We start from the raw sequence: 60948 nt of genomic DNA, 5'->3' as shown, positions 1-60948 counted from the left end.
CCTTGCTAGGCCATAGTGGTGGGCCTAAGGGCAACAAAAGTTATAGCGATAGGAGGTTACGGTAGCGGAGACGCAGTATTTCCTTTTACCCGTAAACCTAAAATGCATGAGGGCAGGTGTAATCTCTAAGACACAACCATGAGTTCTGATTAACCCACATTCGTCCAACTCTCCCTGTCCCACCGGGTGGGGGCAACGTGAGGGAGATCCCATATATTATCCCTGCGTATAGCAGAGGTCTCGGTGAGATAGTACCTGAGGGAGGTGTTAGCCCATACGATTCCAATGTCCTCCAGTTGGTTGTGAGGGTATGGCCCTGAGTCCGGTGTGACGATAGGGATCATCAGGACCATCTCTACCCCCGTTATCTCGTCCATTTTGCAGTCAGGGATCGCTGAGTGTACTCTGGTTACTCCCTTCAGAGTACGGTTGTCCAGCGTCCCTTGTCATTTGGCTAGCTTAGCCAGTTGCGGGCTGTCTATTCAATCAGACACCTCCCCCCTTTAGATCAGAGCAAAGTTGTGTCTTAGCTGCCCTGTCAGAGCCTTCCGGCTGTCTCCCTTTCTTGGTCGATGAGTTTGTTAATTAATGTTGATTGTCTTACTGTGTGTCCCTAACACTGTTGTCCTATTCAATTGTATATCCAGGCCCTCTTCCCCAAGCTGGATAGACCTTTCTCTGCTTTCCCTAATATTCTCTTCCTTATTCCTGTAAGTTGTTCCACCTTCGCATTTAACCTTCGTATGTCTAGTGACTTTACCATAGATGTTTCTGTGTTAAGTCATGTCACAGCATCATTGATTATGCCTCTTCTAACCCTGTGTAGGTTGTCATGCCCTCAAAATCTAGTGGCACCTGTGTCATTGGCAGCCTGCTTCATAACAACCTTACTTAAAACACTATACATACTTATTTCATATTATAAACAATACCGGAACGCGCGAGAAGTACAGACACAAGTTGTATCCGCATCCAATGTCTTTCCCCGAATGTAGCTGCAGCCAAGCATTAAAATAAGCTATACCATTGTTCCAGTCTCTGGCCGCTGGGATACACATCCCGTCAATAAAATGATATAAAGCACCATAGTTCATCTCGCTACGTTAATCCTGTGTCCGTTGTGAAATCAGTGATGTTCCTGCTCTTTTAAGTGCTTGTAGTTATTCTGAGATCTCAAGAGCCATCACGAGTCCCCACAGCTGCTGCTGTCATTCCAGCCTTTCTTGAATGTTTAACCTAAAGATTTAAAGAAAAAGTGGAAAAGTGTCCTGGTCGTCACCAGGTGTTAGATGTCCGTATAAAGCTTTTCCTGTATGGGCCGAACACGTGTGTTATTCAGGGGTTAGTAGTTCTTATATATTACAACCTTTTCATATCTATTTTCCTCGTGGTTACGCGCCTAATTCTGTTGCGTTTGAACCCGACCCTGACGTGCTTTTGCCTGGTTAATTAGCCAGTTTACAATAACTCAACTGTCTCAAATTCCTGAAGCTACTGCAAATATTGTGGCACTTGTAGTTACTTGTAAAGTTCTGCACTGTATGTTCTATGTTCTAACACAAAAGATCCATTCTGTATGGGACAGAGTAGGTTTACTAATCTGAATATATCTGACAATTCAAAACGTAAGATTTGTAAGTTCCAATTAAAAATACATCTTCAGCTATTTTTAAAAAAATTACTTTATCAGAATGACAAAGCCAGAGCTCAGAGTGTGGAGAGGGGCAAACCCAGCACGGGTCAATTCTCTGCTGGTTTGAAAAGGGGGTGGAGTAAAAGTTGGATTGCTGCCAAGTTCCCGTTATCAAGTGTCTTAGAACGATGTGTTTTCTTGGAATATAGATTTGCTTTTAATCAGAGTTGTGTGTTTTTTTTTAAAAACCAGCTTCCACATTTTCTGCTAATGTAAAACATTTATTTTAAAATATCAAACACAAAAACTCATTGAATATATGACTGAACGGTCACTGGCAGTGAGGGTGAGGGACGGTCACTGGTGGTGAGGGTGAGGGACGGTCACTGGCAATGAGGGTGAGGGACGGTCACTGGTGGTGAGGGTGAGGGACGGTCACTGGCAATGAGGGTGAGGGACGGTCACTGGCGGTGAGGGTGAGGGATAATCACTAGTGGTGAGGGACGGTCACTGGCGGTGAGGGTGAGGGATAATCACTAGCGGTGAGGGACGGTCACTTGCGGTGAGGGTGAGGGACAATCACTCGCGGTGACGGAAAGTCACTGGCGATGAGGGTGAGGGATAATCACTAGCGGTGAGGGACGGTCACTTGCGGTGAGGGTGAGGGATAATCACTCGCGGTGACGGAAAGTCACTGGCGGTGAGGGTGAGGGATAATCACTAGCGGTGACGGACGGTCACTGGCGGTGAGGGTGAGGGATAATCACTAGCGGTGACGGACGGTCACTGGCGGTGAGGGTGAGGGATAATCACTAGCGGTGACGGACGGTCAATAGCGGTGAGGGTGAGGGATAATCACTAGCGGTGACGGACGGTCACTGGCGGTGAGGGTGAGGGATAATCACTAGCGGTGAGGGACAGTCAATAGCGGTGAGGGATGGTCACTGGCGGTGAAGGTGAGGGATGGTTACTGGAACTGATGGTGAGGGACGGTTTGAACATAGGGGGGCCTTGGGAATAGGTGCGGGATGAGTTAATGGATTGGGGGAGGGATTATGTGATATTATGGGGCATCACCTGGAGGGAGGAAGGTTGGGGTGGTAATATGGTGTAAAGCAGACTGATTAGGTTATGGTGTCAGTGGGGGAGGGATAAGTGAATAAAGGAGGTAGGGTGCAGAACTGGGTGAGGATGTGTGAACAGAGGATGGTGTGTACAAGGGATATTGAGGAGGAGCTGAGAGAGTAGAGGTTGATTTGGTAAGTGACATGTCTGGTACTGGGATTCAGCAAACAGGTAAGGCTGTGAGAGAAGGAGACAGAAAAATATGAGGGAATGTGTAGTTAGGCAGGAAAAAAAAAGAAAAAAAAAAGAATATATGACTGAATCAATTTTGCGCTGTATCTTGGGTTTCTACCAGAGTTCTCTACCAGGCATCATTTTGTCCCCACCCTTCTTTTGTTTAACGAAGAAACATGATCATGGACATATTTTATTTACCCATCTGTCCTTTACACTTAATTCTGCAATCTCAGAATTAATACATCTGCGTTGTGTCAGCGAAGTTTTAACCCTGAACTAATGAAACATCGGATAGGTCATATGTCATATGTATTTCAACTGTTATATGTATTTCAACTATCCTAACTTCCAATAAACACCATAAAACTAATATTTTCTTATTCTTACATACGTGATTTTGTACCCTGATTAAAATTCCTTGTGTATCAAAATTACCCTGGAAATGTCAATGATAACCTTTGAAAAGAAAAATTTGTTAACTACACTCAAACTATGATCTTTAAATCACAATGTCAGACGACACACCAAAATAAGTTAGGTAAAAATCCTTCTGGAGCCTATTCTAAAGTTGCAAATTATAAACTCAAGGTTACTTCTCAGAAGATAAATCTTAGCAGAGAGATATTAACATTCACAGACCAAACACACACATTCTCACAGGTCGCAAATATCAGAGTTAACTGTTAGCCCTCTCTCATGGCTACAAATTCTCAAAGAAACAGCAATTCCACAATCGCTTAATTAAAATACTGAGCGAAATCTTCCATTCTCCTTCATCATAAAACTTTATCTGTGTTATTCCATTTAAGTCAATTTACACTGATTAATTTTATAGGCATTAGCTATTCTTAGAGATATATATTTCTCTGTGCAGGTGCCCTGCTTGCTGAAATGGTTACATTTTTGTACAGAACCGAAGGAGGCGGAGAACTTGGAATGATGCCATATGCGTCTGTTACGTGATCACAAACATTATATATTTTTTTCCTTTAATGTTACTCAAAGTCCTTTCTTGTTCTTTAAACTGAATTCAATTTTAATGTTCGCTATTTAACCAGTGTTTGAAAGAGATATTACTGGATGTTTATTTTTTTTTATTCAAACTAATTGAATTACTGCCAAGTTTATCTGGACGGCTTGAAACAATTTGAAGTTAATCTAGACAAGAATCCATTGTTAGTTTCTAATCTTAATCTTGTACTGACTTTATTCCCCATTTTTTTGTTGTTTTGGGAGGGGGATTTGTCATCCTCAGATATTTCTGAACAAAAAGCTGATTGAGCATTTCAGCCCCTTTCTGATTTTTTGGATTTTACTTTATTTGATTTTTTTCCCTTTCTTTTCCTTTGGACATGTCTAAACTTTTAGTTAATTTAAAATGTCCATTCCCAAGGAGCCTGTTTCTTTCCCCTCTCCTTGAGACATTCCAGGGCAGTCCTTAGCCGTAATTGTAGCAGTTTCCTGTGATTCTTTGCCAGTTTGCACAATCTGTACTGCCGCTATCTTTCTCGCTTTATTGCTATGCTTAAAATGATTTTTTGTGAATGTGGGAGAGTGAGAGCTCAATTTCTTTAAACTATCCTGTTTTTCAAATGGCGTGAAGGCTTAATTTCTGTCATTTGTTCTTCTGACTGGTGAACTGAGTTGACTACTGCTTTATTTGTCTTATCTCGCTTCTGTGTATCTCACCATTTTCTCTGTTCCACAGGGGCTGCGTTGGGATCCCACCCATCTTTTATCATTGTTTCTTTTTGTACCAGAGTATTTTGCTCTTACACGAACGCCAGATTCATGGATCCCGGGGGACCCCAGAAAAGCGGCCTCATGCCTCTCTTTTCCATGATGTGTTAACCGTGTCGTCTCTATCACCCGCGTATCCGGTGTGACTAGGCGACTGTGCTCAGAGGCTTTACCTATTGTCCACTCCCATAGGGTGGAGGTCCTGTCGCTTGACACTGTGTCAGGATAAATTTCACGACCCGTTATTCACTCAACAGTCTGTGCGTCTCGGATTCCCAACTAACTCTGGCTGTCATGTGCAAGCTCAATTGCCCCCTTAATTCAGGCTCAGCATGGGTCCTCAAGCAGCCAATTAGCACTAAAGAAAATGGTATAGCAGACCAACTAAACAAAATCAAAAAGAAGAAATTTTAAACTGAGTCATTTACTCACTTGGCCTTGATACCAGATTTGGTGGATGTTGCTTCACCGTCCGTCTGTCTCGCCATGTGACTCTAATTTCTGGCGGTCAAAGGTTTGACTAACTCGCCTTGTCCACCGGCTCGAGCGGCGTCCGGCTCAGAACATCCCGTCACACTATGCCAAATGTTAGAGGTGTGTGGTAGTCTGTGTAAAGGTATTACGGTACCTGGTAATACTGGAACACCATTGCTAGATATTGTATGTTTCCTATTGGTCAAGCTGTATGGTAGCTCCACCCTGCAAGGCGGGGTATAAGAGCCCGTGCTCTTATACCACTAAATGACCACTAAAGAGAGGTTGTAGTCCAACTGAAGGCTTTAATAAGCTAGATGTTTCCCCCAGCAGCCTTCATTCTGTACCTGAGCTGCTGGGGGAAACATCTAGCTAATTAAAGCCTTCAGTTGGACTACAACCTCTCTTTAGTGGTCATTGATCGTGCATCAATTTAATAAGCTAGATTTAAAAGGATGGAGCTCCGAATCAAGCTAGAGTGTCTGCAACTCAGCCCCCACGCGGCGAACTCAGCGGCAACCTTCAACCACTGGCTGGCGTGTTTTAAAAGATATCTTGGAATGGTCGAAAACACACCCACGGGAGAACAGAAAATGCAAGTTCTGCACTCGAGGGTGAGCCCGGAAATTTACACCCTCATCGAGGACGCGGAAGACTTCGATGCAGCAATAGAGCTGCTCAAAGGACATTATATTCGCCCCGTAAACCAGGTCTACACCCTACATCAGCTAGCAACGAGGTGACAAATCCCTGGAGAATCGCTGGAATAATTCTACCGTGCGCTCCTGGTGTTGGGGAGAAACTGCAGCTACCCGCAAGTTTCGGCGAGCGACCACACAGAACTCTTGATCCGGGTCACTTTCGTGGCAGGTATGCTGTCCTCCCTAATCCGCCAGCGATTGCTGTAAAAAGACACCCTAGGCCTCAGGGAGGCACGGGCCCTTGCAGGCTCCCTGGATGTGGCCTCCAGAAACACCCACGCTTACGTTCCCGACCGCGCGGCAGCCCACTGGGCAGCGTGGAACCCCTCCACAGCCGACCCCGAGACATCCCCCATCCTCCCACAAGCTTGTGCTGCAAGGCAGCCTGGCAGCCCCGGGGGGTCCCGCTGCTACTTTTGCGGGCAGGCCAAGCACCCCCGGCAGCACTGCCCGACCCGCGCATCCACCTGCAAGGGATGCGGTAAAAAGGGCCACTTCATGGTGGTATGCCAGGCCCGTGCAGTCGGCGCGGTCTCCGGCGGCGAATGCGGATCGCCACCACAAACCTCTCCACGGTCCCCGTGCGGCCAGCGGGCGCCGCCATCTTCCTACTGCAGGGCCACATGTGGCCCCTGGGCGCGTCATCTTGTCCCGTGGACGCCACGTGGGCGCCACCATTTTGTGCACCCTCAGCCATGTGCGACCAATGGGAGCCGCCATCTTGGATGGACTCCCAGGACCCCAGCTCGGCTGACCGCACACCGCCCGAAGAGAACACTCAACTGCTGAGATTAGCCTCGGTGACAAGAAATCAGTCCCGGCCCCGAACACTCTCAGCTGCTACAACATCAGTACTAATCAACGGGCACGAGATGCCCTGCTTAATCGACTCTGGGAGCACGGAGAGTTTCATACACCCCGACACGGTAAGGCGTTGTTCTCTCCTCGTCCATCCCGTTAATCAAAAAATCACTCTGGCCTCCGGTTCTCACTCAGTAGAGATAAAGGGGTTTTGTGTAGCAAACCTCACAGTCCAGGGAAGGGAGTTTAAAAATTACCGGCTCTACGTCCTTCCCCACCTCTGCGTGGCCACACTCGAAGGTTTAGACTTCCAGTGTAATCTCCAAAGTCTAACTTTCAAATTCGGCGGCCCTATACCCCACCTCACTGTCTGCGGCCTCGCGACCCTCAAGGTCGATCTGCCTTCCCTGTTTGCGAACCTCACCCCGAATTGCAAACCCGTCGCCACCAGGAGCAGACGGTACAGTGCCCAGGATCGGATCTTTATTAGGTCAGAGGTCCAAAGGCTGCTGAGGAAAGGAGTCATTGAAGCGAGCAACAGTCCCTGGAGAGCTCAAGTAGTGGTGGTAAAGACCGGGGAGAAGCAGAGGATGGTCATCGACTGCAGTCAGACCATCAACAGATTCACGCAGCTGGACACGTACCATCTCCCCCACATATCCGACCTGGTAAACAGGATCGCGCATTACAAGGTCTTCTCCACGGTGGATCTTAGGTTCGCCTACCACCAGCTCCCCATCCGCACTAGTGACCGCAAGTACACTGCCTTCGAGGCAGATGGGCAGCTCTAGCACTTCTTAAGGGTTCCCTTTGGTGTCACCAACGGGGTCTCGGTCTTCCAGCGCGAGATGGACCGAATGGTTGACCGGTACGGTTTACGGGCAACATTCCCGTATCTCGATAATGTCACCATCTGCGGCCACGACCAGCAGGACCACGACACCAACCTTCGAAAATTCCTCCAGACCGCAAAGATCCTTAACCTTGCATACAACAAGGACAAATGCGTGTTTAGCACTGACCGCCTATCCATCCTCGGCTACGTAGTGTGAAATGGAGTAATAGGCCCTGACCCTGAGCGCATGCGCCCCCTTATGGAGTTCCCCCTCCCTCACTGCTCCAAGGCCCTGAAACGCTGCCTAGGGTTTTTCTCTTATTATGCCCAGTGGGTCCCCAACTATGCGGACAAGGCCCGTCCCCTGATCCGACCCACAGCTTTTCCCCTGTCGATAGTGGCCTGCCAGGCCTTCAGCTGCATCAAAGCAGACATTGCAAAGGCCACGATGCACGCCATCGACGAGTGCCTCCCCTTCTCGGTCGAGAGCGACGCATCTAACGTAGCTCTGGCGGCCACCCTCAACCAAGCGGGCAGACCCGTCGCCTTCTTCTCACGTACCCTCCATGCTTCCGAAATCCGCCACTCCTCAGTAGAAAAGGAGGCCCAGACCATAGTAGAAGCTGTGCGACATTGGAGGCATTACCTGGCCAGTAGGAGATTCACTCTCCTCACTGACCAATGGTCGGTTGCTTTCATGTTCGATAATGCACAGCGGGGCAAGATAAAAAACAATAAGATCTTGCGGTGGAGGATCGAACTCTCCACCTGCAACTACGAGATCTTGCATCGTCCCGGGAAGCTAAACGAGCCTCGTGATGCCCTGTCCCGCGGCACATGTGCCACCGCACAAGTGGACCGCCTCCGAGCCCTCCACGAGGACCTCTGCCACCCGGGGGGTCACTCGCTTTTTCCACTTTATCAAGACCCGCAACCTGCCCCACTCCATCGAGGAGGTCAGGACAGCCACCAGGGACTGCCAAATCTGCGCGGAGTGCAAACCGCACTTCTACCGGCCAGAGAAAGCACACCTGATAAAGGCTTCCCATCCCTTTGAACGCCTCAGCATGGACTTCAAAGGCCCCCTCCCCTCCACCGACCGCAACACGTACTTCCTGAACATGATTGACGAGTACTCCCGGTTCCCATTCGCCATCCCCTGCACCGACATGACCACAACCACCGTCATCAAGGCCCTCCATAGCATCTTTGCACTGTTTGGGTTCCCAGCTTACATACACAGTGATAGGGGGTCCTCCTTTATGAGCGACGAACTGCGTCAATTCCTGCTCAGCAAAGGCATCGCCTCGAGCAGGACGACCAGTTACAACCCCCGGGGTAACGGACAGGTAGAGAGGGAGAATGGAACGGTCTGGAAGACCGTCCTACTGCCCCTACGGTCCAGGAATCTCCCAGTCTCCCGCTGGCAGGAAGTCTCCCGGATGCCCTCCACTTCATCCGGTCACTGCTTTGTACCACAACCAACCAAACAACTCACAAACGTCTCCTTGTCTTCCCCAGGAAGGCTGGCAGCTCCCGGACCCATCCTGCTCCGAAAACACGTGCGGGCGCACAAGTCGGACCCGTTGGTCAAGAGGGTCCATATTCTCCACGCTAACCCTCAGTACGCCTACGTGGCGTACCCCGACGGCCGACAAGATACGGTCTCCCTACGAGACCTGGCGCCCGCCGGAGCCCCACGTACACCCCAGCCACCAGTCCCACCCTCCCTCCCACCAGTGCACCTTATAGGAGGATTGGTCCTTCCGCCGGCCCCATCTAGGCCCCCCCACCCACCAACGCACCCCGCAGACGCTCCCTTCCCAGGTCAACCGTTTTCCCCACCAGCGCCGTCTCGGGGTGTCGAAGCTGCCACAGAGATCGAGGCCACGCCCCCGGAGTCACAGACGCCCGAGCCTCCACCGGAGTCGCCACCGAAGCTTCGACGATCACAGAGGATGACCAGGGCCCCCGGTCGACTGATTGCGTCATTTTAAAGTGTATAGTTAATTATGAATCATAAATTGTGAATAGTAAATAGGATTGTAAATAGTTACAAAACGCTGTACGGAGGTATTATGGTACCTCCATAACTATAATTTCTACCACGTTACCATGTTGTAATATCAGGCCACCACCCCCGCCGGACTCTTTTTAACAGGGGGTGAATGTGATGGTTTGTGTAGAGGTATTACGGTACTTGGTAATGCTGGAACACCATTGGTAGATATTGTATGTTTCCTATTGGTCAAGCTGTATGGTAGCTCCACCCTGCAAGGCGGGGTATAAGAGCCCGTGCCGCCCCAGCAGCCTTCATTCTGTACCTGAGATGCTGGGGGAAACATCTAGCTTATTAAAGCCTTCAGTTGGACTACAACCTCGCTTTAGTGGTCATTGATCGTGCATCAAGGTGAAAATATTCACACGAAGGCCTGAGTATAAGTAAAAAAGGCAGTTTATTATGTCAGAATTCTGGGAGAGAAGGCCTGAGACTCCGCAGCCTATTGACAGCACCTTTTCTGACTTGAGCTACGGCTCACACGGGTTAATAGACAGATTCAAGGGGCGGATTCTTATTTACATACAATCAATCAACTATATTCGCGTCACACTTTATTACATGCAGTCAATCAATTTTCTTAGCATCCCAGTTATCACATATATGGTTAAAGTGGTTAAAGTCTTACCCGCCCCTAACTTCATACAGAAGTCATTCAAAACTAACACAAGGATATGTCCTGTTTACAGCTGTTGGCCCTGAGCTTTATCAAGGATACATTGCGTGTCTTGTTTTGTGAAGCTGTTATCAGCGGCTGTTGGGATACTCCCTATACATACCCACGGTTGGTTCTCATGAGACAGTTTACAGGGAATGTGGTTTGTTCAGCCATTTTGTGTTTTTTCTGATATTTTTTTTTTAATTTAGTGTACCCAATTCATTTTTTCCAAATAAGGGGCAATTTAGCGTGACCAATCCACCTACCCTGCACATCTTTGGGTTGTGGCGGCGAAACCCACGCAAACACGGGGAGAATGTGCAAACTCCACACGGACAGTGACCCAGAGCCGGGATTGAACCTGGGACCTCAGCGCCGTGAGGCTACAGGGCTAACCCACTGCGCCACCGTGCTGCCCTCTTTTCTGATATTAACAGCATTGTGTATACACTAATCTATTTCTATAAATTGCCTCTTCTAAACAGGCATTAAGCCAATGAGTACCTTTTGTCCCATCAGAACTATTCAAAAGTAAAGATTCACTCTTTCAAACGGGGTTTTCAGCAGTAATGGACTAAGAATTGCGAGCTCTGAATGATCAAGTTTTCATGATTAATTTATTATTCACTGATCGAGCATCTCTATCTGCAAATGCTGCTTCCAGATTGTGGGAGCTTTTGCTATTTGTCTGAAATAATCCTGTTAAGAAATTTGATGGAAACACATCTGCCAATCCTCGCTATCAGGGAGAGCACTGAAAACAGGGGCAAAATTCTCCCCCAACGGCGCGATGTCCGCCGACTGGCGCCCAAAACGGCGCCAATCAGACGGGCATCGCGCCGCCCCAAAGGTGCGGAATGCTCCGCATCTTTGGGGGCCAAGCCCTGACATTGAGGGGCTAGGTCGGCGCCGGAGGAATTTCCGCCCCGCCAGCTGGCGGAAACGGCCTTTTGTGTCCCGCCAGCTGGCACGGAAATGACATTCGGGGCGGCCCATGTGCGGGAGCGTCAGCGTCCGCTGACAGTTTCCCGCGCATGCGCAGTGGGGAGAGTCTCTTCCGCCTCCGCCATGGTGGAGACCGTTGCGGAGGCGGAAGGAAAAGAGTGCCCCCACGGCACAGGCCCGCCCGCGGATCGGTGGGCCCCGATCGCAGGCCAGGCCACCGTGGGGGCACCCCCCGGGGTCAGATCGCCCCGCGCCCCCCCCAGGATCCCGGAGCCCGCCCATGCCGCCTTGTCCCGCCGGTAAATAGCTACTTTAATTTACGCCGGTGGGACAGGCAATTTCTCGGCGGGACTTCGGCCCATCCGGGCCGGAGGATCGAGCGGGGGCGCCCGCCAACCGGCGCGGCCCGATTCCCGCCCCCGCCCAATCTCCAGTACCGGAGACTTCGGCAACCGGCAGGGGCGGGATTCACGGCGGCCAACCCCCCAGCGGGTCGGAGAATGACGCCCCAGGTTTTTAAATTAATTCTTGAGACGTGGGTGATGCTGGCTCGGCCAGCATTTGTTGCCCATTCCTGATTGTTTTTGAGCCGCTTTCTTGAACTGCAGCAGTCCATGTGGTGTAGGTACACCCACAGTGCTGTTAGGGAAGGAGTTCCAGGATTTTGAACCAGTGATAGTGAAGGGACGGCGATATATTTCCCAATCAGGCTTGTGAGTGACTTGGAGGGGAACTCGCAGGTGGTGGTGTTCCTATCTACTTGCTGCCCTTGACCTTCCACATGGTAGAGGTTAGCGGTTTGGATGACATTGTCTCAGGAGGTTGGCATGTTGCTGCAGTGCATCTTGTAGATGGCGCACACTGCTGCCACTGTGCGTCGGTGGTAGAAGGAGTGAATGTTGAAGGTGGTAGACGGAGTGCCAATCAAGAGGACTGCTATGACCTGGATGATGTTGACCTTCTTGACTGTTGTTGGAGCTGCACAAATCCAGGCAAATGGAGAGTATTCCATCACACTCCTGACTTGTGCCTTTTGGATGGTGGACAGACTTTGGCGAGTCAAGGGGTGAGTTACTGACCGCTGAATTCCCAGCCTCTGACCTGCACTACAACCATAGTATTTATTTGGCTGAAACTGTTTACATTCTGCCTTTTTAAAATAAAAAGAATTTGCTTTTAAGTAATATCCTCCAATGCTAAGGTGCTTTGTCAGTAAGTACTTTGAATTACGTCATCATAAAGCACAGCATTAAATTTTCACATTCCTGCTGATGATATCATAGATTAACATAGAATTTACAGTGCAGAAGGAAGCCATTCGGCCCATCGAGACTGCACCGGCTCTTGGAAAGAGCACCCTACCCAAGGTCAACACCTCCACCCTATCCCCATAACCCAGTAACCCCACCAACACTAAGGGCAATTTTGGACACTAAGGGCAATTTAGCATGGCCAATCCACCTAACCTGCACATCTTTGGACTGTGGGAGGAAACCGGAGCATCCGGAGGAAACTCACGCACACACGGGGAGGATGTGCAGACTCCGCACAGACAGTGACCCAAGCCGGAATCGACCTGGGACCCTGGAGCTGTGAAGCAATTGTGCTATCCACAATGCTACCGTGCTGCCCATCCAACGCTATCTCATCACTATCTCTCTCAATTCCACCACTTTGGCTAAATTATTAGACTGCTTATCTAACACCCAGTACAGGATGACCAGAAATTTCCTTCAGTGACACAGCGGGAAGCTTGGAGCCATCGTCTTCAATTCCCACTCCAAACTCTATCCCTTAGCCACTGACTCCAGCCCTCTCCTTGGTCCTGAGGCTAACCTACACTGGGGTTTCTGACCTTGGTGCCATATTTGCTCCTGTGATGAGCTTCCGACTGTGAGTCTGTGCTATCACTGAGACCACATGTTTCGGCTTTCATAACATCACCCAACCTCACCACTGCCTCAGCACGTCTGCCGCTGAAGCCGTCAGTCATGCTTTTATCACCTCTGGACTTTATTATTCCAATACGTTTCTGGCTGCTCTCCTACATTCTACCCTCCGTAAACCTGAGGCCAGCCAAACCTCTGCTGCCCATGTCCTATTTGGTACCAAGTCTTGTTTCCCCATCACCCCTGTGCTCATTGTCCAACACTGGCTCTCAGTCGAACAAGTCTCTACATTAAAATTCTCATTGTTTTCAAATACCTCCATGGTGTTGTCTCCCTCTCTGTCTATAACCTCCTTCAGCCCCACAAACCAACATTTGAAGTCAAACATGAATTCTTATGAGCTGAAGGCGGGTAGAAATATGATGGTTGCATGCCATTCAAAAGGAGATGGAGCAAAAGGATAAAAGGGAATGTCTTGGATGGGATAGAGATGAGAGAGGTTAAATGACAAAGATGCCATGGAATAAAAGGCAGAGGGAGTGGAAATGGTTGGGGTAAAGAGACAAAGCATTTGTCCAGAGTGAGTGTACATGCCAAAATAACAAAAAGTTCTGTCTGAAAGCAAAAATAGAGAAAACAAGATTTCAACCAGGATATTGAAAAAGTAGGATCAAAATGGAGGACAGAGTTCATGGTCTGAAATCGTTGAACTTAATGTTGAGTGAAGAAGGCTGTAAAGTATCTAATTAGAAGATTAGAGAGCGGCACGATGGCGCAGTGGTTAGCACAGCTGCCTCACAGCGCCGAGGACCCGGGTTCGATCACGGCCTTGGTCACTGTCCGTGTGGAGTTTGTACATTCTCCCCGTGTCTGTGTGGGTATCACTCCCACAACCCAAAAAGATGAGCAGGGTAGGTGAATTGGCCACGCTGAATTGCTCCTTAATTGGAAAAAAACAATTGGCTACGTTAAATTTGTAAAACAAAAACAAAAAATAATTAGAAGATTAGGTGCTGTTCCTCGAGCATGCGTTGATCGCCACTGGAAAACTGCAGCAGGCCAAGGACAGGAATATGAGCAAGAGGGCAAGATGGTGAATTGAAATGGCAAGCAACTGGAAGCTCGAAGGCATATATACTGACTGAGAAAGCAGTCATCCAAACTGTGTTTGGGTTCTGCAATGTAGAGGAGATCACATTGTGAGCAGCAAGAACAGTAGATGACATTGAAATAAGTATAAGCAAATCGCTGTTTCACCTGGAAGGAGTGTTTGGGGCCATGGAGAGTGAGGAGAGAGGGGGCAAAAAGGAAGGAATTACAGCTCCTGCAATTACATAGCAAAGTACCGTGGGAATGGTTGACATGTTGACATGGGCAGCACGGTAGCAGAAGTGGCTAGCACTGTGGCTTCACAGTGCCAGGGTCCCGGGTTCGATTCCCCACTGAGTCACTGTCTGTGCGGAGTCTGCACGTTCTCTGCGTGGGTTTCCTCCTGATGCTCCAGTTTCCTCCCACAGTCCAAAGACGTGCAGGTTAAGTGGATTGGCCGTGATAAATTGCCCTTAGTGACCAAAAAGGTTAGGAGGGGTTATTGGGTTACGGGGATAGGGTGGAAGTGAGCGCTTAAGTGTGTCGGTGCAGACTCGATGGGCCGAATGGCCTCCTTCTGCACTGTACCAGGACATGGTAGAGGGAACTGTCCCTTTGGAACACTTTTAAAATTTTTGGTTAAATTTAATGCATCCAATTTTTTTCCAATTAAGGGAAAATGCAGTGTGACCAATCCACCTACCCTTCATATCCATGTAGACATGGGGAGAATGTGCAACCTCCACACAGACAGTAACCCAGGGCCGAGATCAAACCCGGGTCCTCGGTGCCACCCAAACCCTTTGGAACACTGACAAAGGGGGGTATAGGAAAATATGTTTGTTGGTGACATTATACTAGAGTTAGTGGAGGTTGATCCTTTCAATGTGGAGGCTGTACATCTGTAAAGCTATTTAAAAGGTTCAACAGATGGCCGAACTATCAATCAAACAACATATTAAGTCAAAGGTCCAGGTAACACATGAAAATCTGAAAATCAATACCATTGAATGCAGGAGAATGTTTTAATCACTGGATAAAGTACTCTAATGCATCTAACCAATTTCACAATGTAGATCAATCAAATGGTCACTTATATTTTTTAAACCAAACCCTATCATTAATTACACTATTAAAAACATTTTAACTTATCCTACATCATTACATTATGACAAGTAATATTGTCAACAACTTTTAAATGTGCCTGTCAATAGGTTGCCAACTCCAAACCAGGGATTCCCCCATGGGCCACAACTTCTCTAAATTGCCTTGGATCACATCACCTACCAAAACTGTTCCAACTCCATGGAAAAAGCTGGGGTCTAAAATGCCCTCCCTTGAAATGGAGTGGACAAGGGCACAATTGCTGCATACGGGCTTGCTATCCTGTGCCCTTAAAAATCCCACACAATGGAATGGAAACGGGAATCCTGGGAACGACTCCCGTCCACCATTTTTAAATCCCGCCTGTCTCCAATCTGGCCTGGGTGGAGGCATGAGAGTATATCCCAGGTATTAGAATTGTTGGCTGCACGTAAAGATGATAAGTCACCAGGACTTGATGGGATGCATCAAAGAGTACGGAGGGAAGTAAGGTTGAAATTTGTGGAGCCATAATTTTACAATCCTCCTCACATACAAGGGTGGTGCCAGAGGACTGGAGAATGGCCAATGCGACATACGAGTCTAAAAAAAGATTTCACGATAAACCCAGCAACTACAGGCCAGTCGGCTTATGAAATTGACGGGCAGGATTGACCTGATCTTTTGGAAATTATAATCTGGGACAAAAGTGCTGAACACTGAAATTTCCTTTAAGCCTCTCTTCCTTTCTTTAAGACACTCCTGAAAATCTATCTCTTGAACAAAGCATCTACCCTCATATAGTCTTCGGTGGCTCAGTGTCTAATTTTACTTCATAACACTCCTACAACGTGCCTTGGCGTGCTTTATTAGACACACTCTATAAATACATGTTGTTGCAGTACCTGCTGCGATATAAGACATTTGGAGAGTTTGCTCCTACTGCCATTCAAACCTTTCTGTCCAATTTTGACCTGCTTTTAAAAAGTCCAAAAATAAATCAATAAAAATACCTGAGGAAAGTGTGGAGCTTGAAGAATGGGATTGCAGTTCATGAGGACCAAACACGGACAGAGGGGGTGCTGAGGAGAGGGGCAGTGAAGATGTGACTCGTGGGGGACAGGCGTGATGGATCAGGTCAGTCCTGCCCATCAATTTCGTAAGTTTGTCTGTTCCATCAACTGCAGCTGTCACTGCCCTGGAGGCGGACATTTTCTGTATTCTCGGCAAAATATTTTATTCACAATGATTTCACAGGTAAGAGCGTGTAAGGTGTTATAAATAAAAGCTGGATGGGCGGCACGGTGACACAGTGGTTAGCACTGCTGTTTCAATGGCCTCGTGGTGTTGTCACTGGATTAATAATCTAGATACCCAGGTTAATACTCTGGGGTCCCAAGTTCGAATGCCACCATGGCAGATGGTGAAATTTGTATTCAATAAAAAATCTGGAATTAATGATGACCATGAAACTATTGTCGATTGTCGTCAAAACCCATCTGGTTCACTAATGTTTTTCAGGGAAGGAAATCTGCCATCTTTATCTGATCTGGTCTACATGTGACTTCAGGTCCACACAGCAATGCAATTGACTCTTAACTGCCACCCACTGAAATGGCCTATCAAGACCCTCAGTTCAAGGGCATTTAGGGATAGGCCCAGCCAGCATTGATTGCCCACTTCCCGAGAACAAATAAAAATAAAACATTTGTAAAATTCAAAATGAAAGAGTGCAGCTGAGCTGACCTAAATGGAAAGCAGAGGTGAATGTGTCAGAGAGAGGGGACAATGGTGAATGGTTAATTATGGTCAACAGGCCAAAGAAAGATCAGTCAAAGATGCTTAATTATAATAATAATCTTCAACCAGCAAACAATGTCATTCAGATAGGGAGTATTTGATCTGTTTCAAACTTTGTTTTAAATGAATTTCAACAATATACTGTTCTTCAATTTAGCATTAATATAATTTATTGTTCATTCATCAGTGTCCCGGTTACAAAATCCACAGAGTGCCTACAGTGCAGAAGAAGGCCGTTCGGCCCATTGAGTCTGCACCAACCCTCTGAAACAGCATCCTACCTAGGCCTACTCCTCTGCCTCTATCCCCACCTAACCTGCACGTCTTTAGACTGTGGGAGGAAACCGGAGCATCTGGAGGAAACCCACGCAGACATGGTGAGGACATGAAAACTCCACACAATCACCCAAGGCAGGAATCGAACCAGGGTCCCTGGAGCTCTGAGGTGGCAGTGCTAACCATTATGCCATCCTGCCATCCTGAAGAGAGAATATTGCTGAGAATTGCTGACTGTATGAATATTTTACAGCAGCTCTTGATTTGATTACTAACAATATCATTTATAATTTACAGTAATGTACCAGCGATTGAAGAGTGTAATGGTTCTATTTTGCAGAGCCAGCCAATGCCAGGTCAACAGATGGTCTTTAATTATTATTATTACAATACTGGCTGGGTCAGTGGTTTTCTTTAAAGAGCAACCGGCACAGATAATACACAGCACGCCAGTCACTGAGCTTAGGAGAGAGGCTTAAATCCTGTGATGAGCATCACAGCGGAGTCTGTACAGGGCTTACTGTTAAAATTAGTTTTTGGTGGGGAGGGTTCATTTGACAGATTGCACAGTCCTCACTCTCTGGCAAGAAGGAAAGCTCAGTGGTCTGAATCAGTTGCTGGGCTTCAGGAGTTAGGGAAATTCATGTTGCTTTGCAATAAAAAAGACTCAACCATTTTGATGCGGTTCATCAATCAAAGCTCACCCACTGGTACAAGGGAACGAAAACTTGCATTTCTGTGGCCCTATTTCACCACTTTAGAATGTCCCGGCACGTTTGACTGCCAATGACACACTGCCGAAGTGCAGTCACTTCGATAGTGTATGGAACACAGCATCCGATTTCTGCACAGCAAGCTCCCACAAACAGCAGCAAAGTATTGATCAAATAATCTGTTTTTTCATGATGTTTATTAAGGGCTAAGTATTGTCCAGTACAATGGAGAAAACTCCACACCCCTTCTTCAAAACATGTGCCATTAGATCTTTTACAAGGCTTCAGTTTAATATCGCATCTGAAAAATGGCATCCCAACAATGCAAATCCCGGCCTATGTGTTCAGGCCTCTGTGACTGGACATGGACACTCATCCTCTGCAGAGGCGTGTTTGTTACCGATGAACCAAGACCAAACTTTTTGTCAATTGTGACTTATTACTATACTCCCTCTGATAGTGTAGTGATGTTGAAGTTAAGCATGGGGGCAGATATGATACAGTCAAATGGGTGTAACAAAAGCTTTTCATTCCACTCAGCAATTTCATAGAAATATAGAATTTACAGTGCAGAAGACTGTCATTCGGTCCATCGAGTCTGCACCCGCCCTTGGAAAGAACACCCTCCTTAAGCCCACGCCTCTGCCCTATCCCCGTAACCCAGTAACGCCACCTAACCTTTTGGACACTCAGGGGCAATTTACCCAAGCCCACACCTCCACCCTATCCCCATAACCCAGTAACCCCACCCAGCACTAAGGGCAATTTTGGACACTAAGGGCAATTTAGCATGGCCAATCCACCTAACCTGCACATCTTTGGACTCTAGGAGGAAACCGGAGCACCCGGAGGAAACCCATGCAAACACGGGGAGAAAGTGCAAACTCCGCACAGACAGTCATCTGAAGCCGGAATTGAACCTGGGACCCTGAAGCTGTGAGGCAGCAGTGCTAACCACTGTGTCACTATGCTGCCCCCTAAATTTGATGTTCAGTTTTAAATCCTGGGCCCTGCCAAGGGTCTGCTTCAAAAGCAATGCACATTCTGTTTCTCATACACTGTGTTCTTCTCAAAATGTTACTTCTTCTGTGGCTACCAAAACAAGGTAACATTTCTCAGCACAAGAACCAGAGTCTGGCCATACTGGCCCTGCTACAAGAAGATCAGAGATTTTGTTGATTAAATCAATGGGGGTGTAAATTGGGTTCTCGTGGAGACTCAGCGTGAGATTTTACTGGCTGTCTTTGCTATGTTATTGAGCAGATGACATTGGATTGGCAGCAGGGGATTCATGGCAGGGGTACAAAATGAATAATATCAAAAAGGATTAGGAATAAAAGAGGAGAGAAAACAATAACATTTCTCATGGATTTCTGTCACTATTTACAATATTGGCATATCAATGAGCATTCCCTGCGGGAATAAGCTCTGGAAGTAACCTGAGTATTGCGTGCAGTTCTGGTCGCTGCATTATAGGAAGGATGTGGAAGCATTGGAAATGGTGCAGAGGAGATTTACCAGGATGTTGCCTGGTATGGAGGGACGATCTTATGAGGAAAGGCTGAGGGACTTGAGGCTGTTTTCGTTAGAGAGGAGAAGGTTAAGAGGTGACTTAATTGAGGCATACAAGATGATCAGAGGAATGGATAGGGTGGACAGTGAGAGCCTTTTTCCTCGGATGGTGATGTCTAGCACGAGGGGACATAGCTTTAAATTGAGGGGAGATAGATGTAGGACAGATGTCAGAGGTAGGTTCTTTACTCAGAGAGTAGTAAGGGCGTGGAATGCCCTGTCTGCAACAGTAGTGGACTCGCCAACATTAAGGGCATTCAAATGGTCATTGGATAGACATATGGATGATAATGGAATAGTGTAGATGGGCTTTAGATTGGTTTCACAGGTCGGCGCAACATCGAGGGCCGAAGGGCCTGTACTGTGCTGTAATGTTCTATTGTTCTATTAACCTCAGCAGAACACTTGGAAAAAGAAGGGCGTTTAAGAAGAAAATGTATATTCAGTACTTTTGAGGTATAATACCTGTTGTACCAATAGAAAAAGGGCAACCAATTGACTGACAGAAACCTCACACAGACAGCAGCATGATAATGGCCAGAGAAGTTGTTTCTATTGTGAGGAATTCGGGAAAGAATTAAGATGAAAAATTAAATAAAACAGGGAGGCAGACGTCTGAAGAAATTGATGAGATGCGAATTTGCCTATCAGTGGAAAACAAGTGTTTTACACATGTGATTAGGGGAAACAATGAGATGAGAGAGGTGATAACGTCAAAGTGGAAAGATTAGATAACTGACACATACCTGCCAAAAGCCAACTCCACAGGGTGAATAACATCAAATTAAACAAATCATATAACTGGAGAACACTAACTAAGGAAAGGGAAGTTGCAGATATAAGAAAGCAGCCATTATCCGTCTTCACTGAACCCGGAGACTATTTCTCAGACGTGGCCATCTTAACCTGGTTGTGGTAACTATTTGCTGGATTTATCTCATAAAGTTACTGAAAATTGGATGTTGTTTCTGTAAGGAATGTAAGGATCAGCTGGCTCCGTGGTTGGTGGAAATGTTTGAGGATGCGATGCTGAAAACGAAGGGACAGGCCTCCATCTTGTCGCTGATAAAAAAGCATAAGGACTCGGTGGAGTGTGAGTCGTTCAGGCCCATATCTCTACTGAATGTAAATGCTAAGATATTGGCAAAGGTGCTGGCGCTAAGGTTGGAGGTGTGCCTACCGAGAGTGATTGGAGAGGATCAGACGGGGTTCATTATGAGCAGATAGTTGTCGTCAAATGTGCGGTGGCTGCTGAATGTGGAGCTTTCTCCGGCAGAGGGCAGGGAGTTGGAGGTGGTGGTGTCATGAGATGCGGAGGAGGCATTTGATCGGATGGAGTGGAGCTATCTGGTTGCAGTGTTGGAGAAGTTTGGGATTGGGCCTAAGTTTATGGAATGGGTGAAAGAACTGGTGGTGTGCGTGCGCACGAATGACATGAATTCAGAGTATTTTATCTAGCATCGGGGAACAAGGCAGATATCATCCCTTTCTGTTTGCGTTGGCAATAGAGCCCTTGGCCATTGCGCTGAGGAGTTCAGAGTTGTGGAAGAGAATAGTGAATGAGGGTGCAGAGCATAGGGTCTCCTTGTACACCAGGGGACATAATAGGTATGCTGAAAAGATTTTGGGCGTTTTTGGATTATAAGCTGAAATTGGGGAAAAGTGAGTATTTTGTGGTGTCCGCTACAGGGACGGGGTTGGGGCTGTAGTGTTGCCATTCCACATGGCAGCTTCTCATTTTAGGTATCTGGGAGTGCAGGTGGCGCGTGATTGGACAGATATTTGGAAATTGAATTTTTCAAGCTTGGGGAGGGTGAAAGTGGATATGTTGAGGTGGGACAGTCCTCCCCTGTTGTTGGCAGGTCGGGTGCAGGCAGTTAAGATGAACATTTTGCCACATTGTTTTTATATTTCAGTGCCTGTTGATCTATTTGCCCAAGGCGTTTTTCAAGGGGGTAGACAGGTGGTTTCTTCGTTCGTTTGGGCAGGTGTGGGACTTTGCGAAGGTCTTTCCGACCTTTCCAATAGTGCCCGCCTCCTCATTGCCGGAGGAGGTGCAGTCAGTGGGGGGACTGGTAGGGTGGTCATCTCGCCGATTTATGGGAGGATTTTGGAGGAGGATAAGGGGATCATGGAGGGGATTAAAGCCAAGTGGGAAGAGGAGTTGGGGATGGCATCAGAGGAGGGATTGTGGTGCGAGGAGCTGTGGAAGGTGAATGCCTCAACTTTGTATGCAAGGCTGCGGCTGGTACAGCTAAAGGTGGTGCACTGGGCGCATCTGATGAACTCAAAGATGAGCAGGCTGTTTGAGGGGGTAGTGGACATCTGTGAGCGGTGTGGGAGGAGCCCCGCTAATCATGTACATGTGATCTGGTCTTACCTGAAGCTGGAACGGTTTTGGAGGGCACTTTTTAGCACCATATCAGTGGTCTTACATGTGGACTTGGAGCCTAGTCCCTTGGGGAAATATTCGGGGTGTCGGACCGGCCGGAGCTGTAGGGGGGGAGGGGGGTGGGGGGGTGCTGGGGCAGATGTTTTAGCCTTCGCCTCGCTGATTGCTCGCAGGCGGATCCTGGTGGGATGGAGGTCAGCTTCTCCCCCACAGTGCCTCAGCGTTGCTGGGGGACGTAATGGAATTTTTATCACTGGAGAATGTGAAACTTGCCCTAAGGGGGGGAATGATGGGTTCCACAAGTGCTGGAGTTTGTTCATTTTGCATTTTGGAGAGCTAGCTATCGTCAACTGTTAAGGGGAGGGGGGAATAAGAGGGGGGTCTTCTTGCGGTGGGGGTTTAATATATTGGGTATAGTTTTTGTTATTGTAAAATATGAAATGGTGAAAATTGGAACAAAAATACTTTCTTTAAAAATTGGATGTTGTTTGGAAAAAGATCAAGTAAATGCAGGTAGTTGGGAATCGAGTGATAGTTTCATATAAAAGTATGTGTATATAGTGATCAGTATACCTAACTGCTATAGTGTATTATACTCCTTCTCATTATGTGTGTTTTTGTTTATCTTTTATCTTTTAAGTTAAGGGGCGGCATGGTAGCACTATGGCTTCACAGCGCCAGGGTCCCAGGTTTGATTCCCCGCAGGGTTCTCGCCCTGTCTGCGTGGGTTTCCTCCGGGTGCTCCGGTTTCCTCCCACAGTCCAAAGACGTGCAGGTTAGGTGGATTGGTCATGATAAATTGCCCTTAGTGTCCAAAAAAGGTTAGGAGGGATTATTGGGTTACGGGGATAGGGTGGAAGTGAGAGCTTAAGTGGGTTGGTGCAGACTCGATGGGCCGAATGGCCTCCTTCTGCACTGTATGGCCTATGTTCTATGTTATATGGGCTTCACAGCGCCAGGGTCCCAATTTCGATTCCCGCATGGGTCACTGTCTGTGCAGAGTCTGCATGTTCTCCCTGTGTCTGTGTGGGTTTCCTCCGGGTGCTCCGGCTTCCTCCCAGAAGTCCCAAAAGACGTGCTGTTAGGTGAATTGGACATTCTGAATTCTCCCTCAGTGTACCCGAACAGGCACCGGAATGTGGCAACTAGGGGATTTTCACAGTAACTTCATTGCAGTGTAAATGTAAGCCTACTTGTGACTATAATAAAGGTTATTATTATTATTTTTAAAAATTAATTGTTCACACAACAACTGGATTAATCCTCACTGGGTTGTACATCGCTCCTCACATTATAACAATTAAAAAACACATACACCTCTAGGAATCAATGTTCCAAGTCACCCTTCTGGGTTTTAAAATACCCTCACCTTTTTTTAAATGTATTTTATTCCAAACTTATACAAATGGTAACAAAACATAAACAATCCGGGTAGCATACTCCCAAACACACAACTATACAGTTTGTACGGATTTCTCCCCTCCTTCCCCCCCACCCCCACTCCTCAAACTTGGCCACGAACATTCCCCACCTTGTCTCAATGCCCTCTGCTGAACCCGTTTATTCAATAAAATTCTTCGCTGGGCAATCAGAGAGGCGAAGGCCACAACATCAGCCTTCCTCCCCTCCATCAACTCCGGCTTCTCCGATATCCCAAATATTGCCACTGAAGGGTCCGGCCCAACCTTCTCCCCCACTCTCCTCATTAGCGCCGTGAACACTCCCACACAAAATCTCTCCAACTTCTCGTAGCCCCAGAACATATGTGTATGGTTTGCTAGTCCCCGCCCACACTTCTTGCACTCATCTGCCACTCCCTCGAAGAACCCACTCATTCTTGCCCGAGTCATATGCACTCTGTGTACGACCTTGAACTGTATCAGGCTCATCCTTGCACACGAGGAAGTCGCATTTACTCTTCGTAGCGCCTCACTCCACACTCCCCAGTTCATCTCCCCGCCTAGCTCCCCCTCAGACTTCTCCTTAATCTTCACCACCTGCTCACTTCCCTCCTCTCCCAGCCACCCAGATATGTCTCCGATCCTGCCCTCCCCTTTCATGTCCGGAAGCAGCAATTGATCCACAGGGTGCACCTCAGTAGCCTGGGGAACTCTTCCCATACCTTCTGCGCAAAATCCCTTCCCTGCAAGTGTGGTGATGTGCATCAATGTAAATACATGTAGGCTAGCTAGACACTAGAGGGAGCACCAGTGACATCACACACACACATTCAACCAATAGATCAAGTGGATAGGACACGACCAATAGACATTCACGATACACAAGGAGGTGACACGACCACAAGGGGCATTACACCAACTCATATATAAAGGTCACCACACACATGATCTGCCTCTTTCCAGTGGAGACAGTCAGTGAGAACAGACACAGGGTTGATTCAATATTAGACCCACCACGTGGATTGCAGCAGCTGGTTAGTCAGTCTAGGTAGCTATAGTAGGATTAGCAGTAGTGTCGAACCCGAGTAATAGAAGTGCAAATAGTTTAATAAACGTGTTGAAGTTATCTCCACGTCTGAACCTTCCTTTGTCAAGTGCACCACAAGGAAGCCGCTTTTGTTACACCGACAACACAACAAATCAGCAAGTATCTAAACTCACTTCCTCTAGGGATGTCTACCCTCCCCTTCAGTTCTCTACACTGGAAAACCTCTCTTCCAGGTACAGATCCCTCACCTTAACCAGCCCCATTTCTTGCTACTACCTATACAAACCGTCTTTCCCCCTCCCCGGCACGAATCTGTGGTTTTTGCACAGCGGCGTTAACACTGACATCCCCTCTACCTCCTCAACTGGTTCCAGACCTTCACTGTGGATTGCACCAATGGGCTCTCCGTGTATTTCCTTGGTGCCAGTGACATCGCTGGCATCACCATAGCCCATAGACTGGACCCCATACAGGATTCGTCCTCCATCCTAACACATTCTGTCCCCTCTCCTTTCCACCACTGCCTCACCTTCTTGACGTTTGCCACCCAATAATAATAAAGCAGGTTTGGCAATGCCAACCCCCCCTTCTGCCTCTGTCTCTGTGACATAGATACACAGATACAGAGAAGATAGGAGGAGGCTTTTTGGCCCTTCGAGCCTGCTCCGCCATTTATCACGATCATGGCTGATCATCCAACTGAATAGCCTAATCCTGCTTTCTCCACATAGCCTTTGATCCCATTCTCCCCAAGTGCTATATCTCGCCACCTCTTGAATATATTCAATGTAACAGGGTCCTCTTAACGCTTGGTACCTTCCCTGCTCACATAAAGTCTGAGACAATCATATCCAGTTTCTGGATAAAGACCTTTGGTTCAAAAATTGTGAGCGTCTGGAATATGAATAGAAACCCCAGCAAAACGTTCATTCTCAGGGTGGCATGGTGGCTGCACACAGCACCGAGGACCTGGGTTCGATCCCGGCCACCCCTCCACACCTACCAACACCTCCCAGCTCACCACAAAAAAATTGATTCTTGAATACACTCTAAACATGTGAGAAAAAGGAATACTCCCTTCCCCCTGGGTTCTTAAAGCGCCACAGACCCACCATACCCATCTTTTCCATGAGCCCTCCCAGCTCCTTTGCCATTCGTAACCTACCCATTGACCTGGGGCTTGACCTATCTACCCTCGGCTCTAGAACACAATTAAAATCTCCCCCCATGATTAACTGGTATGTGGCCAAGTCCGGGATCGCTGCCAGCAACCCCTCATAAAACCTACATCATCCCAATTCGGTGCATACACATTCACCAACACCACCAACATCCCCTCCAATACCCCGCTCACCAACACATATCTTCCACACGGGTCTCTCACTTCCTTCGCACTGACAAACCCCGTTTTCTTGCTCATCAGGAAGGCCAACCCCCGCCATTTTGAGTCAAACCGCGAGTGGAATACCTGACCTACTCACCCCTTTCTCAACCTAACCTGGTCCTTCACACGGAGGTGGATTTCCTGCAGAAAGACAACCCCCGCCTTTAAACTCCTGAGGTGTGTAAAAATGCAAGATCTTTTCAACGGTCCATTGTGCCCTTGCACATTCCATGTTATCAGCATTACCGTGGGCTTGTGCCTCCATTCCCCTCTACTGTCCGTCATCCTCCCCTTTCAGCTCTACCCCCTCTGATTTCACCCTCTACCCTCCAAGACTACCCTTCTCTGCCCCTGACCACAATTCTTCACCAACCGTCTCCCCACCTCACTTCTGTTCACCAGAATTGCCTGCCAGCGAGGCAACTCCTGCCCAAAGGCTCCTCATACTGACCCCCAGCCCCTGCCTCACCCTCACCTCTTTGTTGTGAGCAGAAGGCTCCCCGCGGACCTCCCCCTCCCCCACCCAAATAAAGACACATTTCAGACCACAGGTCGCCTCCCCCAAAGACAAACAAAAAGAAAAACACAGCCGCAGGCAGCAGGAGGGGTGGATCATCGTTGGACATCACCCTCTCCATAACCCGGATCTGCGACCCCTATGCCTCCAAACACTTTTCAACCCTCTCCATCGGGTGCCACAGTCTCTTCGATTTAAAAACTAAATTTACAGTACCCAATTCATTTTTTCCAATTAAATGGCAACTTAGCGTGGCCAATCCACCTAACCTGCACATCTTTGAATTGTGGGGGCCAAACCCACGAAAACATGGGGTGAATGTGCAAATTCCACACGGACAGTGACGCAGAGCCGGGGTCGAACCTGGGACCTCAGGGCCGTGAGGCAGCAATACTAACCACTGTGCCACCGTGCGGCCCTCACAGCCTCTTTGATGGCGTTCAATCTGTCCTCCTTCATCTTCTTCCTTTGCTGACCGTCTCTTCCCTGATGGAGGCCATCAACTGCTCCATCTGTGGCCTTCCAACTTGCACTGAACCTTCCCCCTCTGCCATCTTTCTAATAGCTGCTCCGCCACAGATCTCTTCCAACTCCTTGGCCAGGTCTTTCACCTTCTTCTGTTGGGTTTGGTAACCAGCAGACTTGCCACACCCAGGGGGGAACTTCTCTTCCGACCTTCAGCTACACCTTTCCGTCGAAGTTACTCTCATTTTTGGGTAAAAAGAGCTCTTTTCTACACCTTCAAGCAGGAGCTGCCCTGTGTGCGACCTCACACCATGGCCGCCACCGGAAGTATACCCTCACATTTAACATCAGTGTGGTTCAGAACAGAAATTGGGGGCTCTTGGCTGAACAATTAAACAGCATAATTCCTTGGGTGTAGGGAATTTGTGACATTTTAAACACAATGAGAGTGGGGGCAGCACGGTGGCGCAGTGGTTAGCACTGCTGTCTCACAGCGCTGAGGACCTGGGTTTGATCCCGGCCCTGGGTCACTGTGTATGAGGAGTTTGCACATTCTGCTCATGTCTGCAGGGGTCTCACCCCAGAACCCAAAGGTGTGCAGGGTAGGTGGATTGGCCGTGCTAAATTGCCCCTTAATTGGAAAAAAAATAATTTGGTACTCTTAATTTTATAAAAAAAAGAAAAAAGAACATAATGAGAGTGAGGAATGATGGGGGCACGGTGGCAGTGTGGTTAACACAGGTGCTTCACAGTGCCAGAGACCCGGGTTCAATTCTGGCCTCGGGCAACTGTCGGTTTGGATTTTGCACTTCATCCCGATGTCTGCGAGGGTTTCCTCTGGGTGCTCTGGTTTGCTCCAAGGACATCCAGGTTAGGTGGATTGACCAATAGTGTTAAAATATGTGTAGGTTAGTTGGTGTTACAGGGATAGGGTGCGGGAGTGGGCCTAGGTAGGGTGCTCTTTCAGAGGGTTGGTGCAGACTCGAAGGGCTGAATGTCCTCTTCCTACACTATAGGAATACCAAGGAAGTGTGGAACCAAGTGAGGAGATTTGTGATTTAAAAATGGCTCTTGCACTGGCCAACACCTGTTTGGGAGTAAGCAATATAACCTTGGAAAATTTGAAAAGTTTACCGAAAACTAAATTGATGGAGTTAGAGAATACATTACAATTAGGATTACCTGCAAGGATTAAGAAAGCTGTGGTAGTTGAAGAAATAACAATGCATTGGAATTGTGGTACTCACCACTAGTTGTATTACATGTATTACGGCACTGCCCGTATAGTAGAGGTACATGGGTAAATCCCTGCCTGCTGGCTCCGCCCAGTAGGCGGTGTATAAATGTGTGTGCTCGCCGGTGCTGCACCCATTCTGGTTCCAGCTACAGGAGGCACAACATCTTTGCTCAATGAAGCCTCGATTATTCCACTACTCTCGTCTTTGTGGTAATTGATAGTGCAATTTATTGAGCAAAGATTTTTTAAAACAATGGATCTCCGCATCAAGCCTGATCGCCTGCAGCTGAGCCCTCAAGCAGCCAACGCTACGTCCGCCTTTGACCACTGGCTAGCCTGCTTCGAAAGCTACCTCCGAACATCTGCTGAGGAACCCTCGGACTCGCAGAAGCTCCAAGGCCTCTATTCACGGGGGTGAGCCCTGACACTTTTCTTCTCATGCGGGATGTGCCCACTTACTCCGAAGCGATGGAGCTCCTGAAGGGACATTACGTTCGACCAGTCAATCAAGTATACGCCAGGCACCTCCTGGCCACGAGACAGCAACTCCCTGGGGAGTCTCTGGACGATTTATGGCGTGCCCTGCACATCCTAGGTAGGAACTGTGACTGCCAGGCAGTTTCGGCAGTCCAGCACACCGAACATTTAATTCAAGACGCTTACGTTACGGGCATGAAGGCTGCGTACGTCCGCCAGCGGCTACTGGAAGGGGCTACGCTTGATCTTGCGGGAACTAGGCAGCTCGCTAATTTGCTAGAAGTGGCCTCCCGTAACGTCCAGTCCTACGCCCCCGACCGCGCGGCACCCTTCATGGGCATCGTGGGCCCCACCAGCTGCCGACTCCAGCTCACCGCAAGCCTGCGCCGCACGGCAACCAGCCAACTCTGGGGGGCCCAAGTGCTATTTCTGCGGGCAAAACAAACACCCCAGGCAGAGTACCAAATTCTTTTTTTTCCAATTAAGGGGCAATTTAGTATGGCCAATCCACCTACCCTGCACATCTTTCGGTTCTGGGGTGAGACCCATGCAGACATGAGGAAGAAGGGACACTTCGTTTCTGTTTGCCAGGCCCGGTCAGTCGCCGCTGTTTCCAGGCCCGGCGTTCCTACACCCCCCCATGTGCGACCCATGGGCGCCGCCATTTTCCCCATTCGCAAGCCACTTGCGGCCCGTGGGCGCCGCCATCTTCTTCACCACAAGCCACGTGCGGCCCGTGGACGCCGCATCTTTGATGTCGCCAGCCATGTATGCCCCGTGGGCGCCGCCATCTTCGGCGCCATTTTGTACGTTGTCTCAGGACCCCCTGCTTGTCTGGCCGTTCATCGCCTGCCGCTACCCCCACCACCGCTGACCAGCCCAAGACCTCCCAGCATCTGCCGCAGCTCGCCTCTATCACCCTGGATCAGTCCCGGCCCCGCAAACTTGCGACCGTGACGACGAAGGTGAAGATCGATGGGCACGAGACGACCTGCCTTTTTGACTCCGGGAGCACAGAGAGCTTCATCCACGCCACTACGGTAAGGCGCTGCTCCCTCTTGGTACACTCCGTCACCCAGAAAATCTCCCTGGCCTCCGTCCGGATCCCATTCTGTGGAAATCAAGGGGTACTGCATCGCGGCCCTCACCATCCAGGGCGTAGGGTTCAGCAACTTCAGGTTCTACGTCCTCCCCCACCTCTGCGCTGCCCTGTTACTCAGCCTGGACTTTCAGTGCCATCTCCAAAGACTAACCTTAAAATTCGGCGGACCCCTACCCCCCCTCACCGTATGCGGCCTCACGACCCTTCAGGTCGATCCACCTTCCCTGTTTGCGAACCTCACCCCGGATTGCAAACCCATCGCCACTAGGAGCAGATGGTACAGTGCCCAGGACAGGACCTTCATCAGGTCAGAGGTCCAACGGCTTCTGCGGGAAGGGGTCATTGAGGCCAGCAACAGCCCCTGGAGAGCTCAAGTGGTAGTAGTAAAGACTGGGGAGAAGCACAGGATGGTCATTGACTACAGTCAGACCATCAATCGGTACACACAGCTCGACGTGTACCCCCTCCCACGCATATCTGACATGGTCAATCAGATTGCGCAGTAGCGGGTCTTTTTCACAGTGGACCTGAAGTTCGCCTACCACCAGCTCCCCATCCACCCAGTGGACCGCCAATACACTGCGATCGAAGCAGATGGCCACCTCTATCACTTCCATAGAGTTCCTTTCAGCGTCACTAATGGGGTCTCGGTCTTCCAGCCAGAGATGGACCGAATGGTTAACCGGTACGGACTGCGGGCCACCTTCCTGTACCTAGATAACGTCACCATCTGCGGCAACGATCAGCAGGACCATGACGCAAACCTCCAAAAATTCCTCCAGACTGCCAAACTCCTTAACCTCACGTACAATAAGGAGAAATGCGTGTTCCGCACCAAACGCTTAGCCATCCTTGGCTATGTCGTGGAAAATGGAGTCCTAGGGCCCAACCCCGATCGCATGCACCCCCTCATGGAACTCCCACTCCCCCACTACCCTAAGGCCCTGAAACAATGTCTGGGGTTTTTCTCCCACTATGCCCAGTGGGTCCCTAACTAAGCGGAGAAGGCCCGCCCACTCATTCAGTCCACAGTTTTTCCTCGGCTGAGGCCCGCCAGGCCTTCAACCGTATCAAGGCAGACATCGCCAAGGCCACGATGCACGTGGTCGACGAGTCCCTCCCCTTCCAGGTGGCGAGCGATGCATCGGACGTAGCTCTGGCCGCCACCCTCAACCAGGCGGGCAGGCCTCTGGCCTTCTCTTCCCGCACCCTCCATGCCTCCGAAATTCGGCACTCCTCTGTCGAAAAGGAGGCCCAAGCCTTTGTGGAAGCTGTGCGACACTGGAGGCATTACCTGGCCGGCAGGAGATTCACTCTCCTCACTGACCAACGGTCGGTTGCCTTTATGTTTAATAATACACAGCGGGGCAAGATCAATAATGTCAAGATCTTGAGGGGGAGGATCGAGCTCTCCACCTATAACTATGAGATCTTGTATTGCACGGGGAAGTCAATGAGCCCCCTGACGCCCTATCCCGCGGTACATGTGACAGCGCACAAGTGGACCGACTCCGGGCTCTCCACTATGACCTCTGACACCCGGGGGTCACCCAGCTCTTCCATTTCATCAAGGCCCGTAACCTGCCCTACTCCACTGAGGAGGTCAGGACCGTCACCAGAGACTGCCAGGTCTGCGCAGAGTGCAAGCCGCACTTCTTTTATGAGCGATGAGCTGCGTCAGTTCCTGCTCAGCAAGGGCATTGCCTCGAGCAGGACGACCAGCTACAGCCCCCAGGGAAACGGGCAGGTGGAGAGGGAGAACAGGACGGTCTGGAAGGCCGTCCTGCTGGCCCTGCGGTCTAATAATCTCCTGGCCTCCCGCTGGCAGGAGGTTCTCCCCGACGCATTCCACTCCATCCGATCGCTCCTCTGCACCGCGATTAACGAGACCCCTCATGAACGTGTGTTTGCCTTCCTCAGGAAGTCCACCTCCAGGGTCTCGCTCCCAACATGGCTGACAGTTCTTGGACCCGTCCTCTTCGGAAGCATGTGCGGACCCATAAGTCGGACCCCTTGGTCGAAAATGTCCACCTCCTCCATGCCAACCCGCAGTACGCCTATGTTGCACACCCCGACGGGGGCCAGGACATAGTCTCCCTCTGGGACCTGGCACCCGCTGGATCCCCACCCACGACCCCTGACCTGACACCCCCCCCCCCCCCCCCCCGGTTGCTTCATTCACCCCTGCGCCACTCATTCTGCCTCCGGCGAACCTTACCGCCACCCCCACTCCAGCAGGATCCGTCCTCCCACTGGATTCACTCAGGGGCGACGAAGACGAGGACAACATGCTCCCAGAGTCACAGGTGACCAAGTCGGCGCCCACATCACCACCAGGACTGAGGCGATCGCAGAGGAGGGTCAAGGCCCCCGACAGACGTAACTTGTAATGTTTTCCTGTTTTCCACCACCCCGCCGGACTCTTTTTTTAACAGGGGATGATTGTGGTAGTCACCACTAGTTGTATTAGATGTATTACGGCACTGCCCGTATAGTAGAGGCACATGGGTAAATCCCTGCCTGCTGGCTCCGCGTATAAATGTGCGTGCTCGCCGGTGCTGCAGCCATTCTGGTTCCAGCTACAGGAGGCACAACATCTTTGCTCAATAACGCCTCGATTATTCCACTACTCTCGTCTTTGTGGTAATTGATAGTGCATCAGGAATGTACAAGAATTGTCAGCCAGACCAAGGATTTCGAAAAGTGAGGAAATTTAATTAGCTAAAATTCCAGTAAGGGGCTGTTTAGCACAGGGCTAAATCGCTGCCTTTGAAAGCAGACCAAGGCAGGCCAGCAGCACGGTTCAATTCCCGTAACAGCCTCCCTGAACAGGTGCTGGAATGTGGCGACTAGGGGCTTTTCACAGTAACTTCATTTGAAGCCTACTTTTGACAATAAGCGATTTTCATTTCAAATGAAAAAACTTGAACTTGAAATGCAGGAAAAGCAAAACGAAAGAGAAGAAAGAAAAAAACCCAGAGGGTTTTTCAAAGAGAATTGGAAATGCAGAAGTTAACAATGACAGAGAGGGAAAAGGAGAGAGAGAGAATTTCAACTTCAAATGCATGCCATGGGAACAGAGAGACCAGAGAGGCTGGAGGAAGGGAGTAATTCTAGGCATGAACCTAGTGGAGAATTGTTTAGACTTGTGCAGGCACTCCCAAAACTTGACAAAAAGGACGGTGAGACATTTTAAATTTCCTTTGAGAAAATAGCCAGACAAATGCAGTGGTCATAAGGTATGGCTAATGAAGTCTATGCTTCTTTGTCAGTGGAAAGGTCTGGGGAGTACGATTCAGTGAAGAAAGTTGTATTGAGTGCTTCTGAGTTAGTGTTGACTTATAAACAAAAGTTTCAAAATGTAATAAAGCAGCCTGGCAGACTTATATTGAATTTGAAAAGGTTAAATTCAGTAATTTTTATAGGTGGGTGAGAGCATTAAAAATAGAAGAAACTACGAGGCACTTAGAGAAGTAATTCTGTTGGAAGAATTTAACATTCCCTGCAGTGGTAAGAACTCATGTGGAGGGACAAAGAGTTAAAACTGCAAAATAAGCTACAGAGCTTGCTGACTAACTATAAGTTGGTTCGTAGGTCAAACCCTTTTTTTCAACACACTTTTAAATCTTAGAAAGATAGAAAATAGGAAGGGTGAGGGAAAAGACAGTCAAGCAAGAGAGGGAATGGTTGAAAATTCCAAGGAGACTTCATCTCAAAATAAAAAATAAGGTGCTGAGGGAATGAGAGATATGAGGAAGGTTAGATGCTTTTATTGTAATAAATTGGGCCACACCAAATCATCATGCTGGAGGTTAAATGGAAAGCCAGTTGGAGTTATAAATCTTAAGAAAGGAACTATTAAATGCAAGACTGGAGAACAAGAAGAGCCAATAACATTTATATACAGAGAAGACCAAACACCAAGGGTGCAAACACCTGCACAAATTGTACAGGGGCAGAGTGACTAGCAGGTAGCTGATGTGTTTACGAATTTTGTACCTGAAGGAAATATATTCCCACATTAAAAAATGGCATGCGGAAAGATTAACATTTGAAGAGATACAGCAGCAAGTCAATCTCTAATGTTGTGGGATGATGATTTTTGATGTCCAGAAGGAATATTTTTAAATAAATTATTTTTTTCCAATTAAGGGGCAATTTAGCATGGCCAATCAACCTACCATGCACATCTTTGGGTTGTGGAGGACCCACAAACTCCACGCGGACAGTGACCCAGGGCCGGGATCGAACCCGGGTCCTCAGCGCCATAGGCAGCAGAGCTAACCACTACGCCACCGTGCCACCCGTCCAGAAGGAATATTGAACATAGAGGTGAGTTTGTTACCGGTGAGGCAAGATCGAACACTTTGTCAATTGTGACTTGTCACTATGCTCCCTCTGATGTAGTGATGTTGATGTCAAGGGTGGGGGCAGATATGATACAGTTTGGTAAGTTTAACAAAAGCTTTTCATTACTTTTGACGATTTGACATCAAATTTTAAATCCTGGGCCCTGCCAAGTGTCTGCTTCAAAAGCAATGTACATTCTGTTTCTCAAACACAGTGTTCTTCTGTAGCTGCCAAAAGAAGGTAACATCTCTCAGCACAAGAACCAGAATCTGGCCATACTGGCCCTGCTACAAGAAGATCAGAGATTCTGTTGATTAAATCAATGAGGGTGTAAATTGGGTTCTCGTGGAGACTCAGCGTGAGATTTTTCTATGTTATTGTGCAGATGACATTGGATTGGCAGCAGGGGATTCATGGCAGGGTACAAAATGAATAATATCAAAAAGGATTAGGAATAAAAAGAGGAGAGAAAACAACAGTTACATTTCTCATGGATTTCTGTCACTATTTACAATATTGGCATATCAATGAGCATTCCCTGTGGGAACAAACTCTGGAAAAGCATTTAAGAAAAGAAAGAACTGATATTCAATACTTTTGAGGTATAATACCTGTTGTACTGTTGGAAACAGGGCAGCCAATTGGCTGACAGAAAACCCACCGACCACATTCTCCCCTTGTCTGCATGGGTTTTGCCCCCACAACCCAAAGATGTGCAGGGTATAGATTGGCGACGCTAAATTGCCCCTTAATTGGGAAAAAAAATAAACAACTATTTACACAATACACTTCTGGTCCCAGTGGGACTGCTCCGCTCCGCTCCCATTCAGGTGGAGCTTTAATTGCCAGAGTCCATTACTCCCTTGATGGCCCCCCCACCCCTCAGCGGGGAAGCTCGTATTCTACGAGGCTTGTGAGGAGGCTAATTGGTCTGTTCCCCTAAGTCTCGTGTGGATTAGTTATCCTTCCCCCCAAAAGTCCGAAGACTCTTCCGAGGAAGGTGGAACAAAAGGGAACCTCCTCTTTTTCTCCTGTGGCTGTGCTTCTTGCGCCTATGGAGCTTGATCAGGAGACTTATATCTCAACAGCGAACACCGTTTACTTGCTGATCGTCATGGTGGAACCATCACTGGTGGCTGCGCTTCCATCTGTTCGCCATCAGAAATGTCCAATGCCTGGGTCTCCATATCAAAGTCTGAGTCCTTGACCTCCCTCATCTCGGGGCTGCAGCATGTGTGGTGGTACGGTGACAGAATAAATATCTGGCCAGTCGTCTGTTGAGGGATCCCGAGGTCTGTTTCTTCATTTCATTTCATTTCATTCATTCATTTCATTTCAAGTCTCTTTTAAAACTTACTCCGAAGCAATGGAGCTCCTGAAGGGACATACGTTCGGCCAGTCAATCAACTATACGCCAGACACCTCCTGTCCACGAGACAGCAACTCCCCGGTGAGTCCCTGGACGATTTCTGGCGTGTCCTGCACATCCTGGGGAGGAACTGTGACTGCCAGGCAGTTTCGGCAGTCCAGCACACAGAACTTTTAATCCGAGACGCCTTTGTTACAGGCATGAAGTCTGCGTACGTCCGCCAGCGCCTATTGGAAGGGGGTACGCTTGACCTTGCGGGAACTAGGCAGCTTGCGAACACGTTAACAGTGGCCTCCCGTAATGTCCAGTCGTACGCCCCCGGCCGCGCGGCATCCTCATGGGCATCATGGGCCCCACCAGCTGCCGACTCCAGCTCACTGCAAGACTGCGCCGTGCGGCAGCCAGCCAACCCTGGGGGGCCCAAATTCTATTTTTGCGGGCAGAGCAAACACCCCCAGCAGCATTGCCCGGCGCGGAGCACGACCTGCAACGGATATGGAAAGAAGGGACACTTTGTTTCTGTTTGCCAGGCCCGATCAGTTGCCGCTGTTTCTAGGCCCAGCGTCCCTGCACCCCCCACGTGCGACCCAGGGGCGCCGCCATTTTCCTCCTCGCAAGCCACGTGCGGCCCGTGGGCGCTGCATCTTTGATGCCGCCCGCCATGTGCGCACCGTGGGCACCACCATCTTCGGCGCCATTTTGGACGCCACCTCAGGACCCCTGCTCGCCTGGAAGCTCGTCTGGCTGTTCATCGCCTGCCGCTACCTCCACCGCCATTGACCAGCCCGGGGCCTCCCAGCATCTGCCGCAACTCGCCTCGATCACCCTGGACCAGTCCCGGCCCCGCAACCTCGCGACCGCAACAACGATGGTGAAGATCGATGGGCACGAGACGACCTGCCTTTTTGACTCCGGGAGCACAGAGAGCTTCATCCACCCCACGACGGTAAGGCGCTGCTCCCTCGCGGGACACCCCGTCGCCCAGAAGATCTCCCTGGCCTCCAGATCCCATTCTGTGGAAATCCAGGGGTACAGCATCACGATCCTCACCGTCCAAGGCGCAGAGTTTAGCAACTTCCGGCTCTACATCCTTCCCCACCACTGCGCTGCTCTGTTACTCGGCCTGGACTTCCAGTGCCACCTCCAAAGCGTAACCTTAAAATTCGGCGGACCCCTACTCCCCCTCACCGTATGCGGCCTCACGACCCTTAAGGTCGATCCACCTTCCTTGTTTGCGAATCTCACCCCAGATTGCAAACCCATTGCCACCAGGAGCATACGGTACAGTGCCCAGGATAGGACCTTCATCAGGTCAGAGGTCCAACGGCTTCTGCAGGAAGGGGTCATTGAGGCCAGCAACAGCCCCTGGAGAGCCCAAGTGGTAGTAGTAAAGACTGGGGAGAAGCACAGGATGGTCATTGACTAGAGTCAGACCATCAATCGGTACACGCAGCTCAATGTGTACCCCCTCCCACGCATATCTGACATGGTCAATCAGAATGCGCAGTATCGAGTCTTTTCCACAGTGGACCTGAAGTCCGCCTACCACCAGCTCCCCATCCACCCGGAGGACCGCCAATACACTGCGTTCGAAGCAGATGGCCACCTCTATCCCTTCCTTAGCGTTCCCTTCGGCGTCACTAATGGGGTATCGGTCTTCCAACGTGAGATGGACCGAATGGTTGAATGGTACGGACTGCAGGCCACCTTCCCGTACCTAGATAACGTCACCATCTGCAGCCACGATCAGCATGACCACGACGCTAACCTCCTAAAATTCCTCCAGACTGCCAAACTCCTTAACCTCACGTACAATAAGGAGAAATGCGTGTTCCGCACCAACCGCTTAGCCATCCTTGGCTATGTTGTGGAAAATTGAGTTCTAGGGCCTGACCACGACCGCATGCGCCTCCTCATGGAACTCCCCCTCCCCCACTGCCCCAAGGCCCTGAAACTGTGCTTGGGGTTTTTCTCCTACTATGCCCAGTGGGTCCCTAACTATGCGGACAAGGCCCGCCCACTCATTCAGACCATAGTTTTTCCCCTGATGGCTGAGGCCCGCCAGGCCTTCAACCACATCAAGGCAGACATCGCCAAGGCGACGATGCACACGGTCGACGAATCCATCCCCTTCCAGGTGGAGAGCGATGCTCTGGCCACCACCCTCAACCAGGCGGGCATTCCCGTGGCCTTCTTTTCCCGCACCCTCCATGCCTCCGAATTTCGGCACTCCTCTGTCGAAAAGGAGGCCGAAGCCATTGTGGAAGCTGTGCGGCATTGGAGGCATTTACTCTCCTCACTGACCAACGGTCGGTTGCCTTCATGTTCAATAATACACAACGTGGCAAGATCAAAAACGATAAGATCTTGAGGTGGAGGATCGAGCTCGCCACCTATAATTACGAGATTTTGTATCGCCCCGGGAAGCTCAACGAGCCCCCTGACGCCCTATCCCGCGGTACATGCGCCAGCGCACAGGTGGACCGACTCCGGGCTCTCCACTATGACCTCTGCCACCCGGGGGTCACCCGGTTCTTCCATTTCATGAAGGCCCGCAACCTGCCCTACTCCATTGAGGTCAGGACTGTCACCAGAGACTGCCAGGTCTGCGCGGAGTGCAAGCTGCACTTCTACCGGCCAGATCGAGCGCACCTGGTGAAGGCCTCCCGCCCCTTTGAGCGCCTCAGCATGGACTTCAAAGGGCCCCTCCCTTCCACCGACCGCAACACGTACTTTCTGAACATGGTCGATGAGTACTCCCGGTTTCCTTTCGCCATCCCATGCCCCGATATGACTTCTGCCGCGGTCATTAAAGCCCTCCACAGCATCTTCACACTGTTCGGTTTCCCCACCAACTTCCACAGCGATCGGGGATCCTCCTTTATGAGTGATGAGCTGCGTCAGTTCCTGCTCAGCAAGGGCATTGCATTGAGCAGGACAACCAGCTACAACCCCCGGGGAAACGGGCAGGTGGAGAGGGAGAACGGGACAGTCTAAAAATCTCCCGGTCTCCCGCTGGCAGGAGGTCCTCCCCGGAGCACTCCATTCCATCCGATCGCTCCTCTACACCACGACTAACGAAACCTCCCATGAACTTCTCTTTGCCTTCCCCAGGAAGCCCACCTCTGGGGTCTCGCTCCCAACATGGCTGACAGTTCCTGTACTCATCCTCCTTCGCAAGCATGTGCGGACCGATAAGTCAGACCCTTTGGTCGAAAGGGTCTACCTCCTACACGCGAACCTGCAGTACGCCTACGTGGCGCACCCCGATGGGCGCCAGGGCACAGTCTCCCTCCGGGACCTGGCACCAGCTGGATCCCCACCTACGGCCCCCGGCCCGACAACCCCCCCCCCCCACCCCCGGTTGCCTCATTCACCCCTGCACCACTCACCCTCCCCCCAGCGAATCTCACCACAGCTCCCACCCCAGCGGGATCCGTCCTCCCACTGGATCCAGTCAGGGGTGATGAAGACGAGGACAACACGCTCCCGGAATCACAGGTGACCAAGTCGGCGCCCACATCACCACCAGGACTGAGGCGATCGCAGAGGAGGGTCAAGGCCCCTACAGACTTAACTTGTAATGTTTTCCACCACCCCCACTGGACTCTTTTTTTAACAGGAAGTGAATGTGGTAGTCAACACTAGTCAACATAGCAGTATTATATGTATTAAGGTAAGACACATATACTAGAGGCACATGGGTAAATCCCTGCCTGCTGGCTCCGCCCAGTAGGCGGCGTATAAATGTGTGTGCTCACCGGTGCTGCAGCCATTCTGATCCCAGCTACAGGAGGCACAACATCTTTGCTCAATAAAACCTTGATTATTCCACTACTCTCGTCTTTGTGGTAATTGATAGTGCATCACGTGTCGCACTTCACTGACCTTCATAAAACCCTCGAACTCTTCGCTAATAAAAGGCTTCTGAGATACCGTGTGTGCTAAACGAAATTCACAGTTTCTCAATTGTCACCTTCGAAGTAGTGAACTCATCCTGTGGACCTCTAACCACTTTGAATAAGCATCCACAATAATCAGAAACATGGAGACCTGAAAGGGACCAGAGCAATCTGCATGAAGCCGCACCCAGGGCCATTCGGGACACTCTCATGGGTGAAGAGACGTGATGGGTCGGAGCTTCTGCAGTTCTTGGCAGACTCTGCAATGTTGCAGTATCTCCGCATCCAGGCCTGGCTACCAGACGTAACTGCGACCGAGCACTTTTGTTGTTGATACTCCAGGGTTCCTGTTATGCAGATCGTGCTGTATGAATTCCTGACCTTTGGGTGGGACCACAACATGAGTCCCCCACAAAAGGATGCCATCTTCGACACTGAACTCTGCTATCTTGGTGAAAAAGGCATGTAACCCGTTGGGCAGTTTCCGATGTTGACCCCTGTATAGCACAATATGGTGGACTTTGGCCAATAAGGGATCTGTTTGCATCCAATCGTGTATTTAGGCCGCCGTGACTGGCATTGTGTCCATGACGTTCAATGTGGCTACAACCTTGTCAGGTCTGGAGGGGAGTCAGTGGTCTCATCGGCAGCGGAAATCTACCCAGTGCCCCCGTGTTCACGATCTGTGTGCCCAATTGGTGCTCGAACTTCTTCTCATAGGCCACAAATAAGAGCTCCCCCCCCCCCCCCCCCCCCGATAAGGGGCAATTTAGCGTGGCCAATCCACCTAACCATCACATCTTTGGGTTGTGGGGGTGAAACCCACGCAGACATGGAGAGAATGTGCAAACTCCACACGGACAGTGACCCATGGCCGGGATTCGAACCCGGGTCCTCAGTGCCGTAGGCAGCAGTGCTAACCACTGCGCCACTGTGCTGCCCTCAGGAAAGGTCTCCTAACCCGCGGGGACTTCCCCGCCCACACAAATCCAGAGATTACTGCATTGACCTTCTTAAAAAACGACTTGGGGACGAAGATTGGGAGGTTGTGGAACACGAACAGAAATCTTCGCACACTGTCATTTTTACTGTCTGCACCCACCCTGCCAGTGACAATGGCAGCACATCCCACCTCTTAAAGTCCCCCTTCATCTGCTACACCAGCCGAGCCAGGTTCAACTTGAGCAGCTGTGTTCAGCCCGCGTCACCTGGGGACCAAAGTACGCAAAGCCCGCCCCATCATCCTTGATGGCATCTCCCATAGTCGCCTTTCCTGCCCTCTGTTCTCAATCGGGAACACCTCGCTCTTCCCCGTATTCAACGTGTATCCTGAAAACTGGCCAAATTCTTCTAAAATCCCCATGATGCCTCCAATACTGCCAACAGGTCTGAAATATACAGCAACAGATCGTCCACATACAATAAGACCCTGTGCTCGACGCCCCCCCACCCCGCTCAATCCCTCTCCAGTCCCTCAAAACCCTGAGCGCCATTGCCAGCGGCTCTATCGCCAAAGCGAAGAGCAACGGGGAGAGCGTGCACCCCTGGTTCATCCCCAATGCAGCCCGAAGTACCCGGAACTCACTCGGTTCGTCCGCACACTCGCGACCAGCCCCATATACAGTGACCGCACCAAATCTAGAAACCCATGCCCGAACCCAAACCTCCAGCAGATACTTCAATTCCACTTGATCAAATGCCTTCTCCGTGTCCATCACCACAACTACCTTCACCTCCTGCCCCTCCGAAGGCATCATGATTGCATTAAGCAGCCTCCTCACGTCCGCTGCCAATTGCCTCCCTTCACAAAACCTGTTTGGTCCTTGCTATCACCCCTGGGACGCAGTCCTCGATTCGCGAGGCCAGTACCTTTGCCAACAGCTTGCCACCTACATTCAGTAGCACTATTGGGCGGTACAACCCGTAACTGCTCCGGATCCTTAACCTTTTTAATATCAGGGAGATGGAAGCCTGCGACAATGTAAGGGGGAGTCCCCCCTCTCCCTTGCTTTGTTATATGCCTTCACCAGCAGTGGCCCAGGTCCATCACAAACTTCCACTGCGAACACATCCGGCCCCGGGGCCTTCCCTGCCTGCATCGTCCCCAGACTTCACCTCCCTCAGCCCAATTGGAGCCTCCAGGCCCTGAACCAACTCCTCCTCTACTGTGAGAAACTCAGCCCGTTCAAAAACCGCCGCATCCCTCACTCCCGGCCGGGGGCTCAGACTCGTATAGCCTTCTGTAAAACACCTCAAATTTGCCATTCACCCCCTCTGGGTCCAGCATCACCTTACCCTTATCATCCCACATTCTGCAAATCTCCCTCACTGCCTCTTGCTTCCTCAACTGATGGGCCAACATCCTGCTCGCCTTCTCCCCATACTCATATACTGCCCCTCTGCCCCTACGTAACTGCCCCCACCGCTTTCCCCGTAGAGTGAATATTAAATATATATAGTTTTTAAATTTAGTGTACCGAATTAATTTTTCCAATTAAGGGGGCAGTATAGCTTGGCCAATCCATCTAGCTTGCACATCTTTGGGTTGTGGGGGTGAAACCCACGCAAGCACGGGGCAGAATATTAAATATTAACCACCACCCAACACTGTCCACCACCTCAAAAAGGATACTAAGAAATATGACAGCGCGGCCTCAACTGAGACCAAGCACTGCTTCCACATGGAAAACCCAACCACAATGAGGAGACTCAGGAGACCACCATAAAAGACCACTTGGAGGAGGGTCCCCCCCCCCCCCCCCCACACACTCACACACACAGTCTAGACTGAAACTATAGTGCAACCTTGAGGAATTTGGTTTCCCAGATTGGCTGCCAGATTTTCTACCTAACAACAGGAATGACACGTCTAGAGTATTTGAATTGATTTGATTTTAAAATTCTCATCCCTGTTTTCAAATCCATTGATGGCCTTGCCTATCCCTATCTCTGTAACCTCCTCCAGCTCTACAACCCTTTGAGATCTCTGCGCTCTTCCAATGCTGGCCGCTTGCACATCGCCGGTTTCCATCGATCCGCCATTGGTGGCCTTGCCTTCAGCGGCCTGAGCCCGATGCTCTGTCTACTGCCCTTTCCTTCTTTAGGACCTTCCTTAAAGACCATAGGCTATTGGAGCAGAAGTAGGCCACTCTGGTCCATTGAGTCCGCTCTGCCATTCAATGAGATCTGACGTGATAATCCTCAACTCCACTTTCCCGCCATTTCCCCATAACCCATGATCCCCTTACTGATTAAAAATCTGTCTATCACAGCCTTGAACATACCCTCGGAGGTAAAAAAATGCCACAGATTCACTATCCTCTGAGGCGAGAAATTTCTCCTGATCTCTGTCTTAAATGGAAGAGCTCTTACTCTGAGATTATGCCTACCTCTTTAACCAAACTTTTCTTCACTTAAACTAATATCTTCCTCTCTGACTTGGTGTCATATTCTGTCTGATAACCACTGCTGTGAGTCAGCTTAGGATGTTTTACTAAGTTAGAGGTTGATGTCAATTACCACGAGACGAGAATGGTGAAACAATCGAGGCTTTATTGCAGAAGATGTTGTGCCTCCCGCAGCTGGAACCAGAATGGGAGCAGCGCAGGAGAGCAGACACTTTTATACGCCGCCTGCTGGGCCGAGTCAGCAGGCAGGGATTTACCGTAGTACCTTTAATACACAGGCAGTGCCGTAATACATACAATATATCACTAGTGGTGTTTGCCACATTCACCCACTGTTTAAAAAAGAGTCCGGCGGGGGTGAAGAACAACATTACAGATTAAGTCTGTCGGGGGCTCTGACCCTCCTTTGCGATCGCCTCAGACCTGGTGGTGATGTGGGCGCCGACGTGGTCACCTGCGACTCCGGGAACGTGTTGTCCACTGCTTCGTCACCCCTTAGTGGATCCAGTGAGGGGACAGATCCTGCTGGGGTGGGGGCTGCTGTGAGGTTCGTTGGAGGGAGGGTGGTGGCTCATGGGTGAATGAGGCAACCGGGGGGGGGGGGGTGTCAGGTCGTGGGTCGTGGGTGGGGACCCAGCGGGTGCCAGGTCCCGGAGGGAGACTGTGTCCTGTCGCCTGTCGGGGTGTGCCACGTAGGCGTACTGCGGGTTTGCATGGAGGAGGTGGACTTTCTCGACCAAGGGGTCCGATTTATGGCTCCGCACATACCTCCAGATGAGGACGGGTCCAGGAACTGTCAGTCATGTTGGGGGCGAGACCCCGGAGGTGGACTTCCTGGGGAAGGCAAACACACGTTCGTGAGGGGTCTCATTAGTGGCGGTGCAGAGGAGCGATCAGATGGAGTGGAGCGCGCCGGGGAGAACCTCCTGCCAGCGGGAGACCGGGAGATTTTTAGACCGAAGGGCCAGCAGGACGGCCGTCCAGACCGTCCTGTTCTCCCTGTCCACCTGCCCGTTTCCCCGGGGGTTGTAGCTGGTTGTCCTGCTCGAGGCGGTGCCCTTGCTGAGCAGGAACTGACGCAGCTCATCGCTCATAAACGAGGGTCCCCGATCGCTGTGGATGTAAGTGGGGGAACCGAACAGAGTGAAGATGCTGTGCAGGGCTTTAATGACTGTGGCAGAAGTCATGTCGGGGCATGGGATGGTGAAGGGGAACCGGGAGTACTCATCAATTACGTTGAGGAAGTACACGTTGCGGTCGGTGGAGGGGAGGGGCCCTTTGAAATCCATGCTGAGGCGTTCAAAGGGGCGGGAGGCCTTCACCAGGTGCGCTCTATCTGGCCGGTAGAAGTGCGGCTTGCACTCTGCGCAGACTTGGCAGTCTCTGGTTATGGTCCTGACCTCCTCAATGGAGTAGGGCAGGTTGCGGGCCTTGACAAAATGGAAGAACCGAGTGACCCCCCCGGGTCCGAGGTCATAGTGGAGAGCCCGGAGTCGGTCCACTTGTGCGCTGGCGCATGTACCACGGGATAGGGCATCAGGGGGCTCATTGAGCTTCCCCGGGCGATACAAGATCTCATAGATATAGGTGGAGAGTTCGATCCGCCACCTCAAGATCTTGCCATTTTTTATCTTGCCCTGCTGTGTATTATTAAACATAAAGGCAACCGACCGTTGGTCAGTGAGGAGAGTGAATCTCCTGCCGGCCAGGTAATGCCTCCAATGTCGCACAGCTTCCACAATGGCTTGGGCATCCTTTTCAACAGAGGAGTGACGAATTTCGGAGGCATGGAGGGTGCGGGAAAAGAAAGTCACGGGGCTGCCCGCCTGGTTGAGGGTGGCAGCCAGAGCTACGTCTGATGCATCGCTCTCCACCTGAAATGGGAGGGTCTTGTCGACCGCTTGCATCGTGGCCTTGGCGATGTCCGCCGTAATGTGGTTGAAGGCCTGGCAGGCCTCAGCCGTCAGGGGAAAAACTGTGGACTTGATAAATGGGCGGACCATGTCCGCATAATTTGGGACCCACTGGGCGTAATACGAGAAAAACCCCAGGCACCGTTTCAGGGCCTTGGGGCAGTGGGGGAGAGGGAGTTCGAGGAGGGGGCGCATACGGTTGGGGTCGGGCCCTAGGACTCCATTTTCCACGACGTAGCCAAGGATGGCTAAGCGGTTGGTGCGGAACACGCATTTCTCCTTATTGTAGGTGAGGCTAAGGAGTTTGTGGTATGGAGGAATTTTTGGAGATTTGCGTCGTGGTCCTGCTGATCATGGCCGCAGATGGTGACGTTATCTGGGTACGGGAAGGTGGCCCGCAGCCCGTACTGATCAATCATTTGGTCCATCTCTCGCTGGACGACCGAGACCCCATTGGTGACGCCGAAGGGAACTCTGAGGAAAGGATAGAGGCGGCCATCTGCTTCGAACGCAGTGAATTGGCGGTCCTCCGGGCGGATGGGGAGCTGGTGGTAGGCGGACTTCAAGTCTACTGTGGAGAAGACTCGATACTGCGTAATCTGATTGGCCATGTCAGATATGCGTGGGAGCGGGTACGTGTCGAGCTGCGTGTACCGGTTGATGGTCTGGCTGTAGTCAAGGACCATCCTGTGCTTCTCCCCAGTCTTCACTACCACCACTTGAGCTCTCCAGGGGCTGTTGCTGGCATCAATGATCCCCTCCTGTAGGAGCCTTTGGACCTCCGACCAGATAAAGGTCCTGTCCTGCGCACTGTACCGTCTACTCCTAGTGGTGACGGGCTTGCAGTCTGGGGTGAGGTTCGCAGAGGTGAGAGGGGGCAGGGGTCCGCCGAATTTCAAAGTAAGGCTTTGGAGATGGCATTGGAAATCAAGGCCTAGTAACAGGGCAGCGCAGAGGTGAGGGAGGACGTAGAGCCTGAGGTTGCTGAACTCTACGCCCTGGACGGTGAGGGTCGTGACACAGTCCCCCTGGATTTCAACTGAATGGGATACGGAGGCCAGGGAGATTTTCTGGGTGATGGGGTGTACTGGGAGGGAGCAGCGCCTTACCATAGTGAGGTGGATGAAACTCTCTGTGCTCCCGGAGTCAAAGAGGCAGGTCATCTCGTGCCCATTGATCTTCACCGTCGTCGTCGCGGTCGCGCGGCTGCAGGGCTGAGACTGATCCAGGGTGATGGAGGTGAGCTGTGGAAGATGTTGGGAGGTCCCGGGCTGATCAGCGGTGGCCGAGGTATCAATAGGTAGCGAACGGCCAGACGAGCAGGGGTCCTGAGGCGAGGTCCAAAATGGCGCCAAAGATGGCGGCGCCCACGAAGCGCACATGGAGGGCGGCATCAAAGATGGTGGCGCCCACAGGCTGCACGTGGCTTGCGGAGGAGAAGATGGCGGCGCCCCTGGGTCGCACGTGGGAGGTGTAGAAATCCCGGGCCTGGAAACAGCGGCGACCGACCGGGCCTGGCAAATGGAAACAAAGTGTCCCTCTTCCCACACGCATTGCAGGTCGCGCTCCACGCCGGGCAGCGCTGCCTGGGGTGTTTACTCTGTCCACAAAAATAAAACTTGGGCCCCCCAGAGTTGGCGGGCTGCCGCGCGGCGCAGGCTTACAGTGAGCTGGAGTCGGCAGCTGGTGGGGCCCATGATGCCCACGAGGGTGCTGCGCGTTCGGGAGTGTCGCCTCCAAATTACGGGAGGCCACTTCTAGTGAATTGGCAAGTTCCTAGTCTCCGCAAGATCGAGCTTACCCCCCTTCCAATAGTCGCTGGTGAACATACGTAGACTTCATGCCCGTGACATAAACATCTCTGATTAAAAGTTTAGTGCGTTGGACTGCCGAAACTGCCTGGCAATCACAGTTCCTACCGAGAATCTGTAGGGCCCGCAAGAAATCGTCCAGAGTCTCCCCGGGAGTTGCCATCTCGTGGCCAGGAGGTGCCTGGCGTACACTTGATTCACTGACTTAACGTAATGTCCTTTCAGTAGCGTCATCGCTTCTGTGTAGGTGGGCGCATCCCGGATGACAGGAAAAATTTCAGGACTCACCCGTGAGTAGAGGACTTGGAGCTTCTGTAGGTCCGAGAGTTCTTCAGTGGCTGCTCTGAGGTAGCCTTCAAAGCAGGCTAGCCAGTGCTCGAAGGCAGACGTGGTGTTGGCTGCGTGAGGGCTCAGCTCCAGGTGATCAGGCTTGATTAGGAAGTCCATCTTTTTAAAATCTTGTGCAATAAATTGATGTACTGTCAATTACCACAAGACGAGAATGGTGAAACAATCGAGGCTTTATTGCACAAGATGTTGTGCCTCCTGCAGCTGGAACCAGAATGGGAGCTGCGCAGGAGAGCTTACACTTTTATACTCCGCCTGCTGGGCGGAGCCAGCAGGCAGGGATTTACCGTAGTACCTGTAACACACGGGCAATACATACAATATATCACTAGTGGTGTTTACCACAGAGGTGCTATATAAATGCAAGTTGTTGTTGTTATGTGCTTAAGAATGTCCTAAGGTTATGCAGGGCACTATGCAACTACAAGATTTTCATTAAACCAAATTGGAAACTTCCTGTTTACGGGGGTCAGTGTTTCTTTTGTATTTCTCTTAAATGTGTTGCTTGAATCTGGGTCTCACCCCCTCCAGGTGTGAGTCAAATGGTCCACCCTTGGTGTCGACTTTGATGAAATGTTTGTGGTATTTCTGAGTGTGCTCTTTTTAAAAATAAATTTAAAGTACCCAATTTTTTTTTTCAATTAAGGGGCAATTTCGTGTGGCTAATCCATCTACCCTGCACATCTTTGGGTTGTGGGGAAGAATGTGCAAAATCCACATGGACAGTGACCCGGGGCTGGGATCGAATCCGGGTCCTCGGCACCGCGAGGCAGCAGTGCTAACCACTGTGCCACCTTGCTGCTCTTTCTGACTATACTCTTGATGTTGATGGCAAAGAAACGTGAATGAGATCTAAAACTGGGCAGCTAATTTACTATTACTTGTTTTTGTACTGGCCAATTAAAGTTAAAATGACTAAAGGCTCTGTTGTGCTTCTTGCAGCACTGTTCCAGACGTACTGGCAGCTGTGACTGTCTGGTTGCTTTAGCCCATGGGATTTGACTACAGCTTTGTTTGAGGTGTCAATCTGTCTCAGTGCCTGGACCAATGCTCTCACTCCCCCTCTCCCACTCGGGCAGCCATGTTGCTAGCTTCCCAATCCTGCACCATGAATTTCACCCAGGATTTCCTGATGTAGATCTAGCACTAGGAATATAAGCTAGGCAACATTACTGGACAGTCACATCTCAACCTGCAAGAATGGCCTGGACCACTGGTTCAGTAAGGACACTGGTAAATGACTGGGGACTTGGGACTAACACACCACAAATAGCCACAGTGCTCAGGGGACCTCAGAAAGAGGCTGTCCAGAATTTGGCCACCTACCATTTTCCAGTTGGTTTTCATCAGGAATGAAGATCTCCGGCACTTGATGATGATGATTCAAGAGGTCATACTGACTGTCTTCCTGAACTCCCTGTAGCTATGGGGTGGCTGACTCCTGGAACCTGTACTCCAGGAAATTCTCTACCTCCCATATATCCAACAGGGACAGCAGCTCAGAGGCCCTGAGCTCGAATTTGAGGAATTGGAGACACTGCCCGCACACATGGTTACCAGGGAGATTCCACATGTAACATGAATTGCAGGGACCTTGGGCGCGATTCTCCACTCCCACGCCGAAGTGGCCGCGCCGTCGTGAACGCCGTCGAGGTTCACGACGGCGTGGAACGGCCCCGGTCCCGCCCGATTCAGGCCCTGACAATGGGCCAGGATCAGGGCCGCGTCATCTACATGCGCCAGGCCCTGTCGCCCGTGTAAAAGCGGCGCCGCATAGATGACGCGGCCGGCGCCACATAACGGGCGTCATCCGCGCATGCGCGTGGTTGCCGTCCTCTCTAAGTCCGCCCCGCAAGAAGATGGGGGACGGATCTTGCGGGGCCACGGAAGGAAGGAGGTCCTCCTTCAGAGAGGACGGCCCGACGATCGGTGGGTACCGATCGCGGGCCACCCCACATTTCAGGTGAAGCCCGGTGCAGGATCCCCCCTCGCCCCCCCACAGGCCGCCCCCCCCAGCGTTCACGCACTGCCCACGACTGCAGCGACCAGGTGTGGACGGCGCCGGGGGGATCCCGCCATTTTGGCCTGGCCGCTCGGCCCATCCGGGCCTCAGAATAGCGGGGGTGCCGGAGAATCGCCATTTTCGGTGTCTCCGGCGATTCTCCGGCCTGCGAAACTCGACCGGGCCGTTCCCGCCACTTGGGAGAATCGCGGGAGGGCGTCGGACCGGCGTCCCCGGAAATGTTGGCGGCCATGGCGATTCTCCCAACCGCCGTGGGAGTGGAGAATCGCGCCCTAGGTCTCGGCTGTCCCATCATTTTGATGTTTAAAAATTCCCTTTAGATATAATTAATTACTCTGATTAATTATATATTTATTGTTTCTCCTCAGTTTGAGTTACTTGACACCTCCTTCTGCACAGAATTCCGACTCTCAACAAATTCCTGTTGCCATCTCATTACAATTTACTTATTTTAGTGCACACAGTTCTAAGTATAGCAATATATTTGCCTTAAGTATTTGCCTTAAGATCTACGAGCCAAGATGGTTACAACCAAAATAAAGTCAAACTTAATGGAACAAATATGTCGTCTAAAAGACCCTCAAAAGTGTTCCAGTTTCAACCCTGAAACTTAATATTAATTGGCACTTGGTGCAAAGGCCCCTTGGGCTTAAAGAGATGAGTGATATCTTTGAAACAGTGGAAAGATAGGAGGTTTATTTTGCTCACAATTGAGTCCTTTCAAAGTGAAATATTTCTCGTCATGACAGTTTTATGTTTCTAATCTTACTCCGTCAGATGTTTCAGTCTAGCAGGAGTTGCCAGAATGTTTTGATGGACAATTTGATTAAATAGAGAAAGCAGCAAGTTCTAGCCTTCAGCCAAGAAGTTCAGGAAGCCTTGGAGATTAGTATTTGAGCAATGTCATTGAGCCGCAGGGAGGCGGAGGCTGGTGGTGCGTCTGAGCAGAGTGTCTGTCACTGACTTGTAATTCTTCACGCTCCTCGGCAAGAATTCAGCAAGTTTCACAACTTGAAACTGCAGTCTCAGGACCGTCACTTGTTAATGCCCAGGTCTCGGTCATTCTCAGCACCTGGACCCAGAGAAAGATGACACCTCAGATCTTCCATCCCTCTCAGACACTAACAAAGACATTGACGTGCTGTATGGGTTAAGTGGGAATTCCAAGGGGTTTGCACCTGGTGAAATTCCAGCACCAGTCGACAGCGTTGGGTAATGCTGGCAGGGACGGCCCAGGAGACGGCTCGCCAGAGGACAAGCACCTTCCTCAGGTCTGAAAACCAGTAAGACTTGAGGACTTGAGACAGTTGTGCCGAGTTGCTTTCTTGACCACTGTAGTCTGTGTGGTGTAGGTACACCCATAGTACTTTTAGAATGGGAGTTCCAGGATTTTGACCCAGCAACAGTGAAACAAGTCAGCGTGGTGTGTGACTTGGAGGGGAGTGTACAGGTGGTGGCATTTCCATGTTCTCTTGTTCTTCCAGATGGTAGAGGTGAGGGTTTGAAAGGTGCTTTCAAAGGGAGGCTTGGCAAATTTTAGCAGTGCATCTCATTGATCCAACAATAGACCCATCATCCTTTGATATTCAATGCCATTATCATTGTTAATTCCCCCACTACAACACGGTGGAGGTTACCATTGACCAGGAACTGAACTGCACTAGCCATGTAAATACTATGGCTACAAGAGCAGGTCAGAGGCTAGAAGTCCTGTGGTGAGTAACTAACCTCCTGACTCCTCAAAGCCTTTCCACCATCAACAAGGCACAAACCAAGAGTGTGATGGAATATTCTCCACTTGCCTGGATGAGTACAGCTCCAACACACTACAGGACAAAGCAGCCGACTTGATTTTCATCCCATCCATAAACATTAATTCCCTCCATCACCATGGCAGAAATATGTACCAACTACAAGATGCACTGCAGGAACTCACCAAGGCTCCTTAGGCATGTTATGGGCCAGGGTTTAGGGAATCCCAAAGTGTATCATGGAGTTCACCTGACCCACAATTTTTAATAGATTGTGGTATGGGGAGCACACGGCCCACTCTACAGGTGTGGTACAGCAGAAATGGGAAAGTATTTTTTAAAGCAAAACAATGTTTATTCTATGGACTCAAGTTAACCTTTTTAAAACAAACAGTGAATATCTTAGCAACCATTAATTCAAAGATAACCCCCAAAGACTACAATGCTAAGTAATCCTTTAAGCTGTCCTTTTAACACCCAAAAGACTTCACAAACCTTTAAACAAGAGCACATTAGAGTTTACATTGAATACTGAAAACATTTATATTTCTGAATTCACCAAATGATCAAGCGATAGTCCTTCATGGCAGAGAGCTAAACAGTACAGCTGCTTTGGCTGGCTTCAGCTGCAACACACTGAAAAACGAAACCAAAAAGACAGACACACCCAAGCTTTTCTCAAAGTGAAACTAAAAAGCAGAACCAGAGCTGAGCTCCACCCACACTCTGACATCACTACAGTAACATGAGCAGCCAAACATTTCTTAAAGCGACATTCTCATGACACTTCCCCCCAAGAAAAAACCCCCCATCAATTTCAAAATGGTTTCATTTTTCACCTTTTCACCATCCTTTAAGAAATGCACACAGTAAATATACTTTATCGTTTCAAAAAACAACACACGCAACACGTATAATAATATAGTCCATTTCTTTTTTTTTCTTCATCCTCCAACTGAATCCTTCTCAATTAATAGTCTCTTTGAACAAGGAGGTCTCTGCACGATCCGTCCATTGCTCGCTACGCCTCGGCATTTCTCTTGAATGTCAGATACTTTAGTTCAATTTGATCACAGAGTCCCTTGCAATTCTCCAACACAGGAGCAATGGTTATCACAGCTTTCAGGCAGTCAAATGCCTGTCGAAAGTCCGCTGTCAATTGAAATTTTCGACGTTTCTTCAGCAAGTCCATCAGTGGAGCAATCACGCTACAAAAATGTTCCACCAATGTTCGATCAAATCCACTCATCCAAGAAATCGCATTCTTTCCCTTCATTTCGAGGGTATCGGAAACTCCTCAAGAGAAGTATCTTGGGCTTTTCCAAATTCACTTTTGGCTAGGTTTATCACCAATCCCGCCTCCTGAAGTCGATCAAATAACTCTATCAGATGTTTTAAATGTTCTTTCCATGTCTGGCTGAAAATTACCAGATCGTCGATGTATCCCTCTCTCTGGCTCTGTAAAGACTTATTACCTGTAATTGCTCGCATTCCAAGTATTTGACTTTGTCTATATAAATGTTTCTGGAACCTACCTGTTCATTCACCTGAGGAAGGAGCAGTGCTCCGAAAGCTAGTGATTTGAAACAAACCTGTTGGACTTTAACCTGGTGTTGTAAGGCTTCTTACTGTGCTCACCCCAGTCCAACGCCGCCATCTCCACATCATAAAACCAAGGGGGTCACTTGGCAAAAAGCCTACAGAAATTCAACTTGTGCTACTTCCAGAAAACGTGAGCATCAGAAGCAGGAGGAGGCCATTCAGCCCCTCATGCCAGCTCCGCCATTCAATAAGATCAGGGTTGATCTGATTGTTCCCTTAATTCCACTTTCATAGTGTTGAGGCCTGTGGGTTGGGGTCGGGGTCAGGGGGGTGGGGGAGGGGGGGGGGGGGGGGTTGCTGGCTGACATGTAAACAGAGGTTACCAGCTCTCATTTGAGCCACTAAGTGTTGAATGAAGCCACCACAAGCAAGGAGGGAGGAAGGAAGTGAATGGCACAATGCGGGCAAATCTCCTCTGGATCTTTCCATGTTCTTTCTAAATGTTCTTTCCATGTCTGGCTGAAAATTACCAGATCGTCGATGTATACCGCACAATTGGGTAATCCTGAAACAACTTTGTTAGTTAACCGTTGAAATGTGGCTGGGGCGTTATTCATGCCAAATGGCATAACTTTGAATTGGTATATACCATCTGGAGTCACAAAAGCTGAAATCTCCTTCGCCCTTTCGGATAAAGGTACCTGCCAGTAACCTTTAAGTAAACCCAGTTTAGAAATAAAAGCTGATTGTCCCACTTTCTCAATGCAATCCTCCAAACATGGGACAGGATAAGAGTCCGTTCTTGTAACTGCATTAACCTTTCTATAGTCCACACACAACCGTTGGATACCGTCTGGTTTAGGTACCATCACTATGGGTGAGCTCCATTGGCTGCAACCAACTTCAATTATGCCATTTTTAAGCATATTCTCAATCTCTTTGTTAACCTGTGCCAATTTTAAAGGGTTAAGTCTGTATGGATGTTGTTTGATCGGAACAGCATTTCCCACATCTACATCATGTATAGCCATTTTAGTACTTCCCAATTTATCTCCACAAACTTGCCCATGTGATATCAATAACTCTTTCAGGTCAGTTTGTTTTTCCTCTGGAAGATAACTCAACAATTTATCCCAATTTTTAAGAACATCCTCATTTTCCAATTTAATTTGAGGTATGTCAAATTCACAGTCATCTGAATTGATTCATCACTTTGAGTTAGAATCATTAAAACCTCCTCCTTTTCCCCTTCTTCCCTTTCAAAGTACCTTTTAAGCATATTCAAATGACTCACTCGGTGAGTCTTCCTTCTATCTGGTGTTTTTACCACATAATTCACCTCACTTAATTTCCTTTCAATATGATAAGGTCCACAAAACCTAGCTTTTAAAGGCTCGCCTACCTCTGGTAACAACACTAAAACTTTATCTCCACTGGCAAAACTACGAACTTTGGATTTCTTGTCCGCGACCCGTTTCATCACATTTTGTGCAACTTTCAAATGTTGTCTAGCCAATTCACCTGTTCTATTTAATCGTTCCCTAAAATTTGACACGTAATCCAATAATGTAAGTTCTGATTTCTCACTCACCAATTTTTCCTGAATCAATTTAAGTGGTCCTCTTACCTGATGACCAAAAATTAGTTCAAAAGGACTAAATTTGGTTGACTCATTTGGTGCATCCCTAATTGCAAACAGTACGAATGGAATTCCTTTATCCCAATCCTCTGGATAATCTTGACAATAAGCCCTCAACATTGTCTTTAATGTCTGATGCCACTTTTCTAACGCTCCCTGCGATTCTGGATTGAACGCAGTTGATTTAAATTGTTTTATTCCTAAGGTATCCATAACTTCTTTGAATAACTTTGAGGTAAGATTTGATTCTTGATCCGATGGTATTTCTGTGGGTTGGCCATATCTCGTAAAGAATTTAAGTAACTCCTCCACAATCTTTTTAGCTGTAATATTACGTACTGGAATGGCCTCTGGAAACCTAGTATACACATCCATTATAGTCAAACGATATTGACTCCCACTTTTTGTTTTAGGAAGCGGTCCTACGCAATCAATTAGGACCCTTGTAACAGGTTCCTCAAATGCTGGAATGGTTATTAGGGGCGCTGGTTTTATCACTGCTTGAGGTTTCCCTATCACTTGACATGTGTGACATAATTGACAATATTTAACTACATCTTTATGTAGTCCAGGCCAATAAAAATGTTTCTGGATTTTAGCTTGAGTTTTCCTTATCCCCAAATCACCTCCCACTGGTACCTCATGTGCAACTCGCAACACCTCATTTCTATACCCTACCGGCAATACTACTTGATGAAATTCTGCCCACTTTTCATCCACCTGCATATGTAAAGGTCTCCATTTTCTCATCAAGGCATCACTTTTACGGTAATAACACTCTGGTATACACTCAGATTCCTCTTCCGTGTATGCTTTCTGATACATCCGTTTTATTTCTATATCTTTCTGTTGTAACTCTGCCAATTTTCTTGAACTAAAAATATCCACCTCATCCTCCACCTGTTCTTGTCCTTTTTCAACCATCTGATCAAAAATCGTTCCTGATAATTGCACTTCAACTTCATCTTCACTCTTTGATTTCTCCTCTTGTCTTAACCTGTGATTTTGCGACCTTGTTACTACACAATCTGGAAAAATCCCAGGATATTCGTCCTTCAACCCTTCAGTTGTCTGTTTTCCATTGGCTTATCAACCACAGTAGGCATCACTCCCACTTGTGATCCAGCTATATCATTACCCAAGATGAGCTGTATTCCTGGACAAGATAGTTTCTCTCTTACTCCTACTACCACTTCACCACTCTTCATTGGCCTTTCCAACCTTACCTTATATAATGGAACACTACTCCTTTCACCCTGAATTCCACATATTACCACCTTTTCTGGCAACATTCTTCCCAACCTACATAACTCCTCATCTCTTACCATTAAAGATTGACTAGCTCCCGTATCTCTTAAAATTGTGACTTCTTTACCTGCTCCTCCTGATACACATGAGTAAACTTTACCCTCACACGTAAATTCTTTAAAGATATCTGGCACCTTCTTATCAATCACCTCTTGAACAGTCTGTACAATCTTTTGCACCTCCTTCGTGTCCCTTGGGCTTTTCCTTTACCACTCTAGCAAACCCCACTGTCTTATCCTGTTTTACCACACCAGCCTTCCCAGTGCTTTTCTTCAACCACCAACACTGTGACTTTACATGGCCTAGTTTATTACAGTGAAAACATTTGAAACTTTTCATTTTTTTCCCACCCTCTTGGATTTCATTTTTAATCTGAGGTACACTCTCCTTATTATCTCCCATCAGATCACCTTTACTTTTACCACTTGAGTATTTCTCATATCCCCAGTTTCTATCCCTCACAGGCTAAAACTGATATTGGAAAGCAAGCTTTCATTTATGAACTAATTCATAATCATCTGCCATTTCCGCTGCTAATCTCGCAGTTTTAACCCTCTGCTCTTCCACATGAGTCCTCACAACATCAGGAATTGAATTTTTAAACTCCTCCAAAAGTATAATTTCTCTGAGAGCTTCATACGTTTGGTCTATTTTCAAAGCCCTTATCCACCTATCAAAATTACTCTGTTTGAGCCTTTCAAACTCCATGTACGTTTGACCAAATTCTTTCCTTAAATTTCTAAACCTTTGTCTGTAACGTTCAGGCACTAGTTCATATGCAGCTAAGATGGATTTTTTCACCTCCTCATACGTCCCAGATACCTCCTCAGGTAGTAATGTAAACACTTCACTAGCCCTGCCTACCAGCTTTGTTTGAATCAGTAATACCCACATGTCCTGTGGCCATTTCATTTGTTTAGCTACCTTCTCAAATGAAATGAAAAAGGCTTCTACCTCCTTCTCGTCAAACCTTGGCAATGCTTGGACATATTTAAATAGATCCCCACCACGACTTCAACTATGACGCTCTTTCTCACTATCCTCATCACTATCATCCAACTGTACATTTCCCTTTACGTCTGCCAATTTTAACTGACTGTCATGTTTCATGGCCATTTTCTGAAGTTCAAACTCTCTCTCTTTATCTTTTTCCCTGATCCGTATCTCCCTTTCTTTTTATTTTTCTTCTGCTAGGGCTATTCTTTCTTTCCTCCTTTCTTCTCTCTCCTTTTCTTTGTCCTCTCTATCTCTCTCTCTCTTTCTTTTTCTTTTTCCTCTCTTTTGTATTCAAGCTGCTTTAATTCTGTCTCATGTTCCATTTGTTTAATCTGTAACTGAAGTTTTGCCATTTCCAATGAATCAAAATGTATCTCAGGCAACTTTAAATGCTTAGCCACCGTCATAATTACCTCATCTTTTCGCATTTTGTCAGGTAATGTTAACTGCAATGTTTTTGCCAAATCTAACAGTCTGCTTTTAGTCTCTGTCCGTATGACTGCGTGTGACCGTCTCCACCCCCAAAAACATCTGAGCCTCTAAAGAGCCATTGTCCACAACACACTCCCTACTTAAACTAAAATACCACACCTGAAAAGCAACCACAATATGCTCACCCCTCACTGTCTTTAAGTTCACTAAGCCAATCCAATAGATAGACTTTTATCCCGGATGAGCCCACAATTGTTATCGGCCAGGGTTTAGAGAATCCCAAAGTGTATCATGGAGTTCACCTGACCCACAACTTTTAATAGATTGTGGTATGGGGAGCACACGGCACACTCTACAGGTGTGGTACAGCAGAAATGGAAAAGTATTTTTTAAAGCAAAACAATGTTTATTCTATGAACTCAAGTTAACCTTTTTAAAACAAACAGTGAATATCTTAGCAACCATTAATTCAAAGATAACCCCCAAAGACTACAACACTAAGTAATCCTTTAAGCTGTCCTTTTAACATCCAAAAGACTTCACAAACCTCTAAACAGAAGCACATTAGAGTTTACATTCAATACTGAAAACATTTATATTTCTGAATTCACCAAATGATCAAGAGATATTCCTTCATGGCAGAGAGATCAATCGTACAGCTGCTTTGGCTGACTTCAGCTGCAACACACTGAAAAATGAAACCAAAAAGACAGACACACCCAAGCTTTTCTCAAAGTGAAACTAAAAATCAGAACCAGAGCTGAGCTCCACCCACACTCTGACATCACTGCAGTAACATGAGCAGCCAAACATTTATTAAAGCGACATTCTCATGACATGATATTCTCATGACCTTCCAAACCCACAACCACTACCATCTAGAAGGACAAAGCAGCAGACACATGGGAACACCAACATCTGGAGCATCCCCACCAAGTCACTCACCATCCTGACTCAGAAATATATCACCGTTCCTTCACTTGTCGCTGGGTCAATATCCTGAAACTTGCTCCTTAACAGCACTGTGGGTGTACCTACACCACATGGGCGGCAGCGGTTGAAGAAGGCAGCTCACCACCACCTTCTCAAGGGCAATAAATACTGGCCTAGTCAGTGACTCCCACATCACATGAATGAATAAAAAATAAAATAAACACTGGCATAATCACATGGGATGAATTGTCTGTTTCTGCGATGGAGGCTTAACTAACTCCGTGAATGAAGATGGGAAGGTGATGAATGTCAAGTCAAGAGTGTGGAATGTGATGTGAAGGAGGAGCTGCTGGTTGTGCGAGGGGTTGAATGTGAGCAGAAAATGCTGATAGTAAGCATTTTGCTATGTAACATATGATAGAGGTTAATATCACCGATGATACATTTGGAACTGCAGTATTACTCATTGATATCATGAGGGAAGGAATGTTAACACCCCTGTTATCAATGTTGTCAATAAACCTGAATAGCTGGTGAGGGTATCGAGCAGTGCTGTAAGAGCTGGAGAGAATTGACTATCTGGTGCAGAATGGAGGAGAAGGAATGACAGATACAGAGGAGGAAATTAGTTCCATTTTAGGAATCCCTCGTGCTTTTATACAGCAAGAATAACTATAAATAATAGCACTCAGCTGTGAAAGGAAGTTCTTGGAACTGAATTTGTTTTCATTCTCGATTATTTAACTTGTATAATGTGTGCAGACCTAAACCGGTCGGAAATTTACAAACCTCACATTATGCAGACATTGAGAAGTACAGTTTTTCCACAGTCCGTCTTTATCTGGCGATGAAAGTTCCCATTTATGATTATCTTCTTTGTTTTGCTTTCAAACTATTTTCTGTCTAGCCTGCTCTTTGGTTCCTTAACATTGATGTGTTATGTACTGTGGGATAACACAGGCTGCAACTGGATGCAGCTTTAACCAAAAGATACGTCAGACCTTGAAGTTAGTTCAGTCTGATTTATTGAACCAGTAGCACAGTTAGCACAGTTCTCTATGAGTTCGACTCTCTGCTAAAGTGTGGTTACTCTATCAGACTAGCTCTTAGCCACGTGCTGGAGGTGTGATACTGTACATACACTCTGACTCACTCTGTAGATGTTCATCAGTGGAAAGAGGTGGAGTGTGAGTGCCTCGTGCCTTTTATAGTGAGATACCACCCCTGAGTGTCCTGCCTGCTCATTGGTCATGCCCTGTTCTCTGTGTTCATTAGCTGCCTGTCTGTCCCTGTCTGTATATCATTATCTGCATATCATGACAAACATTACTACTCATTGCCAATACAGATAACATTTTCAAAAAAAATCCTAGCATTGTTTTAGCTCATGGATCAGAAAAATTATTTTTAGAGTAACTCCAGCAAGTTAGTTAAACATGACGGGCAGGACTTTCTAATACCCCGCACCATTAACTGGCAGTGGAACTTTAGTCAGTTCCTTCCTATTTTGTCTTTGTTAATCCATGATGATCTATATCCTTTAACAAGCATTCCCCTATTAATTTTATTGGCCCAGATTTCACTGTCAAAATAATAGTGAGGCCTAATGACACTCACTGAACCTCAGGAGTAACATCAGGCAAGGGGAAGCTACACAACCAAATTCCAATGTATCACCCTGCCATTAGTTTCAAAACAGTGACATCTGGCTCAACATTGAAATGTGTTGAATGGTGTGAAATTGGTCTAGGTATGAGAAAGTTCAGACTTTTAAAGTTATGTTGAAGTACCCTTACACTTATATGATAACTGTTAATTACTGCCAAACTTTCACAGAATTATTGCAGGGCAGAAAGAGGCCATTTGGCTCATTGTCCATACTGGCTCTCTGAATGCCATATTCTCCTATCTTCCTTGGGACAAAAATTAAGTGTGGAATCTCATTCCTTCAGGTATTTATTGTTTTTAAAAAATGTATTTATATTTTTAATTTAATTTTTCCAATTAAGGGATAATTTAACATGGCCAATCCACTTAGCCTGCACATCTTTGGGTTGTGGGGGTGAGACCCACACAGACACGGAAAGAATGTGCAAACTCCACACAGACAGTGACCCAGATGACCCGGTGCAGCAAAATATAGGTTATTAAAACCTACTTCTTTGGCTAACCTTTTTGCCATAGACCTAATATTACCGTATATGGCTCTGTGTCATACTTTGTTTTATTTAACCTTGATTTCAGCCGACTCACTGTGCATTTTCTTACTAATTTAACTGCTTGCCCAATGTCGACATTACACTCTCTGGTGCCAATACGGTTCAGGTGAAGCATGTCCTTTGTGAATAAACTGCGCCAGAAATGATCCTAATGTCCAAGTAACCTGAGAGCTTCCCTGTAGTGGTTAGGGTTAGTGATTACTATATTTCAAACAGCATCCTTCGAGAGAGACAAATCTACCAAGGTAATTGCTTGTGATTGCTCTCTAATGATCCCTGATAAAAATTGTGTGTGTGCATTTGTTTATTTTGTAATAAATTTAGAGGACCCAATTATTTTTTTTTCCAATTAAGGGGCAATTTAGTGTGGTCAAACCTACACATCTTTGGGTTGTGGGGGTGAAACCCACGCAGACACGGGGAGAATGTGCAAACTCCACACGGACAGTGACCCAGGGCCGGGATTCAAACCCGGGTCCTCAGCGCCATAGGCTGCAGTGCTAACCACTAGGCCACGTGCCGCCCCTTTGTGTGTGCATTTGTGCACACTGCCTGAAAATATGATCAGACTTTGGTTTCATAGCCTCTTAGGTAAAAGAATCTGATCATCATGCCGAGGTTCACAAATGAAAAATAGCAACTTAAAGCTCCCCACTGGCTTAGCTAGTTGGTGGCAGCGGGAAGCTGCACAGTCCAGTTATCACATGTTACTGCTTATTGAAAGCTACAAGTTAAATGTTACCTGTTATGGATCAGAGAATACATCTCTGCTGGTGGAACTTCCCATGATCTGCAGTGATGTCAGCATAGTGTTTTGTACGGGCTTTAGCACTCCTTCGTAACTCCATATGAGCAACTTCTCCTAATAAACCTCTCATCGTGTTTGTAACAAATCCAAGTGTGTAGCACCTCCATACCTTTACACTTTGTGGCAACTTTGAGATATAACAAAAGAGAAAACTGGCGACAAGGATTGAGACAAGTAAACAAAATAGATGAAGAAAAAGAAAACATTAACAACAAAAGTGGAGAGCAGAGGAAAGATTCTCGGGGCTGTCCTCACACCTCGGGCAAAGTAAGAGCCGCCGATCCTGAAGGTTTTGAAATGAAACGGAACACAACTGCAAGTAAGCCGAACAACAGTTTGAAAACTTGCTTGCCATTCAAGTGGGTTGAGTTTGGGCCACAGGGATGCGCACGTGGCAAAGTTTTTTTTCTTTTAAAAAAAATTTAAAGTACCCAGTTATTTTTTTCCAATTAATGGGTAATTTAGCGTGGCCAAGCCACCTACCCTGCACATCTTTTGGGTTGTGGGGTTGAACCCGCGCAGACACGGGGAGAATGTGCAAACTCCACACGGACAGTGACCCAGGGCGAGGATTGAACCCGGGTCCTCAGCGCCACGAGGCAGCA

At 48.6% G+C, this 60948-nt stretch overlaps 1 long non-coding RNA gene across 2 annotated transcripts; it reads left to right on the top strand.

Annotated features, from left to right (window-relative positions):
* The first annotated feature begins 1229 nt into the window (after nucleotides 1–1229).
* On the top strand, nucleotides 1230–47612 carry LOC140393563 (uncharacterized). 2 transcript variants are annotated; one of them, XR_011935664.1, is made up of 3 exons: nucleotides 1230–1341; nucleotides 33745–33924; nucleotides 47339–47612. It is a non-coding gene; the product is annotated as an uncharacterized lncRNA (long non-coding RNA). The 2 variants fall into 2 exon arrangements; XR_011935665.1 differs by lacking the exon at nucleotides 1230–1341 and adding an exon at nucleotides 32805–32831.
* Nucleotides 47613–60948: the final 13336 nt, after the last annotated feature.

This window comes from Scyliorhinus torazame, chromosome 17, assembly GCF_047496885.1.
Source record: "Scyliorhinus torazame isolate Kashiwa2021f chromosome 17, sScyTor2.1, whole genome shotgun sequence".
NCBI lineage: Eukaryota > Metazoa > Chordata > Chondrichthyes > Carcharhiniformes > Scyliorhinidae > Scyliorhinus > Scyliorhinus torazame.
This window is presented reverse-complemented; position numbering and strand designations above follow the sequence as displayed.